At 49.6% G+C, this 71,750-nt stretch overlaps 2 protein-coding genes across 2 annotated transcripts; one reads left to right on the top strand and one right to left on the bottom strand.

The window, feature by feature from the left end:
• Positions 1–1,943: 1,943 nt before the first annotated feature.
• LOC140347486 (uncharacterized) lies at positions 1,944–5,171 on the bottom strand. Its single transcript, XM_072433923.1, is given in 3 exon segments — positions 1,944–3,903; positions 4,061–4,668; positions 4,728–5,171. Coding segments are annotated over 3 exon segments (3,012 nt in total).
• Positions 5,172–22,746: 17,575 nt separating this feature from the next.
• rusc2 (RUN and SH3 domain containing 2) lies at positions 22,747–61,796 on the top strand. Its single transcript, XM_072432737.1, has 13 exons — positions 22,747–22,862; positions 29,256–30,685; positions 31,686–32,058; positions 43,585–44,109; positions 45,412–45,558; positions 46,679–46,801; positions 48,844–48,920; positions 50,328–50,502; positions 53,906–54,011; positions 54,079–54,125; positions 54,830–55,574; positions 55,656–55,793; positions 56,899–61,796. Exons 2-13 carry the CDS (start codon positions 29,363–29,365, stop codon positions 57,551–57,553), a joined length of 4,434 nt encoding a protein of 1,477 aa, XP_072288838.1. The 5' UTR covers positions 22,747–22,862; positions 29,256–29,362; the 3' UTR covers positions 57,554–61,796.
• Positions 61,797–71,750: the final 9,954 nt, after the last annotated feature.

The raw sequence follows: 71,750 nt of genomic DNA, 5'->3' as shown, positions 1-71,750 counted from the left end.
TCAGCTCTGCATCAACACCACCTCCTGCTCTGCTCCAGGACAAGCTCTCCCAGCTCAACGTGCCCGACTCCACCTGCAGGGGGAGCACTGACTCCACCTGCAGGGGGAGCACTGACTCCACCTGCAGGGGGAGCACTGACTCCACCTGCAGGGGGAGGACTGACTCCACCTGCAGGGGGAGCACCGACTTCCTGACGGATCAGAGGCAGTGTGTGCGGCTGGGGAAGAATGTCTCAGACCTGGGACTATCAGCACAGGAGCTCCACAGGGCTGTGTACTTTCTCCCCTGCTCTTCTCCCTGTACACAAACTGCTGCACCTCCATCCATGACTCCGTAAAACTGATCAAGTTTGTGGACGACACCACCCTCATCGGGCTCATCTTGGAGGGGGATGAGTCTGTCTACAGGAGGTGGACCGGCTGGTGTCCTGGTGCAGCGGTAACAACCTGGAGTTAAACGCCCATTTCTCGGCTCCACCATCACCAGGACCTCAAGTGGGAGGAGCCACCATCAGCTCCTCATCAAGAAGGCCCAGCAGAGGATGTACTTCCTGCAGCTGCTGAGGAAAGACAAGCTGCCAGAGCAGATGATGGTGCAGTTCTACACGGCCATCATTGAGTCCATCCTCACCTCCTCCATCACCACCATGTGGTACACTGGAGCAACAGCCAGGAACAAACAGAGACTACAGCGCCCTCTGCTGAGAAGGTGACCCTTCTTATCCTGGACACCCTGCGCACTATTTGAGCCACTCCCCTCAGGCAGGAGGCCACTCCCCTCAGGCAGGAGGCCACTCCCCTCAGGCAGGAGGCCACTCCCCTCAGGCAGGAGGCCACACCCCTCAGGCAGGAGGCCACAAGAAAACGAAAGTTACGACTGTAACTACGGTTCTATGAATCCCGGATGACCGCCAGAGGCGGTGCATAAAGCACTGGATGATCATCCTTGCGCATACACAGGTCGAGAATTAATAACAAAAAAGTCACCTTTGACCCCCCGGTGGCTCACGTGAGTCTATATAGTCACGTGACACCGGGAGCTCAGTCCCTGGAAACCTTCTTGCAAAGCACGAGAATTCCGAGGGACCGGATGCTCTGGCGGTCATCCGGGATTCATAGAACCGTAGTTACAGTCGTAACTTTCGTTCTATTTCATCCCTACTGACCGCCAGAGGCGGTGCATAAAGCACTGGATGACGAATACCAGCAGGGTCCCGAGGAATAGACAAAACCATACCTCAATGGGACGCAGAAGAGTGTTGCCGGAGAACCTCGTCCAGCGGTTGTGAACGCACATATGCCTCAAGCGCACGGACAGGACACAGCTGTTCGGCGGCAGATCCCGCACCAAAACGTGCAAGTTGTAGCGGCCGGTTGTGCCCCTCCGACACCTTTGGAACAAAATCTATATTCGGCCAAAGGGAAACCCCAGAGTTGTCGGGGTGCCAACGAAAACAGGAGTCTGCCACGGACAAAGCCTGGAGCTCACTCACCCGCTTTGCAGAGGCCATCGCCAGAAGGAATACCGTCTTCATTGACAGCCATTTAAGGTCAACCTGCGACAGAGGCTCAAATGGAGAGGATCGCAACGCCTCCAGCACCAGGGACAGGTCCCACGCCGGGGCCACAGACCGGGCCGGCGGATGCACCCTTTAGAAAAAGGGAAATATCTTGGTTACGGCCAACCGAGAAACCATTCCACCCCACATGGCCACAAGAAATTGCGGCAATGTATACCTTCAGGGTAGATGGAGAGCGCCCCTGGCCAAATAGCTCCTGCACGAATGCGAGCACCGTTGACACAGCACAATGCACTGGATCCTCCCCGCTTTTGCGACACCAGGCGTCAAACAGTTTCCACTTGCAGGAATACAGAAGACGGGTAGACCGGGCACGAGCATTGCTTATCGTGTTCCCAATCTCCCCGGCGTACCTCGAGAAGGTCAGGCCGGGCCCTGCAGCGGCCATACCCAGAGCTTCAGGCGCTCGGGATTGGGGTGCAGAATCTGACCCCCTAGTTGAGAGAGGAGATCCCGCCTGGGGGGGAGACGTCTCGCTATGCCGCAGCAGAGCCTGCGCAGCAAAGGAAACCATGTCCTCCCTGGCCAAAACGGGGCCACAAGCAGGAGACTGTGGCCCTCCTGAAAGACCCTGAGAAGCGTCTGATGAATCAGGAGGAATGGGGGAAATGCATAAAGCATCGTCCTCGGCCAGTCGTGTGCCAGTGCGTCCTGACCCAGTGGGCTGGCCCTGTCCGCCAGCGAGAACCACTGAGGGCAGTGTGTCACGTCGTGGGAGGCAAAAAGATCCACCTGTGCCCTGCCGAAGGTCTCCCAAATGTCCCTCACCACCTCCGGGTGAAGCTGCCAGTCCCCCGGCAGCGGCCGATGGCGAGACAGGAAGTCCGCGGACACATTCCAAACCCCCGGAATGTGAACAGCGCTCAGACTGGCAAGGCGCAGGGTAGCCCAAGTCAGGACCCGTTGTGCAATCCTGAACAGGGTCACCGACCCAGTGCCGCCCTGGTGATTTATGTGAAAAACCACACTGGTGTTGTCGGACCGTACCATGACATGACGGCCGCGCAGGTGTGGCAAGAAATGGCGCAGCGCTAGCTCGACAGTCAAGAACTCCAGCACATTGATGTGCAGCCTGCTCTGCCTCTGGGACCATGACCCTTGCACCATCCGTGCCTGCCATGTCGCACCCCAGCCTAGGAGGGATGCGTCGGTGTACACAACCTCCCGTCTGGAAGGAAGAGGCCCCAGCGGAACGCCCTGTGTCATAAAGGCCTCGTTCCGCCACCTGCATAGAGACACCCGGCATTGGGGAGATACGGATAGCCGCTGCCGCCTGTGATCCTGACGTGTGGGGTCCAGGTGTAGGCTGTTGAGCCACATCTGAAGGGGGCGCAAAGACAGCAGCCCCAGAGGAACCACCGTTGCGGCCGCAGTCAGCTTGCCCAAGAGGCTTAGGAAGAAGACGTAGGGAAGAGAACTCCCCTGTCGAAAGTCCCGCAACATTCCCAAAATATCGTCCACCCGCTTGGGCGAAGGGCGCGCAGTCGCTGTATGGGAGTCGAGGACCATGCCGAGGAAAGTTGCTACTTGTGACGACACAAGGCAGCTCTTTGCCAAGTTCACCCGCAGCCCCAAGTTGGCCACGTGCCTGAGCACAGTCTCTGTATCTTGAAGCGCCTGCTCGTGGCTGGGCGCACAAATGAGCCAGTCGTCCAGATAGGGCAGAATCCGCAACCCCTGGGCCTGCAAGGGGGACAAGGCTGCAGCGACGCACCTTGTAAACACTCAAGGGGACAGAGATAACCCGAATGGCAGGACCCTGAACTGGAAGTGTTCTCCCCGGAAAGCAAAGTGGAGAAACTTCCAATGTGGCGGTGCAATGGGGACATGAAAATATGCATCCTTCAGGTCTACTGTTGTGAACCAGTCGCCTGGGGAGATCGCCTGGAGCACTTGTCTGACCGCCAACATTCTGAAAGGGAGTACCTTTAAAAACATATTTAGACCCCTCAGGTTCAGAACTGGGCGTAAATCGCCCGTCTTCTTGGGCACTAAAAAATAACGGGAATAAAAGCCCCCTGGATCCAGCAGGGGGTCCACAGGAACTATCGCCCCCTTGTCCAGCAAGGTGCGAATCTCCTGAGAGAGCGCCTGCGCCTTGGCCGAATCCTGAATAACTGTCATTCGGATCCGACCAGGAACAGGAGGCCGGCAGCGGAACTGCAGACGATACCCTTCGGACAGCATGGCCAGCACCCAAATATCTGGGGAGTGAGCCGTCCAGTACTCCAGCTGTCCTATGGAAAAATGTCCTACTGCCGGCCCTGTGGCCTCATCTGGAGGCCCCTCGACCCCGCCCGGGTTTGTGGGGGCCACGGCCGAGCTGTGAGGAACGGGATGCACGGGACGGACGAAATCCAAATCTTGGGGCCTGTTGCAAGTCTGAGTCATGATGGGGCGGTGGTGTGTATTTCCGTGAAGAAACGGGAGGGGCGGCCTGAGCCGGTCGATGAGACCCCCGCCTATGATGCCCCGCTAACTGCTGCCGTGTACGGCAAGCCTGGGCCGTGCGCTCTAGAGCCTCCAGGGCGGCCGGGCCAAATAGTTCTCCGGGAAGAACTGGAAGACCCCTCAAGGTCTTCCTACTGGCCTCAGAGAGCGGAGACTGTGCCAGCCATACTTGGCGGCGAGCTTGCACTAATGTAGAGAGCAGTCGCCCTAGTTCCCTTGACATGAGGGCAAAAGCCTGCAAGGAGGCATCAACCAGCCCATGTGTTGGTTGGTCCACTGGCACCGTCTCAAGGGAAACCGACAGGCCAAGCATTAAATGAGACAATGAGTTCCCAATGCGACCCATACGAGCTCCCATGTCGTACGCCTTACACAGAAGGTCGTCTGTAACCCGGCACTGTGGTCGTGGACACCGGGCATTAGTCTGTAAAGTCTCCTCTGGGCGGACGATGAGGGAGGCAATAGCCGGCTCCACTGCCGGCATATGTCCCAGGCCAAGCTTCTGAGGATCCTGCATCAGTGCCAAAACCCTGCCATCTGAAGTAGGCCTCGAAAATGCCTTTGGGTCTGTCCAACAGGCATGCAGTTCCTTAATGTACTCCTCCGAGGGAGGAACTGCAAAGTGGGACGCTGCAGCCTGGCGCCGAAAGAAGGCGCTCGATCCCGCGGAACATCCAGCTTTAAGCGGGAAAGTACCGTCCGCAAAGCCGCTGTGACAGTGTCATCACTGTCGGCCTGAGAGCCGGCAGAGGCCAGTGAGCCAGATTCTGAAACTCTGGAGCTCAGAAGGTCAGACTCCAGCTGAAACTGCGTGTCTGAAGCAGCCACAGATATGACGTCGTCATATACTGAGGCTGTGCCATGCCCCTCATACCGTTGTGCCACCACCCGACTGGCATCAGTCTGGAGAGTCTGGATAACTGCCCGCATTTGGGCCAGTTCAGATGTCAGCGTGCTCACTTGAGCCGCTAACTTCCCGGGGCCCTTTTTCTTAAATGGGGGGCCGCCTTGAGTAGCCGTGGACGGCCGCTTGAGGCCCCCAGTCTGGCCAGCTGGTAACTGACTCAGAGGCGCCACAGACAACCAGTCTGAAGCGTCCTCGAAAGCCGCCAAGCGCGCCACGCGCACAGACCGGGGCATAACCGAACAGTTGGAGCAAGCATCATCGGAGAGTGCCTCCCGAAGATGATCCACTCCAAGACAAGCAGGGCAGAGATCATGCCCATCGCCAGGCTGCAGCGGCGCCAGGCAGGACCGGCAGCACAGGGACTCCAGCATGATAAGACCGGAGCCAATAGAGTCGGGTCGAGCGGAACGCCACTAGCGACCCTAAGATATAAAACCTCTTACCTACCCCGGTAAGAGGGGCGCAGCGGGGTCAGGTTGAGCAGGGAACGCCACTAATGACCCGCTATATGAGGGGACACCGCGGGGTCAGGTCGAGCAGGGAACGCCACTAATGACCCGCTATGTGAATGAGACGCGCGGGATCAGACTGAGCTGAGCACGCCACTAATGACCCAATGTAAACACAAAACCAGCTACATGTAACCACCATGTAACTGGCTGAAAACAAAGCAGTTCAGAACTAATGACCCGAACACGGCTATAGTTAGAACTTAGAGCCGCGCGGCTGTATCAGTAAACCAAACAACCGGCTTTAGCACGGATAAACATAGAACCGGGTACAATTGTACGGTTCAAATTCAACAAAAAACTACCGAGCGCACGGCTACGGCGAAATGCATTAAAGGGGTACTTACCAGTCGTAGAAAACAACGTAAATATACCTCCTATTGCAACAGGTCCGACACGCTTGTGCAGCCCCAGGAGGGCGAGCGAACTCGCTGCACCGACTGTACCACAGTCACAGGGCTAACAGGGCTAACAGGCTACAAGCGGCAAAACGAACCAAACTTTGTGGGAAAACAGCAATATTAGCCGAACAACCACGTATACAACCTGCATGCGAGAAGGTGAAAAGGGGCGGAGCTCCCGGTGTCACGTGACTATATAGACTCACGTGAGCCACCGGGGGTCAAAGGTGACTTTTTTGTTATTAATTCTCGACCTGTGTATGCGCAAGGATGATCATCCAGTGCTTTATGCACCGCCTCTGGCGGTCAGTAGGGATGAAATAGAACAAGAGTTTCTTTCCCTCTGCCGTTGGACTCATGAACACTTATTCAGTTTTATTGAATTGCTTCAGCACGGTTTTTAAAACCCTACACACAATGATCAAAACACTACAGATCCTTTGCAAAATTAAAAACTCTTGTAAAAACGATACTCTTCTTTTTAAAAAGCACACTTTATTACCATATGAAACACACGTTTCACATGACTATACTCTGTTTGCACGAGTTCCACTGTCCTGGGATGGAGACATCCACCGATGCTATTCCTTAACACATTGAGAACACAATTCAACTTAGAATATTAAACGACACAGAAACATCAGACATTTGTGTGGCATGCATGGGAGAAAACGCGGGGACTGTGTCAGCCAGGCCGTTGTAAGGAGCCTGGCTGACCCTCCTGCGTCTCACCCCCGCGTCTCACCCCGTTTTTTCCCATGCTGGTTGGTTTTATTAGATATTCTGGAATAGGCGGGTCACATTTCTCATTGGTCAGCTTCACATCAAGGCACTTTTTTCCGTAGAGATAAAGCCTGCAAGGGGGGGTGCAACTCCCCCCCCTGGGGCAACATTCTTTGGCCCTTTATGATACCTTCACAAACAAATGCAGTTTGTCACACACCCGTTCTTCTCTTAGACTAATGATGCAGATACAATATCACTATTATGCAGATAAAATACATCAGAAATATAATCATATATTCATATTTTATCACATTTCCCTCCTGTTTATCAAAGCATTAGTCACTGTCTCATATGCCAACCATATTATTCTTTTCAGTTTTCAACATGTCTTTCATATTGGTGTTAAAATGACACTTTTACACTCAAAAAGTGATGCACATTTCTCAACATTGAACACACTTCTTTTCTCTCGGCCCACAACATGTCTACAGCATTACTGTCCTAAATTTTGAGTCAGATTGGTCAATCTCTGTAATTTGACAAACAGACAATTTATCTTGTCTATAATTTGTGCGGTGTGATGGGAAATATAGAAGTACAAGCGGAAAGCCCTTAAACACGCTCTGCTCTCTGGTCAGTTTGACTCGTCAGGGACCTCTGGACACCCCAATAGAATCAAATACGTAGTATCAGGTGCTACTGGGACCAGACTGTCCACTAACCTCTCGACCTTGACCCTGCGGTATGGTTCTGGGTGATGCTGATCTGTAATGACCATGACTGGCCACAAAAGGGATACATAGACACAACGTCCCACAAGTGTCCCCACATCACCATACGTCCTCTCAGCACTGTGTCCCCACACCACCATACGTCCTCGCTTGGTTTCTTAAGAGACCTTCTTCCGCTGCTCGCTTCGGTCACACCTATGACACATATGAACTGGTACATTCCCCATCTCAATTCATAATCTCATTAACATTACATGTAGTTATGTTGTAGCAGATAAAAAAAACTCTCTTAGTTAGTGCAAACAACAGTGGCTGTGGTGTAATATGCCATTGTGTTTCTTCAGCCTCTGTCATGTCAATTATACATTGTATATTATACATTATACATTTCACATTTCATAACCTTTCAAGTTGATCACTTATTTTCTTCCCTCTATTTTCCATTTCTGTGTATGTTGATCGATCGTCCCGATTGTCCCGATTGTCCCGATTGTCCCGATTGTCCGGTGCATAATACAGGTGTTCAGCACCCATATTACCGTCATCGCTGTGATGATTATAACTGTTGATTCTTTTTCGCAGAGTATGGTACTCTGCGCACCGTAGCCTCTGGCTCTCGTTTATCATAGCAGAGTATCGTACTCTACCGTAGACTCTGGACAAAACTCATACAAACGAAGTCCTGCGTCTGCGATGTTATGGATCTGGTGTTGTGTTGTCCAGACATTTCTCTCACTTTCCCATGAGAGCACCCATGTTCTCGTCCCTCCAATGGTCGGTGTGTGGACGACACGGTGTGGCTCCGTCCACTTGGCTCCGTCTCTGTAAAAACGACATCTCCAACACGTTCTCTGCGGTGATAAACAAAGTCTTTTCCACAGTTCAATGTATTTCAAACAGTTTTCTTGTTTACAATTTTTTTTTTTTTTGTAATTATTGATTCGGAATATTTGTTTACACGTACATCCCCCCTTTTGATAAATGGCCTTGCCTCTCTGTGGGTGTGGCCTGAATAAAGTCACACATCTAATGTAATATGTTCTAATCTTCTATATGTGCTTCAGGTGAGTTTCAAACTCAATCTCTCACACCTGCTCATGTGGTACTTTACAAACATTGTGTATTAGTTTGTTCTAACAAGTCTATATGTGTATAACAATCAAAATGATTCTAAACCTTCCCCTTGTCCATAAGGCACGTCTCTTTTATCAACCCTTGCTGCCTACTTTCTTTGTCTTTTCTCTGTAACGCATCTTCCTCTCTGTTTTCCCCTCTGTTTCTCTCTCTGTCTTCCTCTCGTAACGGAGAAACACCCATTTCCAAATTTCTAAACCTGCTCTTTCTTTCTCTCTTTTCACTTACTCTTACCCTCACTTGTAACCTGCTTTTACTTTCTCTTTGCTGTTGATATAACTACCAGACGCTGCATCCCCTGGGATTCCAGTTAGTTATCTTTAAAATATCCCTGTTATTCTGCTTCTAAACTCATGTATTGATTACCCATCCCCCTGTTTAGTTTTCACTATCTTCAGGTAATCTGCGGGTCTCATAAAATGTATTCTACTCCTGCATTACGCTGCTCTACACTCCTCCAGAGTCTTTGCCAGTCAATAGCCCCTCATCTCTGACTATCTTTATGACCCATATCCTCCCATGTCCCCCCACTTTGTGTCCTTTGCCTTTAGTTAATGACACAGTCATGTCTTTCCTGGGAGGGCATTGGACGTCAGTATTTAATTTATTCCCTCACTTACGTCTACATGCAATACGAGGTTTCCTCATGATAATACAAATAAATAAGTTACTGATATACTTTTACTATCACTTTACTTACTACCCATTCTATGTCCAAAAACTTCAGTAGTCACTCATTTACCCATATTATCACTCCCAGGCCTGTGCCTGCATTTGATTCTAAATTTAAAAACACTTCTGTCTTTTCGTCCTGTACTTTCATCTAGTCATGCATTATGGTTACATAATAAGTCCAAAAAGATAATTTTCGTCAAGTCCAAAAATAAAACAAAACATAACGTAGCTTTGTTCTGTGCACTCAAAAAACACGATACCGTAAAAACACAACTTTTGTCTTCTATGTCGGGGACAGGAAGTGTCCTGTCTGTGATCACATTCCCCCAAAATATTGGCCATCTATAAAAATCTGAATTAATCTTCATCTCTTATCAAGTTTAATACAATCTTTATAATTGATTGTTGTCAATCAAACAAAATTCTTAAATTTGTTCTACAGAACTCTCAAATACTAAAATTTAAAACCAGCTGGGTTCAGTTTTACTTATTTCATCAGTTCAGAGCGTCCTCTGAACTGCTTTCTCCCCCTTCTCCTGTGCTGTTGACCCCCCTTATCTCCCCCTCTCTGCCACGTCATCTGAGCACACTGGAAGTCTCCCTCCAAAATCCTCTTATGACTTTTCCTTTGTCTTTTTAAAGTTTGGGGTGATAATTCTGGCATTATGTGGTCTCGGTCGTCTGAGAGAAATGCTACTTGCTTTACAGTCACGGTTAATGTCAAGCTTCTAGAGAAAATTCCTTATTAGATTCCTCCGGACATAAACGTGGTGTTTAAGATTCACCCGTGACTGCAAATTTTAGTTCTCTCAGAATAACGCCTTGTGACCCTTGTATGATTAATTGTGATTCACACTTGTTAGTTAATCACTTATTAATCCTCATTCACACATTCATACTTCTCTCTTACTTACTACGCTCGTGCACAGCGCTTACATTCACACATCTTTATGTCAGTAACAACTCGGCATAAGGCTTCATGACTTTCTTTCGGTGAGAAACTTAACTCATGGTGAGCAATTTAACTCCTTTATGTGAGAAACTTATCTACACAAAGCCACCCAATATTTTTCTTTTTTACTGAGAAATATTAAACTCCTGTATTTTTGACTGAGAAATATTAAACTCCTGTATTTTTGACTGAGAAATATTAAACTCCTGTATTTTTTGTCAAATGAGAAATATTAAACTCCTGTATTTTTTGACTGAGAAATATTAAACTCCTGTATTTTTTTTTAATGAGTAAATATTAAACTCCTGTATTTTTTTTAATGAGTAAATATTAAACTCCTGTATTTTTTGACTGAGAAATATTAAACTCCTGTATTTTTTGACTGAGAAATATTTGTGTGGCATGCATGGGAGAAAACGCGGGGACTGTGTCAGCCAGGCCGTTGTAAGGAGCCTGGCTGACCCTCCTGTGTCTCACCCCCGCGTCTCACCTCGTTTTTTCCCATGCTGGTTGGTTTTATTAGATATTCTGGAATAGGCGGGTCACATTTCTCATTGGTCAGCTTCACATCAAGGCACTTGGTATTTTTCCGTAGAGATAAAGCCTGCAAGGGGGGGTGCAACTCCCCCCCTGGGGCAACATTCTTTGGCCCATCTTTACGACCCCTTCACAAACAAATGCAGTTTGTCACACACCCGTTCTTCTCTTAGACTAATGATGCAGATAAAATATCACTATTATGCAGATAAAATACATCACAGAAATATACTCATATATTCACATTTTATCACATCCACTCGGCTGTGATAAACCTAAAACACTTTTAGAAGTTCTATTTCCCTTTGATTAGAGTAGGCGACTATCAACAAAGTACAATTACTGTAACATGTAATTTCACCAAACACTGCACAAGACCAATGTTGCAGACTGAAGAAACGTCACTTTAGGTATTTGAAAAACAGGTTTCAGGCCAGAGAATTTCATCCACATCGCAGGCAATGTTGTCATTCGCAAGACACTTCGGAAAGAAACGTCTTGAGTGACGAATCCATCCTTGGATTGCTGCCTCCTCCATCTGGTCACATGCCTCCTCCATGGATTGGATGAGGTACCTCAGCTTGGAGATAGAGATCATATACTTTCCACCGCCGAGAAAAACTCTTCTATAGGTCGAGGAATGGAGAGGTGGAAGATATAAGACGGTGAAATTTTGACGTTGCTGAAACCAGGTCTGGAACAGAGCAGAGCGGTGGAAAGACACATCGTCCCAGACAACAATGTTTTGCAAATTATTGATTTGATTGGCTGCTGTTATGTTGTGCAATTGGTCCAAGAATGTAAGTATGAGTGCTGTGTTGTAAGGGCCCATACGGGCGTGGCGGTGGAGGACCCCATTCTGTGTAATGGCTCCACAGAGTTATATTAACCCCACGTTGCCCTGGGACATTGACTATAGCCCTTTGGCCAATGATGTTTCTTCCCCTCCTTCGTGTTCTCGTCAGGTTGAACCTCATCGATGTAAATGAACTCATGCTGGAGCTCCTCTCCATTCATACGTAAAACTTCTGAAAAACAGTGTCAGGCAAAATTGTGTAGTTCAGTGTACATCTAGTAGAGATATAGATAGATATATAAACATATATATAAATATATTGCAGTAGCGTTGCAACAATGAAATTTCCCCATGTGTGGACAATAAAGGAATATCTTATCTTATCTCATCTCATCTTATGTATAGTTGTCTCCTCCTGGTTTCCTCCTCCCTTCTTGTCCTCCCTCTGGTCGCCTCCCCTTTTGTGTCTCAGCTCATCACAGCTGTGTCTCATTGCTAATCGCTGGGTGTAGTATTTTCGGTGTTTGGTTTTCTTTGTTCAGTGCGAGATTGTCTGCGAAGCCCTGTTAGCCCCAGCATTCAAGCGGTTTTTACTTTGATTCCTATTTTTGACTCTGACTCTGATTTCTGCCTACTCCTTGTGATTCCTGTTTGCCGTCGTCGACCCTGGACTGTCCTGAGATGACCCTGACAATCTCAATGTCAGCTTGGAGTTGATTGAGTGTTATAGCATTGTTGGCCAAAACCATGTTCACCATCTCCCTCTCTTGCTGTTCTGTGAACATCGGCACCATCGTGTTATTCGATTTGTGTGTGTGTAACTAGAAGTGTGCATGAAGTGCCTCGGCTCCCATTACAATCATGAGAACCAGGCAGTTTGGATCTGACAGAAAAGGCAATTGTGAAGCAGCTCCTCTGATATTGAACTGAGAAGCAAGAACAGGCCTTCTCTGTCTTTAGTTCTTTATCAATTCAAAACTAACCAGTCCTGGAGTGTGGCCTCTCTCCTGTTTGAGGGGCGCAGCCTGGAGTGTGGCCTCTCTCCTGTTTGAGGGGTGCAGCCTGGAGTTTGGCCTCTCTCTCCTGTTTGAGGGGCGCAGCCTGGAGTGTGGCCTCTCTCTCCTGTTTGAGGGGCGCAGCCTGGAGTGTGGCCTCTCTCTCTTGTTTGAGGGGTGCAGGCTGGAGTGTGGCCTCTCTCCTGTTTGAGGGGTGCAGCCTGGAGTCTGGCCTCTCTCTCCTGTTTGAGGGGCGCAGCCTGGAGTGTGCCTCTCTCTCCTGTTTGAGGGGCGCAGCCTGGAGTGTGGCCTCTCTCCTGTTTGAGGGGCGCAGGCTGGAGTGTGGCCTCTCTCTCCTGTTTGAGGGGCGCAGGCTGGAGTGTGGCCTCTCTCTCCTGTTTGAGGGGTGCAGCCTGGAGTGTGGCCTCTCTCCTGTTTGAGGGGCGCAGCCTGGAGTGTGGCCTCTCTCCTGTTTGAGGGGCGCAGCCTGGAGTCTGGCCTCTCTCCTGTTTGAGGGGCGCAGCCTGGAGTGTGGCCTCTCTCCTGTTTGAGGGGCGCAGCCTGGAGTCTGGCCTCTCTCTCCTGTTTGAGGGGCGCAGCCTGGAGTGTGGCCTCTCTCTCTTGTTTGAGGGGTGCAGGCTGGAGTGTGGCCTCTCTCCTGTTTGAGGGGTGCAGCCTGGAGTCTGGCCTCTCTCTCCTGTTTGAGGGGCGCAGCCTGGAGTGTGCCTCTCTCTCCTGTTTGAGGGGCGCAGCCTGGAGTGTGGCCTCTCTCCTGTTTGAGGGGTGCAGCCTGGAGTGTGGCCTCTCTCCTGTTTGAGGGGCGCTGCCTGGAGTGTGGCCTCTCTCCTGTTTGAGGGGCGCAGGCTGGAGTGTGGCCTCTCTCCTGTTTGAGGGGCGCAGCCTGGAGTGTGGCCTCTCTCCTGTTTGAGGGGCGCAGGCTGGAGTGTGGCCTCTCTCTCCTGTTTGAGGGGTGCAGCCTGGAGTGTGGCCTCTCTCTCCTGTTTGAGGGCCGCAGCCTGGAGTGTGGCCTCTCTCTCCTGTTTGAGGGGCGCAGGGGCAGCTACAAGCCACTTTAAAGGACAGAGCTGGGAACACACAAAGAGTCTATAAATAATGAGGGCCTTTAACAACTTCTTACAAATGTCTAAGCATCTGTAGTTTTCAGTCTGTAGTGTTTCTGGAGCCTTGATCTGTTCTGCAGAAGAGCAGGAAAAAGGCTTCAGGTGATGCTGGAGCAGGAGCAGAGCAGGGCTGGAGCAGGGGCGGAGCAGGGGCGGAGCAGGGGCGGACCAGGGGCGGACCAGGGGCGGGGCACGGGAATTGTGGGGGGCCCTCATAATAAAGCAATGTGTTAAGTAATGTGTTGCTAATAATATTACATCTAAAATGCACCAAAATGCAGAAAATGAAGTATTTTTGTTGTCCACACTTTGTATAAATGCAGCATAAAAGTCTGAATTTTCTGTAGTCTGTCCCATTTATAATTTTTAAAATGAAAACTCTTTAAACAAAGAGAACACTGTGTTTGAAGCTATTGATATGGGTAAAAAATGTATGAAAATGGAACTAGATATATTTGTTGTTTTAATATGGTTTGGTTATGGAGGTCAAACATGATGCAAACAATCTTAACGTTTTCCAATGCTGTATAAATGTTTATAGTAAACACAACGGAACAGCTTTTGTAAACAAGCTGAAAGAAATGATGAGAGGTTCTATTTCATCCCTACTGACGCCAGAGGTGGTTCATTAAGCACTGGATGATCATCCTTGCGCCTACACAGGTCGAGAATTAATAACAAAAAAGTAACCTTTGACCTCCCGGTGGCTCGCTGGAGTTCCTGTGTTGCCGGCCCTGCCTGGCGCCACTGCAGCCTAACGATGGGCATGATCTCTGTCCTTCTTCTCTTGGAGTGGATCGTCTTTGGGAAGCACTCTCCAATGATGCTTTCTCCCACTGATCCGTAATGCCCCGATATGTGCATGTGGCGCGCTTAGCTGCTTTCGAAAACGCTTCGGACTGGTTGTTTGTGGCGCCTCCGAGTCAATTACCGACTGGCCAGACTGGGGGCCGCAAACAGCCGTCCACAGCTACTCAAGGCGGCTCCCCCTTTAAGAAAAAGAAGGGCTCAGGGAAAGTAGATAAGCAAGTGAGCACGCTGACATCTGAACTGGGTCGGGTGGTGGCGCAACGGCAGGGGCATGACATAGCCTCAGCGTATGATGACGTCATATCTGTGGGTGCTTCAGACATGAAGTTTCAGCTGGAGTCTGACCTTCTGAGCTCCAGAGTTTCAGAATCTGGCTCACTGGCCTCTGCCGGCCCTCAGGCCGACAGTGATGACACTGTCACAGCTGCCATACGGACGGCACTTTCCCGCTTGAAGCTGGATGTTCCATGGGATGAGGCGGCACCCTCTAGCGCTTTCTTTCAGCACCAGTCTGCAGTGTCCCACTTTGCACTTACTCCCTCTGAGGAATACATTAAGGAATTGCATGCCTGTTGAACAGACTCAAAGGCATTTTCAAGGCTACTTGGGATGGGAGGGTCTTGGCACTGATGCAGGATCCACAGAAGTTTGGCCTTGGACAGATGCCGGCATTGTCCGTCCAGAGGAGACTTTACGGTCTAATGCCCGGTGTCCACGACCACAGTGCCATGTTACAGACGACCTTCTTTATAAGGCGTATGACATGGGAGCTTGTATGGGTCGCATTGGGAACTCCTTTTCTCATTTGATGCTAGGCCTGTCTGTTTCTCTTGAGACGGTTCTGGTGGACCAACCAACACATGGGCTGGTTGACGCCTCCTTGCAGGCTTTCGCCCTCATGTCAAGGGAAATAGGGCGTCTGCTCTCAACATTAGTGCAAGCTCGCCGCCAAGTGTGGCTGGCACAGTCTCCGCTCTCTGAGGCCAGTAGAAAGACCTTGAGGGGTGTTCCAGTTCTTCCTGGAGAACTATTTGGCCCGGCTGCCCTGGAGGCTCTGGAGCGCACGGCTCAGGCTTGCCGTACACGGCAGCAGTTAGCGGGGCATCATAGGCGGGGGTCTCGTCCACCGGCTCAGGCTGCCCCTCCCGTTTTTTCACGTAGGTATGCACCACCGCCCCATTATTCCTCTGTTCATGGCTCGGACTTGCAACAGAATCAGAATCAGAATCAGAATAAAGTTTATAGCTATTTATCAATGAACAGGATTCACAGATATAGGAACTTGTCCTGGCGGTTCGGTGCAACACAAACATCAACACTGAACAATAAATACAAAAACAATGGACAATAAATAACTACCGGGTATTAAACGTAGAGTTAAAAATATACATGATATGTACACAAAATAAAAGTGAACAGTGCAGTGATTGCAAAGTGCTTAGGAAGTGTTCATGAGTACAACGGCAGAGGGAAAGAAACTGTTCTAGTGACGGGAGGTTCTGGTCCGGATGGACCGTAGCCTCCTGCCTGAGGGGAGTGGCTCAAATAGTCCGTGTGCCGGGTGAGAAGGGTCGGCTGTGATTCGACCTACACGTCCCAGAGTCCTGCAGACGTACAGGTCCTGCAGAGATGGAAGGTTGAGGCCGATCACCTTCTCAGCAGAGCGCACAACGCACTGTAGTCTCTGCTTGTCTCTGGCTGTGGCTCCAGCGTACCACACGGTGATGGAGGAGGTGAGGATGGACTCGATGATGGTCGTGTAGAACTGCCCCATCATCTCCGCTGGCAGCTTTGCTTTCTTCAGCTGCCGCAGGAAGTACATCCTCTGCTGGGCCTTCCCGGTGAGAGAGCTGATGGTAGGCCCCCACTTGAAGTCCTGGGTGATGGTGATACCGAGAAAGCGGAGGGAGTCCACAGTGGACCATCTCCACTGTTTTCTGGGCGTTGAGCTCCAGGTTGTTACCGCTGCACCAGGACACCAGCCGGTCCACCTATAGGCAGACTCATCCCCGTCCGAGATGAGCCCGATGAGGATGGTGTCGTCCACAAACTTGATTAGTTTAACGGAGGCGTGGCTGGAGGTGCAGCAGTTCGTGTATAGGGAGAAGAGCAGGGGAGAAAGTACGCAGCCCTGTGGTGCTCCTGTGCTGATGGTCCGTGTGTCCGAGACATTCTTCCCCAGCTGCACACACTGCCTCCGATCCGTCAGGAAGTTGGTGATCCCCCTGCAGGTGGAGTCGGGTACGCTGAGCTGGGAGAGCTTGTTCTGGAGCAGAGCAGGAGGTGGTTTAAAGCCGAGCTGAAGTCCACAAACAGGATCCTGGTGTAGGTTCCCGGGGAGACCTGTTGGCTCTATAGGCGAATTGCAGGGGGTCTAGCAGGGAGGTGTGGGAGGACTTGAGGTGGGGGAGGAACAGGCGCTCAAATGACTTCATGACTATAGACGTCAGCGCCACAGGTCTGTAGTCATTAAGTCCAGTGATCCGGGGCTTCTTGGGGACAGGGACAATGATGGACGACTTGAAGCAGTCTGGGACATGGCATGACTCCAGGAGGTGTTAAATATGCCAGTGAAGACAGGGGCCAGTTCGCCTGTGCAGTGTCTTAAGGTGGCACCGTCTGGTCCAGCAGCTTTTCGCGGGCTGGATTTGCGGTATAGTCTGCACACGTCCTATTCCTGAACTGTGAGAGGAGTGGGGGAGGTGGGGGGGACCGGGGTTGGGATAGCAGAGGTGTTTAGTTGTTGTGCCAGTTTATATCGTCCACAGCAGGGGGGCGCAGGGCTTGTAGTTGGTGAGAAGCCGGAGCCCACTCCACACAGAGGCGGGGTTGTTGTCAGAGAACTGCTGCTTCAGAAAGCAACGGGCACTAGCTCTCGATACCTCCCTGCTAAACCCGTACTTTGCCTCTTTGTAGCGTTCTCTGTCACCGGCCCTGTGCGCTGCCTCCTTCTGCCGCCTCAACTGTCTCAGTTTGGGACCCCAAGGGTTGGGTTTTGTCCGTCCTGTGCTTCCCGTTCCTCACACCTGGACAGCTGGAGTACTGGACGGCTGGACAGTCCCCAGATATTTGGATGGTGGCCACGCTGTCTGGAGGGTATTGTCTGCAGTCCGGCCTCCTGTTCCTGGTCGGATTCGAATGACGGTTATTCAGGACCCGACCAAGCACAGGCGCTCTCTCAGGAGATTTGCACCTTGCTGGACAAGGGGGCGATAGTTCCCATGGACCCCCTGCTGGATCTGGGGGGCTTTTATTCCCGGTATTTTTTGGTACCCAAGAAGACTGGCAATTTACGCCCTGTTCTGGACCTCAGGGGTCTAAATATGTTTTTAAAGGTGCTCCCCTTCAAGATGTTGGCTGTCAAGGAGTCAATCTCCCCAGGCGACTGGTTCACAACAGTAGACCTGAAGGATGCATATCTTCATGTCCCCATTTTACCTCCACATTGGAAGTTTCTCCGCTTTGCTTTCCGGGGAGAACACTTCCAGTTCAGGATCCTGCCATTCGTGCTATCTGTGTCCACTCGAGTGTTTACAAGGTGCGTCGCTGCAGCCTTGTCCCCCTTGCAGGCTCAGGGACGACTGGCTCATTTGTGCTCCCAGCCGCGAGCAGGCGCTTCGAGATACAGAGACTGTGCTCAGACATATGGGCAACCTGGGTCTGTGGGTGAACTTGCCATCAAAGGTAGCTCTTTCCACGGAATGGTCCTCGATTCGACTGCACGCCCTTCGCCCAAGCGGATTGACGATATTCTGGGAATGTTGCGGGACTTTCAACATGGGAATTCTCTTCCCTACGTAATTTTTCCAAAGCCTCTTGGGCAAGCTGACTGCGGCCGCAATGGTGGTTCCCCTGGAGCTGCTGTCTTTGCGCTCCCTTCAGATGTGGCTCAATGGCCTACACCTGGACCCCACACGTCAGGATCACAGGCGGCAGCGGTGGCTACCTGTGTCTCCCCAGTCTCTGTGTCTCTGTGTAGGTGGCGGAATGAGGCCTTTATGACGCAGGGCGTTCCACTGGGTCCTCATCCTGATGCAAGGGACATGGTCCCAGAGGCAGAGTAGACTTCACATCAATGTGCTGGAGTTCTTCGCTGTCAAACTAGCGTTGCACCATTTCTTGCCACACATGCACGGCCATTATGTGATGGTACGGTACGACAACACCAGTGTGGTTTTTCACATAAATCACCAGGGCGGCACAGGGTCGATGACCCTGTTAAGGATTGCACAACGGGTCCTGACTTTGGCAACCCTGTGCCTTGCCAGTTTGAGCGCTGTTCACATTCCGGGGGTTCCGAATGTGGCCGGGGGACTGGCAGCTTCACCTGGAGGTGGTGAGGGACATTTTGGAGACCTTCGGCAGGGCACAGGTGGATCTCGTGGTTTTCACTGGCGGACGGGGCCACCCCCTTGGGTCAAGACGCACTGGCTCACGACTGGCCCAGGACGCTGCTATATGCCTTTCCCCCATTTCCCCTGATTTACCAGACGCTCCTCAGGTTCCTTCAGGATGGCCACAGTCTCCTCCTAGAGGCCCCGTTTTGGCCGGGGAGGACAGGATTTCCTCTGCTGCGCAGGCGCTGCTGCAGCTCAGTGAGACGTCTCCTCCCCAGGCGGGATCTCCTCTCTCAACTAGGGGGTCAGATTCCGCACCCCAATCCTGAGCGCCAGGCTTTGTCAGTGGCAGACTCCTGTTTTCGTTGGCACTCCGACAACTCTGGTGTTTTTCTTTGGCCGAATGTGGATTTCTTTCCAAAGGTGGTTTTGTCAGTTGGGCACATCCGGCCGCAACAACTGGCATGTTTTGGTGCTGGATCTGCTTCTGAACATATGTGTCCTCTCCGTGCGCTTGAGACGTATGTGCGGGCTACAGCAGTGATACGCAAATCTGAGAGCCTGTTCTCTCGCAACACTCTTCTGCGTCCCATTGAGCTATGGTTTTGTCTATTCCTCGGGACCCTGCTGATATTCGTCATTCAGTGCTCTATGCGATCATCCGGTCCCTTGGAATTCTCGTGCTTTGCAAGAAGGTTTCTAGGGACTGAGTTACCGGTGTCACGTGGCTATAGAGCTCGTTCACCGACGTCACAAAACCACGTAATCGCATACTGTCCCTCCATACTGTCCGTCCCTTGTTGCTGTCCTATGACTGATAGTGTGTGGAAAGTGATCTCAAACGTAAATGTTGGAGGCTCCAGTGCGTTCGGATTCTACAAACTCCTTGGATGAGCTACACAGAGGTCCATATTTAGAAAAGCTGTGATCAATCAACTCTTGATGCCTAAAGCTAAGTACACACAGTGGCGTCAAATTTGCGCCCGACGCAGAAGTTGAACGCTTGTACATTTGAAGACAGACGCCTCGGACGCGCGTCCGTAAAATACACTCAGCAGCAGACGATCGTCCGAGGCGTCTGCACATGCTCAGTGGAGGAGTTGTGCTGTGTTGCTTTTCTCGTGGTGTAAATGGAGTTTAATATTGGACCATGGCTTTGGTTTATTAACTTTACAAAGTCCAAAAGCGGAGGTGATGGGCCCCGGGGCCCGTCTGGGACCCGCAGATACTTCAGAGCTGAGCAGAGTTTAGTCAATATCATTATTTGCTCCAAGAGCTGCGTCTTTTTTTATGGGTTTGTTTTGGGTCTTCTTCCGGGTCGTGGAGCGTCATCTCTGATTGGCTGCTGCAGCGCATCTGCCGCAGAAAGTTGGACAAAGCTGAATATTGTGAATATATAGAGCGGCGAAAATGCAGAAATCGCGTTGCGGAAAACGCAGGACGCGTTCAACGCGCGCTTACATAGACTTTGAATGTAAATTGGACACTTTGGACGCTGCGGTCTGTAACAGGCTTAAATTACAGACTCTTCCGGACATTTACGATCCAAGCTCACTGATCCAATGGTTCACAAGTCCGAATTTTAAACAAAGGGTCCACGCACCTAAATGAAACTGATGTTAATTCTACAGCGCGAAACACGATAGACGGTGGTGACTCTGTGTGCACAGGGTTCAGTCACCTGCACGGGGCTGAACAGCTGTCAGCTCCCTTCGCGCGCTCACGCGTCCTCTCCCTCCGCTCACGCGTCCTCTCCCTCATGCGTCCTCTCCCTCCGCTCACGCGTCCTCTCCCTCATGCGTCCTCTCCCTCCGCTCACGCGTCCTCTCCCTCATGCGTCCTCTCCCTCCGCTCACGCGTCCTCTCCCTCATGCGTCCTCTCCCTCCGCTCACGCGTCCTCTCCCTCATGCGTCCTCTCCCTCCGCCGCGCTCACGCGTCCTCTCCCTCCGCTCACGCGTCCTCTCCCTCATGCGTCCTCTCCCTCCGCTCACGCGTCCTCTCCCTCATGCGTCCTCTCCCTCCGCTCACGCGTCCTCTCCCTCCGCTCACGCGTCCTCTCCCTCACGCGTCCTCTCCCTCACGCGTCCTCTCCCTCACGCGTCCTCTCCCTCCGCTCACGCGTCCTCTCCCTCACGCGTCCTCTCCCTCACGCGTCCTCTCCCTCACGCGTCCTCTCCCTCACGCGTCCTCTCCCTCCGCTCACGCGTCCTCTCCCCCACGCGTCCTCTCCCCCACGCGTCCTCTCCCTCACGCGTCCTCTCCCTCACGCGTCCTCTCCCTCACGCGTCCTCTCCCTCACGCGTCCTCTCCCTCACGCGTCCTCTCCCTCACGCGTCCTCTCCCTCACGCGTCCTCTCCCTCCGCTCACGCGTCCTCTCCCCCACGCGTCCTCTCCCCCACGCGTCCTCTCCCCCACGCGTCCTCTCCCTCACGCGTCCTCTCCCTCACGCGTCCTCTCCCTCACGCGTCCTCTCCCTCACACGTCCTCTCCCTCACGCGTCCTCTCCCTCCGCAGCAGTATTGAATTGGCTCGTTGTGGTAAACACGATCAGCTGACGGACAATATGGCGAAACAAGCCTGGGGCGGTCGTGTGGCGTCACGTGAATGAGCTCTATATAGACTCACGTGAGCCACCGGGAGGTCAAAGGGGACTTTTTTGTTTTTCATTCTCGACCTGTATAATGCAAAGATGACCATCCAGTGCTTTATGCCTCTGGTGGTCATCCGGGATTCGTAGAACCGTAGTTACAGTCGTAACTTTCAATTCAAGGAAGAATGGACTGAATCATTTGCTTTCATCGTTAAAGCAGAATCTGCATGTTTGCTTTTATAATGAGAAGTCAAATAACAAAAAGTCATTTGGAAAGACATTTCCAGGACATGAAGGATTCTATGTAAAGTGAAGGAAAGACATTATCACCATCGGCAAATCAAGGACATGAATTCAGCTCCAGCAAACTCAAGTGCCTGTGATGAGTCGACCGATCGATATCGAGCAGGCAGCGCTGTTCTGCAGGAATGTGAACTCTGAAGAAGTGATGGAATATATCACATGTGTCAAATCCGGCCCGCCAGACGTTTTCATCCGGCCCGCCGAACATTTCAAATTTTTATATATATAGTTTTAAAGATTTTTAAATTTTTTTTTATCGATTCATAGAACCGTAGTTACATCTGTAACCGTTTTTATCGCTAAAACTACGCGTCCCACAATGCCGCCCTCCCCCACGGGGCTCTGCTGCACTGCTGTGTGAGCTGCCCCTCCCCCCACAGGGCTCTGCTGCACTGCTGTGTGAGCTGCCCCTCCCCCCACAGGGCTCTGCTGCACTGCTGTGTGAGCTGCCCCCCCCCCATGGGGCTCTGCTGCACTGCTGTGTGAGCTCCCCTCCCCCACAGGACTCTGCTGCACTGCTGTGTGAGCTGCCCCTCCCCCACGGGGCTCTGCTGCACTGCTGTGTGAGCTCCCCTCCCCCACAGGGCTCTGCTGCACTGCTGTGTGAGCTGCCCCTCCCCCACGGGGCTCTGCTGCACTGCTGTGTGAGCTGCCCCTCCCCCACGGGGCTCTGCTGCACTGCTGTGTGAGCTGTGAGGGAGAAGTGCACTTTAAGCACTTTTGAGCAGAGGTTTAGTGGTGAGTCAGTTCAGGTGAACAGAGAACTACAGATGTGGAAATGTTAGTTAGAACATTTAAAAGTTTTTTTTAGATCTTGAGAAGTTTATTTTGTTGTAAAGTCAATTGTTTATCTCTGTAGAACTGTAGATCATCTCTGAAGTTGTGATGCTCATAAACTGAAGCTCAGAGTTGGTGAAATTACACTTGTTTTTCTAAATATATTTCAGTTTATGAGAACAAACGTTTGTATTATTTTTTAATTGATCGATAATTGCTTCAAAACAGCGTAGGCTTTATAAAGCTATTTATTTCTTATATTTTTTTATAGTTTTATGTTTTACGTTATGTTCAGAGGGCCCACCCCGGGTCAGAGGGCCCACCCCGGGTCAGAGGGTCTCACGGTGCAGATCCAGGGCGGGGCCCTCAGTGACCTCAGGATGACGTGTCCCCTCAGCCCCGCCCTCCCCGCGCAGTTCCCGCAGACACAGGCTCGATGGCGGACACGTCCGTTCACCGCGCGGACAAACAAACACGCACTGTTCTCATGTAATAAACCGGAGAGAGCGTCGCGCCGCCGGGACAAGGTGAGTGTGACCGCGCGGCAGACGTGTTTGAACGTGTTTGAACGTGTTTAGCCTCGTGCAGGAGGAGGACGGCCCCGCGCGGCGCGGGAGATGCTGCGAAACGCAGAGCGGAGCGGGCCCGTTTCCCGGAGCGTCCGCCCAGAACCCATGGATCTATTCACAGGACCGCACGAGCTCCCGGGCCCCGCACGAGCTCCCGGGCCCCGCACGAGCTCCCGGGCCCCGCACGAGCTCCCCACGGGCATTTGTCCCGACGTGTCGCCCGTAACGCACAAACCGTTAGAGCTGAGATCGTTACATCACCGTCACCGCCCGAGCACGCGCCCGGAGATATGTGACAGTGTCTCAGTGTCTCAGTGTCTCAGTGTCTCAGTGTCTCTGTGTCTCTGTGTCTCTGAGACACAGAGACACAGAGACACAGAGACACAGAGACACAGTGTCTCTGTGTCTCTGTGTCTCTGTGTCTCTGTGTCTCTGTGTCTCAGTGTCTCTGTGTCTCTGAGACACAGAGACACAGAGACACAGAGACACAGTGTCTCTGTGTCTCTGTGTCTCAGTGTCTCAGTGTCTCTGTGTCTCTGTGTCTCTGTGTCTCTGTGTCTCTGTGTCTCAGTGCCCGCTGCTGCTCTTGAGGCAGTTGTGTTCTTCTTCGGTCTTTGTTGTTGTGGTGGCGCAAAGGTTAAGCTGGAGCACACGACCGCGCTGTGACTTCCGAAGTTGCTCTAAATAAAAGCTGATTTAATTGCGGTGATAACGACGTAATCGCTGAGCCAGAAGATCGTAAACATCAAGTAAAATCAGCTGCAGGAAACACTGGACATGCCACAGAGCCACAGAGCCACAGTCAGAGATTTCTTGCAGCGTCACGCTCAGTGTGTTTAAAGGAGACGTATGAAGGGGTTTAACCTGTTACCACCCACCTGTCCGCCGGCGAGCATTTTCTATATCTCAAATATTCTCTTACATCATCACTTTTATTTCCGTGGTCAATACCAGCAAGCCATACATCATTTTAAAGCTTATTTTCTCAACAAAACGAATATGTCATTGATTTAAATTGAATAATTTGCCCCAAGAAGCAATTGCCAATAGTTTGTGAGAAAGTCTCAACTTTTACAAACGCATGTCCTGTTTGTGTTTATGACGGACGAAACGGCTTTAATTCTGTTCATCCTTGTGCTCAGTCTGTCCGTAAGGAATCATTGAAAAACAATATCCACTTGTATTTTTCCTGAAGTTTTCCGATTTCCAGATATTGTCAAGTAAACAAACTTTTCTTCGTTTCTCGCCGGACGAGAATGCGCTTGTCCGGCGCATTTCTCCGTCCATAACAAATGACCTGTTTGACCTATAAAATAATGTTGGGTATCCTTCTTTTCTTCAGACTGTTTCCTACAGAATGAGACCATCCACCAATTTTTCTGTCCACGGGTTTGTTTGCTACAGCCTCCGCAAAAAAAAATGCGCCGCTTGCGACGCACATGGATTAGTCTGTTTACATCTAAATAGCGCCGCGTGTGAATGACGTAGCTGAGTTTGATTGACATGTTATTCTAGCCAATGAAAATAACTTTAGAAAGAGAGGCGGGACAAAGGCCTTATTGACACAGAATCTTCTGTATTCTCGTGCGTAAGGCTCCGGGAAGGCTGTAAAGAGCCAGATTTCTCGGCAGGATTTTGCGCATAAAGTTTTCTGATTTTATTAGCCTTTTGGACGTGCATTTTGTTAGATATATGTATTATTATACCAATAAAAAAAAAAAAAAAAAAATATTATAATTTTTTTTTTTTTTAACTTCTATATGGGAAATTCATGGGTAAACTCATATTTACACATTTTCAATTTTTTTTTTAGCATTTATAATTGCTATTAGTGGCCTACAAAACATCAAAATGTATGTTTTATGATCATAGAGGAGCTAAAATTGTAATAAAACAGTTTGGCACGGTTGGCACATATTTGGATCACTTGTTCCGAATATACTTTTTGATACAAAAAGGTCAAAGCACCAAAATGCCTGTTCCTAGAGATCTGAAACTTTACACAGTTGTTGTCAACAAGATAAACAGCATGTACAGTGAACAGCATAAACACAATGAAGTATGTCATGCTCAGGGCCATTACAAATTGACAATATTCAGGCGAGACTAAAAAAGGATGTTTTGTTTATGTTTGGGCCTCTGTAGTGTAAGTTCTGAAGCCCTGACAGTGTGACATGTGCACATCTGCAGAAACTAGAAGGCCTAAGCTTTCTAATGATGCATCACACTTGCATGTGGAACATAACATCCTCTTTTAATAAGCAATGCCATTTGGGTCCAACCATTGTGCACAGGGCGAAAATAGGTGGATGGTAACAGGTTAAAGGAGACGTATTAAGGGGTTTAAAGGAGACGTATGAAGGCATTTAAAGGAGACGTATGAAGGCATTTAAAGGAGATGTATGAAGGCTTTCGTAACGTGAGGCACTGGCATCACATTACCACATAAGTAGATTCACGTTTTACATTGTGATATTGATTTAAAACGGCTTAATAATTTAGAGTCCTTTAACTTCCTGTTCAAAAGTCAGATCTGATAAGCCCCGCCTCTTCAATGTGACGTTTCCCTATAGAAAACAGGGGCGGGGATAGGGGGTAGTCCCGGTTTGCTTCTTGTTCAAACCTGGTTTTAGTCTAGATTGGCAATGTTGGTAAAGCCATTTGTAGATTGTTTTTCACCAAAATTGAATGAAGCAGTTGTTGTTATTGACCTTATTCCGCCCTCTTTTCCCACATGATCGACTCTGTCGTTGTGATGACACTTCCGTGCCAGCGGGAACTCCGCTGGTTTAAATGGAAATGGAGGAAAATGTCTTGCCGCTAAAATATGCTCTAAAGTAGATTTATTTGTGTCAAATGTCCAATGTTCAACACACACGTATGAAGGGCCCGTCAAAAACACCAGGAAGTAATTTAAGGCCATTTTAGACCAAAATCAATTAAAATCATCCTTTCCAAATCGGCCTGCAGCTTTCCATTATTTGAGTCATTGAGTAATCTATTGATTCTTTGGAGGAATCGGTACATGTTTTGTCCTCACGGTGTGGTGAGCTGCAGGGTGTCTGCACCGTGCTCTTCCCGCTCGCACTGGTGAGTCTAAAACACGCCGCTCTCGCTCTTGTGCTCGTTTTAAGCGGAACTAAAGCGCCACAGATTCTCCTGTTTTTAATTATACATGACAATTAAATGAATCATCGAGGCAATAGAATAATGATCAGGGCTTTTTTGTTATCGAAATACTCGATTTACTCGTGTAATCGTTGCAGCCCGATTTTCAAATGTCCAATGTCCTTGTGACCAACAAGTCAACACTGCATTGATCCTTGGGCCTGTGTAGAACCTCTTTTCTTTGGAGCTCTCAGCCCTGTCACTGACACAAGCAGAAGGATTACGGGCGTCAGGAATAATGTGACTGCTGTATTATCATCAGTTGAACAGATCCGGTGTTGTGGAATCAGAGGCGTAAATCACAGGGGGGGCGGGGGGGCTGATGGTGAACCCCCCAGTCTCACAACCTCACTTTAGGCTACTTAGTTAGAAGATGATCTGACCCAACTGCACAAGACTAAAACTGCACTGTAATATTTACACAGCAAAGTATTAAAAAAAAGGATTCTAATTTTGGTCGACTAAAACAATATCGATCAATTGATCAACTAAAGGCCTACAACCCTATATTACAGGACTGTTATTACATGAGCGTGATCTCTGAACGGGCGTTTAGACCGAGTCAAATTCACGCCCGATGTCAGAGTTGGACGGCTGTGCATTTGAAGGCTGAGGCATCCAGCACATGTGCAGTGGAGGAGTTGTTTCTGTGCGACGGAGGAACAGGTGGAGAAGTCCATAAACGAAGGCGATGGGCCCCAGGGCCCGTCTGGGACCCTCAGATACTTCAGAGTTTAGTCAATATCATTATTTGCTCAAAGAGAATTTATTTTTATCGTTGGGGGTTTGTTTTGGGTCTTCTTCCAGGTCGTGCAGCACGTCACTGGAGCGTCATCTCTGATTGGCTGCTGCGCCGCGTCTGCCACAGAAAAGTTGAGCTTTGTTCAACTTTTCTGCGTCTGACGCTCTGGACGCTCTGGACGCTCTGGACGCTCTGGACGTTCTGGACGCTCTGGACGCTCTGGACGCTCTGGACGCTCTGGACGCTCTGGACGTTCTGGACGTTCTGGACACTCTGGACACTCTGGACGCTCTGGACGCTCTGGACGCTCTGGACACTCTGGACACTCTGGACGTTCTGGACGCTCTGGAGCGTTCAACGCTCAAACGCCCCCGACGCGTTGCGTCCAACGCTCAAAACGCAGGATGCCCAAGACGCGCGTTTACATAGATTTTGAATGTAAACTGGATGCTTTTGACGCTTTTTTGAGGCTTTTGAGGCATTTGGCGTTTTTGAGGCTTTGGTGTGAATAATGTTATTCACACCAGGGCTTGAGCGTTGCAGAGCCGATGGTCAGATCTGTGTGCGAGGGCCAGTGCTGCCCCTGTGACTCTGGCTGTGGAATCATCCAGAAGAACAGAAGAACAGAGCACTTATTGTTGTTTTATTTGATTATTCCTTTGTTGGAAAAAGAACACAAACTTATCACAGAACAAGACAAAGAGAGATAACAAGCAAATGATATAAATTAGTGGTGCACCAATATGGATGATCCATTATCATGTTATGGGAAAAGCTTGGGTTGATTTTTGAAACATTTGTTTCTTTATTAGTTATACTTTTAAAAAATTGAAATAAATGACTACCCAATAGTCAACAATGTGAGTATTGGCTGTTACCGATACTGGGCCGATATATCTGTGCACCCTTCATTGAATTAGTCCTAAACTTGTAGTTATTGTTGTTTTGAACATAAAATTGAACACATAAATACTTCTGCTGGACACCATAGCCCATTGTGCCGGTGTCCAAGCGCAGCAGCAGAGCAGGAGCCTGGGGAGTGGGTTAGAACACTCGCTGGTTAGATTTAGGGATGTCCTGATCTGATCACGTGATCAGAAATCGGGCCAGATCACGTGGTTTCAGACTCGATCGAAATCGGACGTTACGTCCCGATCAGTGATCGGATATAATTTTACTCTTATTAGTTTGACCAGCGCTTTACATTTCAAGCTCATTATTAGTCTCTCACCTCCGTATGACGCATGAATGGATCACGACATTTTACTGCCGTAAAGCCCACACTTTACAGCAGTAAACTTTAGTTTTGTTTTGCGCCGTGCGCCCTGCATGTCACAGCAGAGCGTCACACAGATTAAGGACAAAATGCTCAATAACTTGGGCATCGACAAGCAACAGGACCATGTAATTTTGCGCAACAAACGCTGCTTATATGAGAAAGCCATGGGTGAGACCACGTGCGGTTTGAGCGAGGGCGTCATCACCATTCTGGAGCACAGACACAGGGGTGTGGTTTGGGCGGAGCACAGACACGGGGGGGCGGAGTGTGGGCTGATGCGGTGTGATAATCACCGTGGCAACCGCGAGGATCAGAACACTCGCCCCTGACTCACTCTCAACTCGACATTCAGACGGATTTTATCAAGAAAAACATACATTTTATTATTTAAGCCAGAAGAGGATTAAGAGTTCTGAAAAGCACATTATGTCTTACTTTATGACACTGTTGCACTCATTTGTTTAAATGCTGCTGGGTATTTTAAGTTGAGCTGCTATTTTTATTTAATTAAAATGTTGCACTATTATTTTAAAGTTATAAGAAATAAAATAAAAACTGGGGACAACCTGTTTATGTTGCATTCGTGCATTTATTTAATGTGTTATGAAAGTATCGGATCGGGACTCGGTATCGGCAGATACTCAAAATCAGATAGGATCGGGGCCAAAAAACCCTGATCGGGACGTCCCTAGTTAGATGGTCAGTCGGCACTAAGGCCGCTGGAAAGTCCAGGTTTAACACTAAAAGCTTTGGTCGAGTTTTGTCTGGGACAATTAGTTTAGTGAAAGCTAAATCTAGGGCGGGGCAGACGAGACGTGGTCCATCGTAAAAGATCCAAAAGCTCCACCCATAAGGAGGAGGCGTCGACCAGAGAGTTGTAATAAAAGATGCACACGCTCAGCACAGACGTGTGCAGAGGCAGATAGTGCGTTGATATGGGAAAGAATCAATCTAAAAGTGACGTGTCCATCCCGGAGACGCCTGTCATGCTGCAATGTCAAATACATATGGGACAGAGTGTCTCTGTATGTGGTCTGTCATTTTGTGATTCGAATGCATTTTTCCTGTTGTGTGAAGCACTTTGAAATGCCTTGTGTTTGAAATGTGCTCTACAAATATACTGGCCTTGCCTTTGCATACTAATCATTACATGTCTCTGTAGATGAACTGGACCATGGACCCTGTGGTGGACTTCCAGGACCACATCCATATTCCAAGGCTCCTGTCTGTGTGAAGCTCTCCAGCCCACTCTCTTCAGTGTGCTGGACCATGGACAGCCCTCTGAAGCTGTCTGGTGAGACCCTCATAGTCCACCACATCCCTCTGATGCACTGTCAGGTGTCAGGGGGCCACAAGAGGGGCTGTGCAGGCTCCCTTCTGGGGGACAGTGCCTTCATGACTGCTGAGAACCTAGGCCTGAGCCGCACCACCTCGCTCCCTGAGAGAGACCTTCTCCATGGAGAAGCCCTGCTCTACCACAGCCTGTTCCAGACCACCAGAGGAACCTGGGCCTCCCACCATAACGCTGAGCGGAAAAGTACCAGAGGAGACAGCACGACCAGTGACTCGTCCTCCTTTACCTCCAGTAACTCTGAGGAGCAGATCACAGCTCATACTCTGCCCAGAGTGAAGAACCGACAGCGCCACACGCTGCGCCACAACCCCTTCCTCTGTAGGCCTGATGGCGAGGAGGACGAGTGCGACGGGCTGAGCGGCTACCAGGAAGACTGTTCCTTTGACCTGCACGGAGACACCACAGACTTCCACGGCTTTCCCTGTGAGCCCTTCCACCTGCACAGCTCCGGAGGGCCCCTGCTCTCGCCCCTAGACCTGGAGCCACAGCGCCCACACAGCAGCGACTCAAACGTGTCCATGGACTGTGGAGAGCAGGACTGGGCCGATGATGAGGAGGATGAGGACCACATGATGTCGGGGCGGGACTCGGAGCGCTCATGCTGTCGGCTCGTGTGCGAGGGCCAAGCCTACGGCAGCGACTCCTCCTGCAACAGCTCAGACGGGGTCCTGGTCAACTTCAGCGCCATCTACAGCAAACTGAACAATGCCATCCCTGAGCAGCCGCAGTGGTGCGGGGACAGTAACCAGAACAGGCTCCCGGACGACCCAGACGACAGCGCGGCCTTTTACCTGGACCTCCACTGCTCTCCCACAGAGCCCACACGGCCACAGCTTTTCCCTCTGCTGCGAGAGCCGCTCCTGTCCACCTCGTCCTCCTGCTCCGCGGAGCACCAGGCGTTTGACCTGGACGCCAACTATAACTCATGCCCCCCATCGGGTCCCTCGGAGCTGGCCCCTTGTGTGCAGAGCCGGGCCCCGTGTTTGGAGAGCCAGGCACGGCTTGTGGTGGCCACCCAGAACTATTATAAACTGGTGACATGTGACCTGTCCCAGTCATCCCCCAGCCCCGCCCCCTCCAGCACCAACAGCTCGGATGAACAGAGCCGCGGGAGCCCCACGCCCAACCAGCCCAGCCACTACTACCTGTTCAGACAGCAGCCTGTGGGGCTGGAGGAGGAGCAGCAGGAGTGGGAGGAGCAGGAGGGGGTGGAGCAGGAGGAGGAGGAGCAGCAGGAGGCGGAGCAGCAGGAGGAGGAGCAGCAGCAGGAGGAGGAGCAGCAGCAGGAGGAGGAGCAGGTAAGTGCATACCTGCCACTTCACTTTGAGAATTCATCATCTGACTTTACAATAACAATAGGGGCTTCTCAGAGAGGCCCTTGAGAGCAGGCTGGGCCCCGTGGACCGAAAAGATCCAAATAGTACTGGAACTAAAAGAAGTTTTCGGTGCTAACTCCTGGTTCCTTGGCTTTAGTCAATGAGCAAACACAACACAAACCACAAACACTCTGAACAAACAGTATCTTTTAACTTTAGTCCTCAAAGCTCCGTGTCACCGTGAACAGAAGAGCTGAACATACACACGTCTGCAGGATGTGCTTCATAAAGAATCCAGTCACTGCAGGGTCTGCGTGAAGCTAAGACACTGCTAATATCATCCAAACGTGGCCATAGTCCTGGTGCTTGGAGCGTGATCTCACAGTAAATGTGGTTAAACTCCAGCGTCTACAGAGTCTGAAGTCCTCCTCCGTCAGGCAAACACGTAAATGTGAATTAAAAGCACGCGCTGTGCCGGCCTTTGCTACACGTGTCGTATGCAGAGGAAACAAACGTGAAACTTAATGCGTCTGTGTACGTGCTCCTACATCCAAAAGTCATTTTGCCCCGAGGTGCTGTGGACCTCAAGGGCTGTGATTGGATGATCCACGCGGACGATGCAAATTTGAACTGTTGAGGTTTGGCACAGAAATGACCCACCCAGACCCCAGAGGCTCCACTGGGAACCACTCACTCTGGATATGGACCCCAGTGTCTAGAGTAAAAGCCTATTATTCTGGGCCATGTTCAGGTTATGTGGATTCATTCATCTCAAATCCAGATTACACGTGCACTACTTCAGATTTTACAACAAAATGTATGACATATTTGAGGCCCCAGGACAGCTGAATGTCAGGTCCCGGTCTCACCTCTATATGCTACATGTTGTGCCCTTTTGTCCCTGCAGAGCGCTGAGGTGGAGGCAGGTGGCGCTGGTGTGCAGGGCCAGCTCTATGTGAACGTGGCCCGTCCGAGGGCAGGACAGGACCGGCCGCGCTCTCGCAGTTATGACCGCAGCCTGGACGTGTGCCAGTGCCCACAGCTGGGTGCTCTGGAGCGGATGCTGAGCTGCCCGGTGAGGCTAAGCGAGGGCGGGGTACCGGCACAGACTCCGCCCCCCAGGGTCACATCTTTTGCAGAGATCGCACGCAGCAAGCGCCGCGCCGGAGCCGGAGCTTTGCTTCAGTCGCCTTCCAAACCTACAGCAGAGCCCTGCCCTGCCTCAGCCTCCTCTGCCGAGTCCTGCCCCCTCCAGGGCCACACCCAGGGGCCTCTGGCACGGACCCACGCCCAAGGTACTCCGCCCTCATGTCACTTTGTTTTCACTCGTCAGATATAATAATAATATATAATGTTCTATCTATAAGTAATGGGATGACAGTGATTGGCTGCAGCAGCATGCACAGGGTCACATGTTTATATCCAGGCCAGAGGCGCCCACACATTTTGCTCACGAGTTACTTTAATATTCGACAAAGCCCAAAGATCATCTATAGATTTAAATTATTCTATAATTAGGCCCGAGCGCCACAAGCTGGCGAGAGGCCTATTAATCTCGTAAGGCCGTGCGAAGCACGGCTGCGAAAGTGCGCACGTAGTGCGCACGAAATCGAGCGCGAAGCGCTCGCCCACTTCCAAACACTCACTAACGCACTCCTTCATTCACGCACGCCCCGTGCATACTAATTAGTAGTAGGAAAATGGAACATTACCGTTGTAAACGGGCGAAGCCCGTGCAAAAGTGCGCACTAAACGAGCACTTTACATTGAGATGACAACCGCGAAGCGGTCGTCATCCCCATATAAAGCACTCATTTGCGCTAAGTAGCTCACGAATACGTTCCCCATCTCTTGCATGTTCCGTGCATATAAGCATGTAATGCAAAAATTGAACATTATTACTGTATAGAGGGCCAAAAACACAAAATGGGCGGAGCCCACTCAAAATTAACGAAAGTACCCGTCAGGACCAGGGACCCACACCATGAGGTAGGAAAGCGCGAGCGCTTTCCGAAAATGTATAGTTTATGATATTTGAAAAATGGGAAACATTGTTTTCGCATCGGAATATTCTTCTTTCTTCTTCTCGGGACCAACCCCCCTATTTTTCACCCAGTGAACATTGACGAAAAGTCACAAAAATTTGCACACCTCTAAAAATCGTGCCTCTCTACATTCTGGCTATTTCCCTTTTCTAAAAAAAAATTGGCGCGTCAGCGCCCCCAAATGTACCAAAAATGCATTGAGAGATGGGAAATGACCCAAAAAAAATCTGATCGTAGAATCATGAAATTTGGCGCAGAGGTAGATGGTGACAAGAGAAGTAAAAAATATTATTACGGCAACGCCGTCCGCCCAACCAAATGTCGGCCATATTGCTTCAAAAATGGCTGAACATGACTTCGGAGTTTTTCCAAACGTCGTACTTTTACGAACTCCTCCCAGGGCGTTGGCCCTAAAAAGCTGAAATTTGGTGAAAATGCTACTGAGGAGTGGGACATCAAAAGTTATCCAAATTACATTGATACCTCTCACGGTCTCTGTGCGGCGAAGCCGCAAACTGTAGCTAGAATTTCAGAAATCTCCCATATTTAAAATTTCTGCCGTTTGCGCAGATAAAGTCCGAATTGCGTCAAATTAGAATCAGTTGTTAAACTCTTTGCCCTAAACCTACTTGAAGTGAAATAAATTCATTTGGCGCCACAGCGCCCCCTACAGATTTTATATGGAGGTTAAATGTTTAGTTTTGCGAAATTATATGAAATTTGACACACAACTCAATTTTAGAATCCCCATCAAAAAAGTCAATGAGACCCATGTCATAATTGTTATGGCGTTGCCGTAACGATGACCGAAACCTTTCATGTTATTCCAATGGGGAAATCGCCAGAACATGTTTACACTTTAGACTTTCACAAACTCCTCCCAGGGCGTCAGCCCTATTAACCTGAAATTTGGTGAGACTCATCTTCAGGACCATCAAAAGTTATCCACATTTTTATTCAAAGAGTCACGGTGTCTGTGCGGCAAAGCCGCACATTTTGCCAAGAATTCAAAATAAAATAGCTTTTTGATGGTAAAACAAAGGGGAGAAGATGTGACAGCGTCACAGATTCAGCAGTAGGCGTAATAAAAGGACAATTGGGGCGCGTTAGCGCCCCCTCCTCTTGCGGCGTGGCAGCGGTGTGGCGGCGGCGTGGCGAGGGCCGATCATTGCCGCTTGCGGCTATATTTAAGTATTATTTTTATTTTCAATATCAAACAGGTTTTTATTTTGAGAGTGTCTACAGAGCCTGAAACTGCTGCACTATTTGACCGCCACATTTTAGACCGCGCTGGGTTAAGGTTAGGGTTAAGGTTAGGGTCAGGGTTAAGGTTAGGGTCAGGGTTAAGGTCAGGGTTAAGGTTAGGGTTAAGGTTAGGGTCAGGGTTAGGGTTAAGGTCAGGGTTAAGGTCAGGGTTAAGGTTAGGGTCAGGGTTAAGGTTAGGGTTAAGGTTAGGGTTAGGGTCAGGGTTAAGGTTAGGGTTAAGGTTAGGGTTAATGTTAGGGTCAGGGTTAAGGTTAGGGTTAAGGTTAGGGTCAAGGTTAGGGTCAGGGTTAAGGTTAGGGTCAGGGTTAAGGTTAGGGTCAGGGTTAAGGTCAGGGTTAAGGTTAGGGTCAGGGTTAAGGTTAGGGTTAAGGTTAGGGTCAGGGTTAAGGTTAGGGTTAAGGTTAGGGTCAGGGTTAGGGTCAGGGTTAAGGTTAGGGTTAAGGTTAGGGTTAAGGTTAGGGTCAGGGTTAAGGTTAGGGTTAAGGTTAGGGTCAGGGTTAAGGTTAGGGTTAAGGTTAGGGTCAGGGTTAAGGTTAGGGTCAGGGTTAAGGTCAGGGTTAAGGTTAGGGTCAGGGTTAAGGTTAGGGTTAAGGTCAGGGTTAAGGTTAGGGTCAGGGTTAAGGTTAGGGTTAAGGTTAGGGTTAAGGTTAGGGTCAGGGTTAAGGTTAGGGTTAAGGTTAGGGTCAGGGTTAAGGTTAGGGTTAAGGTTAGGGTCAGGGTTAAGGTTAGGGTCAGGGTTAGGGTCAGGGTTAGGGTTAAGGTTAGGGTTAAGGTTAGGGTTAAGGTTAGGGTCAGGGTTAAGGTTAGGGTCAGGGTTAAGGTTAGGGTCAGGGTTAGGGTCAGGGTTAGGGTTAAGGTTAGGGTCAGGGTTAAGGTTAGGGTTAAGGTTAGGGTCAGGGTTAAGGTTAGTGTCAGGGTTAGCCACGGCCTTTTATTTTTGTTTATCCATAATTAGGCTATAGCAGCTTCTCACTTATTTTCTGATAAGCCCCTCCCCTAGGAAGAAGAAAACACCTGCCGCCGCTATAAACACGGTGAGCGTATAAACGCCGCCCCCCCGAAATGTTAGCGAAGCAAAGCGTGTGTTTTATTGATGTGTAATTTATTTGGCTTCATGCTGTCGCTGCCAACATTGTTTTTTATAACAATTAACTTCCCCACTCTTTAATACAGCGTATTCATTTAAAAATAAAATGGCCACAAAAGTATGATTATTGGCCCCTCATTGTAGCTCTTTTAAGCATTATATCATTTATTAGTGAGATGATCTCCATGGCAACGCTCGGGGGAGGGGCTTGAAACTTTGAAAGTCACTTTCCTTTGGCTCACGCCAACAACAAACAGATTTGTGAAGAAAAAAAAGCATTTACAGGTAAGAATACGCTCTGGAACTACCTGTCTCCTCTTCTCTCTTTCCCTCCCTCTCCCTCTTCCTCTGAGCTCGTGCGTAACGCTCGTGCGTTGTGCACTCGTGCGTCGCTCGTGCGTAACGCTCGTGCATAGCACTCGTGCGGCACTCGTGCGTAACGCTCGTGCGTAACGCTCGTCTCGTGCGTAACGCTCGTGCGTAAACGCTCGTGCGTAACGCTCGTGCGTAAACGCTCATGCGTAACGCTCGTCTCGTGCGTAACGCTCGTGCGTAAACGCTCGTGCGTAACGCTCGTGCGTAAACGCTCGTGCGTAACGCTCGTGCGTAATGCTTGTGCGTCGCTCGTGCGTCGCTCGTGCGTTGCTCGTGTGTCGCTCGTGCGTTGCTCGTGCGTCGCTCATGCGTTGCTCGTGCGTAATGCTCGTGCGTCGCACGTGCGTAACGCTCGTGCGTCGCTCGTGCGTTGCTCGTGCGTTGCTCGTGCGTCGCTCGTGCGTTGCTCGTGCGTAATGCTCGTGCGTTGCTCGTGCGTAATGCTCGTGCGTCGCTCGTGCGTCGCTCGTGCGTAATGCTCGTGCGTTGCTCGTGCGTCGCTCGTGCGTTGCTCGTGCGTAATACTCGTGCGTTGCTCGTGCGTAATGCTCGTGCGTCGCTCGTGCGTCGCTCGTGCGTAATGCTCGTGCGTTGCTCGTGCGTTGCTCGTGCGTCGCTCGTGCGTCGCTCGTGCGTAATGCTCGTGCGTCGCTCGTGCGTAATGCTCGTGCGTCGCTCGTGCGTCGCTCGTGCGTCGCTCGTGCGTAATGCTCGTGCGTTGCTCGTGCGTTGCTCGTGCGTTGCTTGTGCGTCGCTCGTGCGTTGCTCGTGCGTAATGCTCGTGCGTTGCTCGTGCGTTGCTCGTGCGTCGCTCGTGCGTAATGCTTGTGCGTAATGCTCGTGCGTTGCTCGTGCGTTGCTCGTGCGTTGCTCGTGCGTTGCTTGTGCGTCGCTCGTGCGTTGCTCGTGCGTAATGCTCGTGCGTTGCTCGTGTGTTCCGTGGCTCCACTTTGCGAGCCGCACTGAGCGACTGCTTTGCGCTCCAGCGCCGTCAGTGGTGGGGCCCCTTGCTTTCCCTAAGATAAAACTACTCACGCTGACTGACCTCCGTGTGGCGTTTCCGGATCTTTCCAGTGTGTTTCGCTGCTTTTCGGCGCGCTTTGGTGCGATTGACCCGAGTGCCTCTGCGATCGACGTATTGTCAGCCCTGATCTAGACCATAAACTGTCAGAAAGTCAGGCATGATGACTTTTACTTTAGAGTGTGCCAGCAATGCCTCAGAAAAACACAAAGCACATTTTGGCTTTATTTGACAGGATAGTACAGCGGGGATGAGACTGGGGAGGGACATGCGGTTGGAACCCAAACTGTGAGAGCCAGAGAGTAAGTGTAACATTTTGAGGACATTTTCAAAGATCACGTAGTAAACAATAACACAAGTAACGGCTATTGAAATGTCGAGTGAACTAAGATCATTCCCCTGCGTGCTCAGTTTGACATGTGACGGACACATGGAAGGAGGAGCTTCATGTCAAAAAGAAGAGATCATACATTTTCCTAGTTTAAAAACACTTGAAAGATGAGATCAGTTTGATTTAGAATAGAACATTGGGCGTGGTCATTTTCAATATTTTATCCGTTTTGAAAAGTGTTTTTGCAGCAAAACCAACTCAATGAGGTGTTTTTATATTTTATTGACCTGTACATAATAACACCAAGTGCCCCTCCCGCTGAAGTGTGCCCCTCCCGCTGAAGTGTGCCCCTCCCGCTGAAGTGTGCCCCTCCCGCTGAAGTGTGCCCCTCCCGCTGAAGTGTGCCCCTCCCGCTGAAGTGTGCCCCTCCCGCTGAAGTGTGCCCCTCCCGCTGAAGTGTGCCCCTCCCGCTGAAGTGTGCCCCTCCCGCTGAAGTGTGCCCCTCCCACTGAAGTGTGCTCCTCTTCAGTGGGTGGTGGGTACACTCTGTGCAGGGGGGACACTCTTTGGTGGTGGTGCAGACACTCTGGACGGGTGACGCTCTGTGCAGGTGGGACACTGTGCAGGTGGGACACTGTGCAGGTGCGACACTGTGCAGGTGGGACACTGTGCAGGTGCGACACTGTGCAGGTGGGACACTGTGCAGGTGGGACACTGTGCAGGTGGGACACTGTGCAGGTGGGACACTGTGCAGGTGCGACACTGTGCAGGTGGGACACTGTGCAGGTGCGACACTGTGCAGGTGGGACACTGTGCGCAGGGGGGAAACTTTGTGGTGGGGGAACACTCTGCGCAGGGGGGACACTCTGCTTCCCGGCCCCCTCCACAGCCCCGCCCCTCCACAGCCCCGCCCCTCCACAGCTCTGGTGCACACTGCTCACAGCTGCTCCTGTCCATCACACTGAGGTAAACACACGTCCAGCTGCAGCGCACGTCTGTCTCTCTGAGGGACATTATTCAGTATCAGACCAGGACAACGGGACAATTGGCCTTGTCCAGTTCAATAAAAGAGGGAAAGGAACCAGTGAGTTATACAAGCGGTGAGTTACAATTGAGGCGTCTTGATTTAACCTCAAAGAGCAAGTGTTCCTGCAGCATGTGGCAGCATGTGACAACATGTGACAACATGTGACAGTATGTGAGAGCATGTGACAACATGTGACAGTATGTGAGAGCATGTGAGAGCATGTGACAACATGTGACAGTATGTGAGAGCATGTGACAACATGTGACAACATGTGACAGTATGTGAGAGCATGTGACAGTATGTGACAGTATGTGACAGTATGTGACAACATGTGACAACATGTGACAACATGTGACAACATGTGACAACATGTGACAGTATGTGAGAGCATGTGACAACATGTGACAACATGTGACAGTATGTGAGAGCATGTGACAGTATGTGACAGTATGTGACAGTATGTGACAACATGTGACAACATGTGACAACATGTGACAACATGTGACAACATGTGACAGTATGTGACAGTATGTGACAGTATGTGACAGTATGTGACAGTATGTGACAGCATGTGACAGCATGTGACAACATGTGACAGCATGTGACAACATGTGACAACATGTGACAGCATGTGACAGCATGTGACAGCATGTGACAACATGTGACAGCATGTGACAGCATGTGACAACATGTGACAGTATGTGACAGTATGTGACAGTATGTGACAGTATGTGACAGTATGTGACAGTATGTGACAGTATGTGACAGTATGTGACAGTATGTGACAGTATGTGACAGTATGTGACAGTATGTGACAGTATGTGACAGTATGTGACAGCATGTGACAACATGTGACAGTATGTGACAGTATGTGACAGTATGTGACAGTATGTGACAGTATGTGAGAGCATGTGAGAGCATGTGACAACATGTGACAACATGTGACAGTATGTGAGAGCATGTGACAACATGTGACAGTATGTGAGAGCATGTGACAACATGTGACAACATGTGACAGTATGTGAGAGCATGTGACAGTATGTGACAGCATGTGACAGCATGTGACAACATGTGACAACATGTGACAGTATGTGACAGTATGTGACAGTATGTGACAACATGTGACAACATGTGACAACATGTGACAACATGTGACAACATGTGACAGCATGTGACAACATGTGACAGTATGTGACAGTATGTGACAGCATGTGACAGCATGTGACAACATGTGACAGCATGTGACAGCATGTGACAGCATGTGACAACATGTGACAGCATGTGACAGCATGTGACAGCATGTGACAGCATGTGACAACATGTGACAACATGTGACAGTATGTGACAGTATGTGACAGTATGTGACAACATGTGACAGCATGTGACAGCATGTGACAGCATGTGACAGCATGTGACAACATGTGACAACATGTGACAGTATGTGACAGTATGTGACAGTATGTGACAGTATGTGACAGTATGTGACAGTATGTGACAGTATGTGACAGTATGTGACAGTATGTGACAGCATGTGACAACATGTGACAGCATGTGACAGTATGTGACAGTATGTGACAGCATGTGAAAGCATGTGACAGCATGTGACAGCATGTGACAGCATGTGACAGCATGTGACAACATGTGACAGCATGTGACAGTATGTGACAACATGTGACAGCATGTGACAGCATGTGACAACATGTGACAGCATGTGACAGTATGTGACAACATGTGACAGCGAGGACGTCCATCACAGCATGAGCAGGAGACGCTTCATTTGCAGGTCAGAAACAGACGTGACTCGTTTTAGCTCGGCAGAGATGACAAAAGACGCTCCCTCCACCTCAGACTAGTTTCTTCAGAACTTGTCAGAACAAGTCTGTTGCTCTACATGAGGGACAATGTCCATGAAGCCTTAGAGGTGATTAAAGTGTGTTTGGTGGGTTTTCCCTGTGGTAAATATGTATCATAATGTTTGTGGTGTTAGCAGGGAAAAAAGCCCACCAAACCGAAATACAGGAAATTGAGATGAGCTCTCAGACAGAACATGGATATATTAAGTTTTGGATAGTGTATTGCTAGCTTAAACAAGTCGTGAGTCGCCCCAGTGGCGTCCATTGGAACTGCAGCCCTGAAAGCCCTTTTTTCCATAGAGCGTAATGTAAAGACAAACTGCTGGTGTTCGGCAGCTTTCACAAAGGCTAAAATAGAATCTTATCACCACCAAGTGTGGAGAGAGTGAATAATATAATGTGAAGTGTCTTTGGGCGTGGCATGCGTTATAGCTGTGCTATAGCTGTGCTGGGGGAAAAAATGTTGCTGACAAAATGAACTACATGGATACAAATTGGCGACAGCTTCTTGTTTTAGGGAAATGAGTCATCTAACCTGTCATATGCACAAAAAATGTGACGACATAATGAATCACGTCTTGAAGTGTGACATCCATAAATCGTATAAGATAAAAATCGTGCAGGTGACACCAGCTTAAGAGACTAATGCAGGGGGGACCAACCAGTCAGAGACGAAGAGCCACATTTGTTACTGTGTTACCACAAAGAGCCACATCACACACATGGCACATGAACATCACCCCATCCCTTCCTCTTACACACACACCTCTGCTCAGCCAAATTATTATTATTATTAACAATATCATATCACACACCAACATGATACTGACAGAAACTGACTCCTACAGTATAAGACCACAAGCCAGTCATTTTCAAACAAACATTGTGTCTCACACACAAACTCTCAGTTCAACAAAGTCCAAAATCAAAAATAATTTACATTCCATGTTGAAGTTCAATATTGCTGGTTTTCTTTTAGATGAGGCCGTCTCCCCGTATTTTGGACGGGGTATTTTGAAATGTGGACAGGCATTTTCGAGTGCAAGGACGGGATCATTTATATTAATAAATCTCAGAAAAAAGGGAATATTATCGTTAAATCGGGCCGGGAAGCGTTTGATTAAAGTCCGCCTCGGCCCGCGCCATGACAGTTTACAAGTGAAAATTTGCATGCTGCGCGCTGATTGGCCGACAAAGTTTGTGTGCTTGGCTCTGATTGGCTGCCGAGCCGTGGTCCGGAGAATGCCGAAGCTCCATTTCCGTGCGTTTGAGCGGCGCACATACTCAACAACTATTGTTCCTGTTCTAGGAATAATGCGTCGTGCGTGTTGGCCCAGCGGTTAGCGACACGGCGTGAGATCGAAACTCGAGATGAACTTTTAATCTTGCATTTTTTTCCTCGTCTCCCAATTCATTTATTTCAATATCAAATGAGTTCAGGGGTTTTGGCAGCTCCTCTCTAGTCCTCTTTTACTATGTAGTTAGGAGACGAGGGGAAAAAAATGCAAGATTAAGAGTTCATGTCGGGTATCGATCTCACGGACCTCTGCACTCAAAGCCGTGTCGTTAACACGCGGGCCGGTTTCAGCATTGCGCCCGTGAGCACCACAACCCTGCGGGCGCCTCCGCAAACGCAGAGCGCCGTCTGGTACAACACCAACACAAATGTTGATATGAACGTAAAAGAGCCGCATGAAACCAGGCAAAGAGCCGCATGCGGCTCGCGAGCCGCAACTTCGCCACCCCTGGACTAATGTGTGGTCTTCACTACTGCTCCCTCCCATGTCATTGGCTAGCGCTGGTCATGTGTTGTTAAGACACAGCAGCCCAATAACAGGGACATTTGCATAAGCGTCCCAAGTCTCCCTGCTGTGCAGAGACAGTGGGATGAGCTTAGCTACCGGCCGAGTGTAGGTGGTCCCTTTAACATCCACCTCATTGGGGCGTGTCCTGCCGTCGTCGCCAGGGATCACCTTGAGCTGGGTGAAGTCAAATCAAATCAAATCAGTTTATTTTTGTAAGGCCCAAAATCACAACAACAGTTGCCTCTGAGGGCCACAGGGAGAAATGAATCAACAATGTCTGTGGTGGCGAGGGACGATGTCCCAGGGTCCTCTGTCCTTAGACTCTCCTTCACAGTCACAGGTGCAGCTGTGGAACTGAGCGGCAGCCACTTCCTGTTAATGCACATGACACATGCTGTAAACACAGATTGTAGCCATTATCATTATCATCCATTTTTTACGATTTTGCAGCCCTTAGGCTTTATTGACATGCACAGTGTGAAATGTAAATTGTTGGAGTTGGGAACTCACGACACTGCGGCTGGCTGTACTTGTGCTGTGTCTTAAGCACTTGACCACCGGGGGACGGGGGACGGGGGGGGTTCTCCTGCACCAGCTGTCTGGGGCTGATGCTGCTAACGTACGCTCTCCAGAAGAACATATTACTTGTATTCCTCTGTGAGATGGCGCGAGGAGCAAGCACACTGTCAAAACCCTTCTTGAGAATGATGAAATGACATTATGGACATCTTTGGCTTGCGGATGCCAAATGAAGAGGCAATGGTCATCTCCATCCTGCTTGGTATGTTGACGGTCACAGGAAGCTGGGCTGTATACGCAGTATATGCACTGCATGTCCTGCAGGAAGTTGTCTGGAGTAGGAGGTGTATGCAGTGGGTTAAACACTCTGACACATACAGTGAATAGGTGAACAGCTGTTTCAGGATCAACTTGAGGAGGAGGTGTTGGCCAGAGCTCCTCAGGCCCTGTGGTCTACACTGTTATCGCTGTAGGGTTTGGAGCTGTGAGCACTGCAGGAAGGTGCTATGGTGCTAAATCTGGAGCCAATGTGGGGAGAGGGTACAGCCCAGGATACACAGGAGGTACCAGTTCAGGCTGCACTGGAGACCACAGCTGTGGAAGACGCAGCCACGACCCATCTTCAATGTTCTGACTGACGGGAGGAGGTTGTTGCCCAAAATCTCACAATCCATGGTCCCAGTCATCCTCTCTTTAATACAGAGCAGTCGCCCTGTCCCCTGTGCAGAAAAGCATGATGTCTCCACCCCCAAAGCGTGATGTTTCCTCCCCCAAAGCGTGATGTTTCCTCCCCCAAAGCGTGATGTTTCCTCCCCCAAAGCGTGATGTTTCCTCCCCCAAAGCGTGATGTTTCCTCCCTCAAAGCGTGATGTTTCCTCTGCTGCTGCCATTGGCCCCGTAGCTCTTTCCAGCCTTGTGGAGGTCTACAGTTCAGTCTCTGGGGTCTTCTGACAGCTCTGTGGTCTTGTCCATGGCAGTGGGTGGAGTCAGACTGATTGTGGGCGGGACATGGGTCTTTATGCAGCTAACGAGCTCAAACAGGAGCTACTCATTTAGAATAAGTGGAGCAGAGGTGGACTTTTTAGAAGGTCATTGATTGATGGACTGGACTGGAATAGATTTTTGGTTAGAACTTAGACATGGACAAGTTCAACAGACATTGGGACGATGGGACAGATACAATGGCAGACATGTACCAGACTGATATTCTTTACGCTACTCCTTTTCTTTGTTTTCGCTCTCTTGCTCTGTCTCTCTCTTATAATTATGTCTTATCTTTCAAAAAACAAGATCAAATTAAAAGAAAATAAACTACTTGTCTTTGTCTCCAGGCCCTTCCATTCCAAGTATGTCTACATTATGAGGAGCATTTTAAAGGATCTATTCGCTTTTTATTGTTTTGTGTCTCTGCAGGACTTTGGAAACACGTTTGTATTTAAATGATGCTATATAAATAAAGTGAATTTGATGTACAAATGTGGTGTATCTGCAGGAGCCGAGGGCCAGTCCGCAGTGGTCCGCTACAGTAAGGAGCAGCGGCCCACCACTCTGCCCATCCAGCCCTTCACCTTCCAGCACCAGTTCTTGTCCAAAGCGCCTCGGCCCGTGCTGGCTGCAGCGCCGGAACACATGGCGGGCTCCCGCTCCAGCTCAGGCTCTGAGTCTGGAGCTGATGAGGACGGGTTCATCCCAGCCTCAGTGCGTGCTCCCCCTGGTGGATCGGTGCGACCTTCTCCCCTCGGCAGTTACTCTCCGGTGCAGTTACTACAAACTCGGTGCTCAGTCGCCTCCTCCAGCTCTGTGTCTTTGGACGAGGAGCCGCGACAGAGCCCTGCGCTGGCGATGCAGGTCAGTGGTCCCTCGACCCCTCCTCCGTCCACTCTGGCAACCAAGAGAGGCGCCGTGCTGCCGTCGCTGTGCACTCTGCAGGGACAAGAGCTCCATCAGGCAGACACGCTCAGCCCGCTGGGACATGGGGAGTCATCTGCGCTCAGAGGAACACCGGCCCGCTGCCATGGTAGGTGCTGGAACTTACTGCGCCTGGTCTGGTCTGATAGTGAAGTATTTGAAATATTTAGTGCCAAAACACTCCTCTGCTCAGATCAACAGCTTGGTGCAATGAAGAAAACCACAACGTACATAAGACACCTTTCTGTCCTTCTAGGACACTTTGGAGTTTGTGAGGATCAGTTTAGCTTAGACAGCTTCGCCCTTCTTGTTGCTGCGTAATGAGCAGGACACTGATGCATGCTATTGTGAGGAGAGAGAGGGACAGGCACGGACCTACGCCGTTGGTAGGATGTGGGGCAGGAAGCGCTCACGTACAGTGAGAAGAGGAGCAGAAACACTGACGCTGTTGGAGGGCAAGAGCGCTGAGGCCGCCCGGAGAAGCCCTGGTCAAATGTCCACGTCAAATGTATCTCCAGTAATACATATATTCTCTTTTATTAATACTTTTTGGGGCCGAAGGCTTTATTAGACAGGAAAGGTGGGTGTGAAATGGGGGCTGAAGGAAGGACATGCCTCAATACATGACTGTAACTCATGACTTTTGTAGTGCGTTACTCCCAACACTGTCCATGGTGAAGAGCAGACTACACCAAATCATCACTGACGCTGTTATTTACAGTTCTCACACTGCTTTGACAGAGCCGTGTTTCAGATGAACTCTCTGGCTCCCCGTGACCAGCGGAGCCGATGCAAAGCAGAAGCATCATGAAAAAGAAATCAATATATTGATAGACCAGACCAAATTGCTTCAGGGTCTGGACGTGGCCCGCGGGCCGCCTATTGGAGACCCTTGCTGTTGATATTTGAGAGCGTACAGAGTGTCTCTCCAGCACGGGACCCCTTGCTGCTGGCTGCCGTCCTAACCTCGTAGCCTGTGCCTCGTGCATGAGGGCGATTCCTCCTGGATGTTACATTGATGCTGCAAGCAAAGTGTATTTATAGCACTTTTCACACCAAACAACCTGTGCTTGGTTTGATTTTCTGCCTCGTGTGGCAAGGTACAAACCTGTCATTGAGCATTCAGTGCTTTCAGCAGCGCCCTCTGGTGGTGAGGAGGGATGTTCTCTGTCACTCAGGATTGATTGACAGTACTACCTGAAACATGCCAACACTCAATATTAGTCTGGGTCTACTTACCCTAGTTTAACCTCAACAATCTTTGTAGTTTCAGATGTTGATGCTCCTGACACTTTACTGTAAAATCAAAACCTAATTGCAATATTTGCCAAAGGAATCTGACTTTTGATGAAGGATGTGCCTCATGTTTGTCCTCCATTATTTCCCTTCTGTTCCCCCAATCTCGCCCCAGCACACCACCTCTCTCCTCAGGCACTCAAATGGAGAGAGTACAGACGGAGGAACCCCCTGGCCCCCAGGGGCCCGGCGCAGAGACCAGTGCGACACAACGTCTTTGACTTTCCTCCGGCAAACACCGGCCCCCAGGACAGACGCCATGGTGCTGCCCCTTCTTATGCTTTTCACCAACCATCACAATATATGACCTTATTTTCACTTATTTGAATTTGGAGTGTGCAATTTAATCACATTTATATAATCATGATTTCAATACTGCTCTATTAAGATACATAGATGTCATGTGAACATGCAGGTAACACTTTGTAATAACCCTGCTTTAGTAAAGCATGAACAAAGACCTAATTCATAGTGAACCTTGTTTATTAAAGATGATTCAGGCTGATACTCTGACCCAGGGGTGTCCGAGCTTTTTCCACAGGGGCCGCATTTTGAGCGTGTACAGAGCAGGGGGCCGCATTTTGAGCGTGTACAGAGCAGGGGGCCGCATTTTGAGCGTGTACAGAGCAGGGGGCCACATTTTGAGCGTGTACAGAGCAGGGGGCCACATTTTGAGCGTGTACAGAGCAGGGGGCCACATTTTGAGCGTGTACAGAGCAGGGGGCGTGCGTGCGTAAAAGTACGACATTGAACAATGTTGGAGGGCGTTGCTGTAATATTATTTTTTACTGCCCTTGTCACTATCTTTGAGCTAAAATGTAATTATTCTACCATCAGATTATTCTCCAATTTCCCATCTCGTAATGCATTGTTTGGACACTGGGGGCACTGACGTGCAACATGTTTGTGTGTGAGAAAAGGGAGTTATCCAAAACGTGTGAAAAGGTTCCGGACTTTTCATCAGTGTTCACTGGGGAAAGGTCGGGGGGTTGGTCCTGAGAAGAAAGATGAAGAATATTCCAATGTAAATAGAATGTTTTTTAAATACCATAAACTATACATTTACATAATGTGTGGGTCACTTTCGTGCCCGTCATTTATTTTCATGTGGACGCTGCGCATAATGATAATAATGTTAGAGTTTATATGCACAGGGCGTGTCCGAGGGCGTGTCAGTGGGTGTTTAGAAGCGGGCGAGCGCGTCACATGGCCTCACATCACGAATAGGCCTCTTGCCAGCTTGTGGCGCTCGGGCCCTAGAATGACAATAACAATAACTAGCGCTGGACTCTACTGCTCCTGGTTTTGTTCCTATTTTAGACCTGTTTTAGTCCCAGTGCGAGTGTCATAGTTACGGTGCACTGACAGTGTCTGTGTTGCAGACTGTGACTCAGATTACCTGTGTCTGATGGAGAAGCCTCCGGAGGAGTTCTGCCTGTCTCCGGACACGTCCACGCGCTGGGGCCCTCAGCCTCTTCTGTCTGTGGATCTGCTGCAGAAGAAAGGTCCGTCCTCCGCCACACCCGCTTTAGTATTACACACAAACCCCCTATTAGAATAAGAACATTTGTCTTTTACATCATGAATGAAAAATTGAGGACACGGTTCAAATTTATGAGCATGGTTGTTGCCAGTAAAAGACCCCCAAAAATGTGGACCCCATCCCAACTCTTATGCCTCATGAGTGACAGACGAGACTATTTGATCCAATCCACTTTATTTATATAGCACGATTTATACAACCAGAGGGTTCCAAAGTGCTTCACAGCAGGTAAAAGACAGGCAAAAATAGTGTGTGTGTGTCTGTGTCTGTGTGTGTGTGTTCGGTCATTACCCAAAGCTCATGACCATAGGTGAGGTCAGAACGTAGAGTGACCGGTAAATCCAGAGCTTTGTCTTTGGACTCAGCTCCTTCTTCACCACAACAGTCGATGCAGCGACTGCATCACTGCAGCTGCTGCACCGATCCAACTGTCAATCACACGCTCCACCCTTCACTCACTCGAGAACAAGACCCCAAGATACTTGAACTCCTCCACTTGGGGCAAGGACCCCCCACCCACCTGAAGAGGACAAGGACCCCCCACCCACCTGGAGAGGACAAGGACTCCCCACCCACCTGGAGAGGACAAGGACCCCCCACCCACCTGAAGAGGGCAAGGACCCCCCACCCACCTGGAGAGGGCAAGGACCCCCCACCCACCTGGAGAGGACAAGGACCCCCCACCCACCTGGAGAGGGCAAGGACCCCCCACCCACCTGGAGAGGACAAGGACCCCCCACCCACCTGAAGAGGGCAAGGACCCCCCACCCACCTGGAGAGGACAAGGACCCCCCACCCACCTGAAGAGGGCAAGGACCCCCCACCCACCTGAAGAGGGCAAGGACCCCCCACCCACCTGAAGAGGGCAAGGACCCCCCACCCACCTGGAGAGGACAAGGACCCCCCACCCACCTGAAGAGGACAAGGCCCCCACCCACCTGAAGAGGACAAGGCCCCCACCCACCTGAAGAGAACAAGGACCCCCCACCCACCTGGAGAGGACAAGGACCCCCCACCCACCTGAAGAGGACAAGGCCCCCACCCACCTGAAGAGGACAAGGACCCCCCACCCACCTGGAGAGGACAAGGACCCCCCACCCACCTGAAGAGGACAAGGCCCCCACCCACCTGAAGAGAACAAGGACCCCCCACCCACCTGGAGAGGACAAGGACCCCCCACCCACCTGAAGAGGACAAGGCCCCCACCCACCTGAAGAGAACAAGGACCCCCCACCCACCTGGAGAGGACAAGGACCCCCCACCCACCTGAAGAGAACAAGGACCCCCCACCCACCTGGAGAGGACAAGGACCCCCCACCCACCTGGAGAGGACAAGGACCCCCCCACCCACCTGAAGAGAACAAGGACCCCCCCACCCACCTGGAGAGGACAAGGACCCCAATGTGAGAATTAAAAAACGTATGAGAATAAATGCCCCACACATGCACATTCATCAAATAATAGCTTATTGTTTGGTTAGGATGAATGTAAGTGGAGGCCCCTCAGCCCTAAAGGCTGAGGGGCCTCTGATTAAAGTGGTCTCATTAACCTCATTTTTCCTGGCAGACCCTCTTCTGTCCTTTGCGGGACCATCTTATAGTAATGACAGAGATATGAACCAGGTCAACACATAAACTCTAGTTAAACTACAGACATTATAGGATGTTACAGAGATACATTAAATACTGTAAGACATCCACAATGTTTTCTTTACTTAACCTTTTTTGAAGCAGCAAAGTCCCACTGAAATGACAAGAGCAGCACAAACATTTAGAGCGTGTTTGGAGCCCAGGGTAGAAAGACAACCAAGTGCTACAATGGTAAAGTGGCTTCATTAACAAAACACATGGGTAAATAAAGGAGTCGGGACCATGAACACAATGAAACACATAAGTGAAAGTGAATGGGACGTTTAGTGTGAGACACAGAAGGACACGGTCGTCAGAGTCTTTGCAGATTATGTCTATGTTCAGAAGTGATGCTGTGACTCTGCTCTGCTCTCAGGTTTGGTGAAGGCGGTCAACACGGCCGTGGACCTGATCGTGGCCCACTTTGGAACCACACGAGACCACGACATCAAGGTTAGACTTTTCAATTCCAAACTGGAGAACGATGAGGGAAGCGCTGCAGGGACAATAAACGTTTCATCAGGAATCCTCGTTATGTATTGTAGCCTCGTCATGTTGATAGAAGGCTAATAGAGCTAATATACACTTACAGCCTGTGTTCCCTTATATAAGGCTTTTCATTTTTTGTGGCTCCAAACAGATTTTTGTTTTGTTTTTTTGGTGCGATTTGGCTCTTTGAACATTAAATCTCACTGACTCCTGGACTATGGCAATAAACCTTTTCTGATTCTGGGGAAGTGGCTGGAGCTCTGACATTATGACCGTGCCACTTGTGGATGGGGGAGGCAGGATTTGAGACGTGGTTTACACAGGCATGAAACAAAGATATGGCTTTGCAGAGTTGCATTGTTCTTGCTTTATTGCTGTGCAGAAACAAAAGGGTCCCTCATGCAACAATGTACCAAATCCATTACGAATGCTAGTGTCAGCGTCACAGTGGGTAAAGGGCCTCCACACATAAACTGCCAAACCAGGTGTGAGTTGGCCTTGCCCTTAAAGGTGGTATGGACGATTTCTTTCAGCACATTTTTTATCATATTTCCTCGTGGCGTGGATAAATCATTTGTCCTGCCACGTATCAATCATAAAACGCACCTATCGCTCACCTGCAGCCGCGTGCGGTTCTTTCCCACGTTTCCGCGTGCCTAAGCGCATGGATCTATCATAATATAGTTCCCTCAGTGTACGGGGCAAAATGAAGACGGAGATAGACAGTTCGAGCTGACTCAGAAATGGACAGAAATCTACGGGAGACGAGAGATGTGATGCGATCCATTGCGCTAATAAACAAACGCACGTGTGTGTTGTATCGGTCCACACGGGGGAGTGGCATGTACACGGGGGAGTGGCATGTGCATGGGGGAGTGGCATGTGCACTTCCGCCTGCGTTCTCAAATCGCCGAAAAATCGTCCATACCGCCTTTAAAGAATGACTATAATGGCCTCAACACCAAAGCTTGGCCCAAACATGTCAGGGGACAATGGGACCAATCAGTAGCGTTCTCTTCATTCTCCTGGAGCTGTCACACTGGTCATCATCCTGACCTGAGCTGTGCAGAGGCAACATGGACTGGCCTGAGTGACTTGTACAATGTTTATGTAATACAGGTTCTTTATGTTCTATATCAAATGTTACATGTTAATGCTGCTGATTCCTGCTCCTGTCCAAATCTCTACATTCGGAGACAATTTATAAAGAAACCTGAACCTAATTAATTACAGTAGATTACCATGAAATAAAGTAGTGGCATGTCCTATTTCCAAGAGTAATTACCGTTATTGCCCTTTTCTTCCTCTCCTCAGACTGTCCTGTCCTGTAAAGTGTTCTTAAACATGATTATCAGATGTTGTCTCCTGTAGAGTAAACTGGGTAACAGCTGGGTGAGTCCAAACGCGGGCCACCTGATCCTGAAATACCTGTGCCCCGCCCTCCATGACCTGCTGCAGGATGGGCTCAAGGCCTATGTGCGAGACCTGATCATCGGGCAGCTGCGCTGTGGCCCCTGGAACCTGGTGGAGGCCTCCACACAGCCAGGTAATGCACCCATTTATTCAACATTATTATTACTTCATTTTAATGAAACGTTATCTGATTCTTTGCTCTATTTAAACACTTTTGTTTAGCATAATATTAGACTAATGAAAGTTAAAATGAGTCCACTGGAAGAATCTTTCTTTTGGTCTGTGTCTTCACCAGTGCAGAGAGAGCCTTAAGTCACAGAGAGAAAATGGCAAAAGGACGGGTTGCACAGCTGCTCAGGACAGACCTCAGGCTGTTAAAACTGCTAAATCAGCATAATTGTCTAACTTTCATCATTAACCCATGTGTGAATAAACACATTATTCTAAAAGCTTGTTTGAAAAAATCCCAATGTTTTTTGTTGGCAAAATGTGAGGGATTAGGTCCACTCTCTTTGCCCCCGATATCTGACCCTGCTGCTGTTCCTGTGTGTCATGTACCCATCAGTCTGAGCCTTTAGCCCTCAGTGAACTGGCAAAGATAGTTAAGACGCTTAGACCCTTGTACTGTCCCACAGACTGCCCAGTGACCCAGAATATGAACCTCAATGGTCTTATACTGAGAGTAATGTGATGCCGGGGGTTCCTGTACAGGTCTTATACTGAGAGTCATGTGGTGCCGGGGGTTCCTGTACAGGTCTTATACTGAGAGTCATGTGGTGCCGGGGGTTCCTGTACAGGTCTTATACTGAGAGTCATGTGGTGCCTGAGGTTCCTGTACAGGTCTTATACTGAGAGTCATGTGGTGCCTGATGTTCCTGTACAGGTCTTATACTGAGAGTCATGTGGTGTCTGAGGTTCCTGTACAGGTCTTATACTGAGAGTCATGTGGTGCCGGGGGTTCCTGTACAGGTCTTATACTGAGAGTCATGTGGTGCCTGAGGTTCCTGTACAGGTCTTATACTGAGAGTCATGTGGTGCCTGAGGTTCCTGTACAGGTCTTATACTGAGAGTCATGTGGTGCCTGAGGTTCCTGTACAGGTCTTATACTGAGAGTAATGTGATGCCGGGGGTTCCTGTACAGGTCTTATACTGAGAGTCATGTGGTGCCGGGGGTTCCTGTACAGGTCTTATACTGAGAGTCATGTGGTGCCGGGGGTTCCTGTACAGGTCTTATACTGAGAGTAATGTGATGCCGGGGGTTCCTGTACAGGTCTTATACTGAGAGTCATGTGGTGCCGGGGGTTCCTGTACAGGTCTTATACTGAGAGTCATGTGGTGCCGGGGGTTCCTGTACAGGTCTTATACTGAGAGTCATGTGGTGTCTGAGGTTCCTGTACAGGTCTTATACTGAGAGTCATGTGGTGCCGGGGGTTCCTGTACAGGTCTTATACTGAGAGTCATGTGGTGCCGGGGGTTCCTGTACAGGTCTTATACTGAGAGTCATGTGGTGCCTGAGGTTCCTGTACAGGTCTTATACTGAGAGTCATGTGGTGCCTGATGTTCCTGTACAGGTCTTATACTGAGAGTCATGTGGTGCCGGGGGTTCCTGTACAGGTCTTATACTGAGAGTCATGTGGTGCCTGAGGTTCCTGTACAGGTCTTATACTGAGAGTCATGTGGTGCCTGAGGTTCCTGTACAGGTCTTATACTGAGAGTCATGTGGTGCCTGAGGTTCCTGTACAGGTCTTATACTGAGAGTAATGTGATGCCGGGGGTTCCTGTACAGGTCTTATACTGAGAGTCATGTGGTGCCGGGGGTTCCTGTACAGGTCTTATACTGAGAGTCATGTGGTGCCGGGGGTTCCTGTACAGGTCTTATACTGAGAGTAATGTGATGCCGGGGGTTCCTGTACAGGTCTTATACTGAGAGTCATGTGGTGCCGGGGGTTCCTGTACAGGTCTTATACTGAGAGTCATGTGGTGCCGGGGGTTCCTGTACAGGTCTTATACTGAGAGTCATGTGGTGCCTGAGGTTCCTGTACAGGTCTTATACTGAGAGTCATGTGGTGCCTGATGTTCCTGTACAGGTCTTATACTGAGAGTCATGTGGTGCCGGGGGTTCCTGTACAGGTCTTATACTGAGAGTCATGTGGTGCCTGAGGTTCCTGTACAGGTCTTATACTGAGAGTCATGTGGTGCCTGAGGTTCCTGTACAGGTCTTATACTGAGAGTCATGTGGTGCCTGAGGTTCCTGTACAGGTCTTATACTGAGAGTCATGTGGTGCCGGGGGTTCCTGTACAGGTCTTATACTGAGAGTCATGTGGTGCCGGGGGTTCCTGTACAGGTCTTATACTGAGAGTCATGTGGTGCCGGGGGTTCCTGTACAGGTCTTATACTGAGTCATGTGGTGCCGGGGGTTCCTGTACAGGTCTTATACTGAGAGTCATGTGGTGCCGGAGGTTCCTGTACAGGTCTTATACTGAGAGTCATGTGGTGCCTGAGGTTCCTGTACAGGTCTTATACTGAGAGTAATGTGATGCCGGGGGTTCCTGTACAGGTCTTATACTGAGAGTCATGTGGTGCCGGGGGTTCCTGTACAGGTCTTATACTGAGAGTCATGTGGTGCCGGGGGTTCCTGTACAGGTCTTATACTGAGAGTCATGTGGTGCCGGGGGTTCCTGTACAGGTCTTATACTGAGAGTCATGTGGTGCCGGGGGTTCCTGTACAGGTCTTATACTGAGAGTCATGTGGTGCCTGAGGTTCCTGTACAGGTCTTATACTGAGAGTCATGTGGTGCCTGATGTTCCTGTACAGGTCTTATACTGAGAGTCATGTGGTGCCGGGGGTTCCTGTACAGGTCTTATACTGAGAGTCATGTGGTGCCGGAGGTTCCTGTACAGGTCTTATACTGAGAGTCATGTGGTGCCTGAGGTTCCTGTACAGGTCTTATACTGAGAGTCATGTGGTGCCGGAGGTTCCTGTACAGGTCTTATACTGAGAGTCATGTGGTGCCGGGGGTTCCTGTACAGGTCTTATACTGAGAGTCATGTGGTGCCGGGGGTTCCTGTACAGGTCTTATACTGAGAGTCATGTGGTGCCGGGGGTTCCTGTACAGGTCTTATACTGAGAGTCATGTGGTGCCTGAGGTTCCTGTACAGGTCTCGTACTGAGAGTCATGTGGTGCCGGGGGTTCCTGTACAGGTCTTATACTGAGAGTCATGTGGTGCCTGAGGTTCCTGTACAGGTCTCGTACTGAGAGTCATGTGGTGCCGGGGGTTCCTGTACAGGTCTTATACTGAGAGTCATGTGGTGCCTGAGGTTCCTGTACAGGTCTCGTACTGAGAGTCATGTGGTGCCGGGGGTTCCTGTACAGGTCTTATACTGAGAGTCATGTGGTGCCGGGGGTTCCTGTACAGGTCTTATACTGAGAGTCATGTGGTGCCGGGGGTTCCTGTACAGGTCTTATACTGAGAGTCATGTGGTGCCGGGGGTTCCTGTACAGGTCTTTATAACAGTTGCTGGTGTTTCCCTCAGGTCCGTCCACTCGTCTGCTCCACAGTCTCTTCTGTAAGATCAGTCAGTACTCGGAGCTCACATCTCCCTCCATGAGACTCAACGCCTTCATCGTGGGCCTGCTCAAGTATGTCCCAGCCTCTGCTCCTCAGTGTGTCTGCTCCTCAGGGTTAACACCTCTGTCTGTTTTTCAGCCTTAAGTCTCTGGAGTTCTGGTTCAGCCTCCTGCACACACATGAAGGTACAGCTCTTTAAGCTTTCATCAGTTCTGGAGCTGGACAATAGACTGTATATATTGTATATATATTATATATAATATTTCCCCATGTGGGACAATAAAGGAATATCTTATTATACATATATATTGTATATAGGAGTGGACACCTCCACGTTATTAAAAAAGGAAGTGAGCGGCTGAGGTTGAAGGATGGCTTGTCCCTCCGCGCTCGCAAAAAGTACTTTAAAAAGTACCACAGCGCTCGCACGGTGATCTTGATATCTGGCGGTGTCTTTTGGGGGGTGAGCAGCCGAAGGGGCCCACCAGGCTCAAACCCCTCAGCCAGAACACTGCAGGGACTCGGTTCCTTCAGCTCCAGCTCTCATTCACTTTATGTGGAAACTCTTTCTCTGTAAATGCTTCAGAGACTTTTAATTTTGGCCTTAATTTGTTTTTATTTCACTTTGTAAATCAAGATATGGCAGGAAGGGGCGTGTACCTTCTACAACCTCACTCCCAATTGGCTCTGTAGTTGCTAAGTAATGCACAATCGGATTTCCAAATATAGAACTTGATTTGAAATGAGCCACTCAGACTGCTGGCTGTGATTGGCTCCAGTTGGCTGGACAGTCTCTGTGTTACTGTCCAGTAAGCTGGACAGTGTGGTCTCTGTGTGATGTGGACTGTGGACAGTGTCTTCTTTACTCATCAGTGTTTTTTAATCCCAGATATCCTTGGAGCGCACTACCAGCCGTGGGGTTTCCTGGCGCTGTCCCAGGGGCCGTGCCGGGCCCTGTTTGAGGAGCTGCTTCTGCTGCTGCAGCCTCTGGCTCTGTTGCCCTTTGACCTGGACGTGCTGTTTGAGCCCCGCCTTCTGCAGAAGGGGCGGGAACACCTGCGCCGCAAAGAGCTGCTATGTGGTAACATGCCCAGCCTCCACCAATCTGAGTGTTCCACTTTCCAGCTCATGAGGGGGCAAAGTTCTTCACCTGGCGGACGTGGGCAGGCTGTAGGCGAGGGCGGGGCAGAGCCTGCAGGCAAGGGCGGGGCAGAGCCTGCAGGCAAGGGCGGGGCAGAGCCTGCAGGTGAACTAGGCACAACCGGTCGTAAGGCCAAGCAGGGGGGCCAGTCGGGCTGGTGGTTCCAACTCATGCAGTCCTCCCAGGTCTACATCGATCAGTCCACACAAGGCTCCAAGTTTACCAAAGCTGAGAGGAGGAGGACAAGGAGGTCCTCTGACAGACTGGCCATGCCTACCAGAGAGGGCGTGGTGGAAGGGGCGGAGTCAAGCTCTGAAGGTGGGATTTCAAAAGGAAGGCTGTCTTGGATGGGCAGCCCCCCAGAGAGTGGCCTGAACCAGGACAGAGACACGTCTGTGGAGAAGCATGGATTACGCTGGGGGCACCTTTTTGGTGCCACAGGCAGCTCCTCACACGAGGGCCCCGAGTCCAGAAGGAAAGCCCACAAGAGCAGGTAGGACAATGGCCCTGCAGCTGCTCCATGGTCAGAGCCTGACTGTGTTCTCCTCAAACTGATGTGCGTTTTGTTGTTCAGAGCTCCCTCGGGCTGGCTGCAGCTGGACCGCTCTGTCTTTTCCCGTGTGGCACAGAGCATGGGTGTGGGGAGTGAGACGAGGTCCACCGCCCCCTCGGACCCACAGCCCACTTCCAGTACCACCCGCACGTCACTGCAGTAGGTTTTCCTGTGTCACTAGAGACGAGACAATTTATGACAAACTTGAATAAAAATCTGTTTGCATGTCGGAGAAAGCTAGCTTTCCCCATAATTTCCCCCATTGCAGCCTCTAGATGGTGTGCAAACTCAATTCATATTATATTAAGGGCTAAAAATAAAAATATTGCCCCATTTTTTGAAAGCTTCGATGAACAATCAATATTAGGAAAGTTGGTGTCTGTTGCTGCTACTTTAAATTAAGGGAGTGTCTACAGAGCCGACACTGCCATGTTATTTTGTGCCGCGGCTCCTGAAACTGCTGCGCTATTTGACCGCGCTGGTTTAGACCGCGCCGGGTTAAGGTTAGGGTTAGGGTTAGGGTTAGCCATGAGGCTATATGGCCGTGCCGCGGCTCCTGAAACTGCTGGGCCATTTGACCGCGCCACGGCTCTGCAGCCACAGCCTGAAATTAGTGTGTTCTTTTATTTTCTAGTGTGAGAAAATTGGATTTTGAGAAAACTGCTTTAAAACAAGGGAGTGTCCACAGAGCCGCGGCCGAAACTGCATGGTTTTTTTTGTGCCGCGGCTCCTGAAACTGCTGCGCTACTTGACCGCGCCGAGTCAGGGGCAAGGTTAGGGTTAAGGTTAAGGTTAAGGTTAGGGTTAGGGTTAAGGTTAGGGTTAAGATTAGGGTTAAGATTAGGGTTAGGGTTAAGGTTAGGGTTAAGGTTAGGGTTAAGGTTAAGGTTAGGGTTAGGGTTAAGGTTAGGGTTAAGGTTAAGGTTAAGGTTAGGGTTAAGGTTAAGGTTAGGGTTAAGGTTAGGGTTAAGGTTAGGGTTAAGGTTAGGGTTAAGGTTAGGGTTAGGGTTAAGGTTAAGGTTAGGGTTAAGGTTAAGGTTAGGGTTAAGGTTAGGGTTAAGGTTAGGGTTAAGGTTAGGGTTAGGGTTAAGGTTAGGGTTAGGGTTAGGGTTAAGGTTAGGGTTAGGGTTAGGGTTAGCCATGAGGCTATTTGACCGCGCTGCGGCTCTGCAGCCACGGCCTTAAAACAAAGTGAATGTGGAATGTGAAATAATCTGTCTTTCCTTGAACATGTTGGCTGATGCTGTGTTTGTGTGTGCTGCAGTGTGGTGCGGGCCCTGTGCCACCACCAGGCCACAGAGCCAGGGCACCTGAGCTTCCACAGAGGGGACGTCCTGAGGGTGCTGCGGCAGAACGACCCCGACACGCTCATCTGCTCAAGGGGAACCTCTCGAGGCCTGGTGCCCATCGTCTACGTCACTCTGAGTGGCACGGACGAAAGCCTGCTCCAGAGTGAGACACAGGGGCCGCGGTGGACGGAGGAAAGCCTGCTCCAGAGTGAGACACAGGGGCCGCGGTGGACGGAGGAAAGCCTGCTCCAGAGTGAGACACAGGGGCCGCGGTGGACGGAGGAAAGCCTGCTCCAGAGTGAGACACAGGGGCCGCGGTGGACGGAGGAAAGCCTGCTCCAGAGTGAGACACAGGGGCCGCGGTGGACGGAGGAAAGCCTGCTCCAGAGTGAGACACAGGGGCCGCGGTGGACGGAGGAAAGCCTGCTCCAGAGTGAGACACAGGGGCCGCGGTGGACGGAGGAAAGCCTGCTCCAGAGTGAGACACAGGGGCCGCGGTGGACAGAGGAAAGCCTGCTCCAGAGTGAGACACAGGGGCCGCGGTGGACGGAGGAAAGCCTGCTCCAGAGTGAGACACAGGGGCCGCGGTGGACAGAGGAAAGCCTGCTCCAGAGCGAACATGAAGTCTGAGGGCTCCAGGCGCACCGCAGAGGGAAGCATGTCCACTCCTGCTGAAGAGTCTGACCTGTGCATGTGCGCTCGGCCCCTCCCCCTCCTCTGCACTACAGCCATGTTTCCACTGGTTCGCTTTGACGTGAATAAGTGCTCTGGAAGTGTCTCCACTGTCACGTGAACTGTCCGGTCCCCCAGGCCGGTTCACTTCGGGGCGTCGCGGCCTTTAGTTCATGTGTATAGTGGACCTTGATGTTCTATAAGCGCTGTGGCTCTCTTGGCTCCAGCTCGGCTTTAGCTAAGGTTAAACACCTGATGATTGAATAAGATTGAACTCGTACTCATACTAATAAACCTGCAGGAATCAGATAGAAACAGAAAATTATAATTTGTCACCAAACTCTGACTTGGTCTTGTGATAAAGCGCTGTATTTTCACAAAGCAAAGCAAAGCTAGCATACGTTAGCAACCGCTGTTTCCTGTTTATCACTAGCACACTATCTAAAGCCCATGCAGTACATAGAGACAATAACCCTAACCCTGTTTACTCTAGCTTTAACCACGTCTCACAGCCACAGACTCGGATTTACTACTTATTTTTGTTCATTGCTGAGATCTGCCCTGTGATTCAAACATTATAATTCAAGTATGATGAAACATTTGTTACTGTATTTTTGGGTGGCGTCAGCTGCCCCTGTGAGGCAGGACTTTGCAGAGAGATGCAGCCGCCATTATAAGACCCGGTCTTGGGGACCACTCGAGGGGCTTACTTAACTTTTCACTTAGAGGATCATTCTTTGCCTGGTATGTCCCACAATATAGCATTGAATTTATCCATCCAGCATTTATCTTACAATGGGTGTTATTATTGTTCAGAAAAACCTGTGTTCCCTCGGTTACGGCCTCGCCTCCCACAGATCTGATCTGTAACTTGGCCAGGAGGCATCACCTGGTTGTCTTTATACAGTGAAGTAGTGTTTGTGCCCTGACTGATTTTTTTGCATGTTTTTCACACTTAAATGTTCCAGGAAACTACATTATAACAATTATAATCACTACTACAATCCAGGATGTGTTTGAGTTCTGCGTTTAGCACGTGGCTAAAGGACATGTTCAGGACTAGCATCATGGGCTATGTTCTTTGTTCTGGTGGAGTCATAAACACTGATCTCCAGTGAGGCCACTGAGGCCTGCAGTTCTTTGGATGTTGTGGGATCTTTTGTGACCTCTGTGAGTTGTGGCTGTGCTCTTGGGGTCATTCCTGGGAATAGCACGGCCTCACAGCAAGAAGGCCCAGGGGCCTTTCTGCGGAGTAAGCTTGGGTCCCCGGGCGCTGCACAACCACTGCCCCTGAGGAGATTCCCCAGCGGCATTGAAGGATGGGTCAAATGCAGAGGGTAAATTTCCCGACCAGAACAATAGTGTATCTGGGTTGTCTTTTTGGTTGACTAATATTTAAATTTGTTGATTTCAATATTTTTGATGTTCTGAAACATGCAAAAGACATCGGGGCGTTGTTTCACACCACTGTAGTTGGCTAAATTTAACACTATATTGTGGAATATTCAAGGCAAATTAATATTATCTTGTGTTGCATCTTTAAAAATGGCAACCAATGTGTGCTTTTAACTGCTCTATAATGTTTCCCATTCCATTTGAGTCGTATTCTAGCTCGAGAATCTCTCCACTTCAGTCAATCCTGCTTGTGTCTCTTGAACCAGGCTTGTGTCTCTTGAACCAGGCTTGTGTCTCTTGAACCAGGCTTGTGTCTCTTGAACCAGGCTTGTGTCTCTTGAACCAGGCTTGTGTCTCTTGAACCAGGCTTGTGTCTCTTGAACCAGGCTTGTGTCTTTTGAACCAGGCTTGTGTCTCTTGAACCATGCATGTGTCTCTTGAACCAGGCTTGTGTCTCTTGAACCAGGCTTGTGTCTCTTGAACCAGGCTTGTGTCTCTTGAACCATGTATGTGTCTCTTGAACCAGGCTTGTGTCTCTTGAACCAGGCTTGTGTCTCTTGAACCAGGCTTGTCTCTTGAACCAGGCTTGTGTCTCTTGAACCAGGCTTGTGTCTCTTGAACCATGCATGTGTCTCTTGAACCAGGCTTGTGTCTCTTGAACCAGGCTTGTGTCTCTTGAACCAGGCTTGTGTCTCTTGAACCAGGCTTGTGTCTCTTGAACCAGGCTTGTGTCTCTTGAACCAGGCTTGTGTCTCTTGAACCAGGCTTGTGTCTCTTAAACCATGCTTGGTGGAATAGTGTTTGAAAGGACACATTACTTTTATTTTTTCTCTCATTTAACCATGTTGTTATATTGTTCCCTTATTAAAAACATAGCTGGAGTTATGAAGTATTTCCCATCATTCATGCTTGTTTCATAAATCAAGTTTACGCAAATCACTTTCATTATAATACTGCGCGCTTACATTAGCATGTTGGAGCTAGCAAGTTAGCTTTTGTTTATTTCCCTGTCTACTGCCTGTAGATGGCGTGCTATCACCATGATTTTTAAAGGTCCATAACAATACAAATAATGCAGAATATGTGTCCTTAAAGCCTTGAGAAGGAGTCGGCCTTAACGCGGAGGAAAGGAAACTACATTATAACATGTATAATCACTACTACAATCCAGGATGTGTTTGAGTTCTGCATTTAGCACTTGGCTAAAGGACATGTGTACAGGACTAGCATCATGGGCTATGCGTACAGGACTAGCATCACGGGCTATGTGTGCAGGACAAGCATCACGCGCTGTGTGCAGGACTAGCATCACGGGCTATGTGTGCAGGACTAGCATCACGGGCTATGTGTGCAGGACTAGCATCACGGGCTATGTGTGCAGGACTAGCATCACGGGCTATGTGTACAGGACTAGCATCATGGGCTATGTGTGTGTGCAGGACTAGCATCATGGGCTATGTGTGTGTACAGGACTAGCATCATGGGCTATGTGTACAGGACTAGCATCATGGGCTATGTGTGTGTGTACAGGACTAGCATCATGGGCTATGTGTACAGGACTAGCATCATGGGCTATGTGTGTGTACAGGACTAGCATCATGGGCTATGTGTACAGGACTAGCATCATGGGCTATGTGTGTGTACAGGACTAGCATCATGGGCTATGTGTGTGTACAGGACTAGCATCATGGGCTATGTGTGTGTACAGGACTAGCATCATGGGCTATGTGTGTGTACAGGACTAGCATCATGGGCTATGTGTACAGGACTAGCATCACGGGCTATGTGTGCAGGACTAGCATCATGGGCTATGTGTGTGTACAGGACTAGCATCATGGGCTATGTGTGTGTACAGGACTAGCATCATGGGCTATGTGTGTTTACAGGACTAGCATCATGGGCTATGTGTGTGTACAGAACTAGCATCATGGGCTATATGTGTGTACAGGACTAGCATCATGGGCTATGTGTACAGGACTAGCATCATGGGCTATGTGTGTGTACAGGACTAGCATCATGGGCTATGTGTACACACATGATGCTAGTCCTGTACACACAGGACTAGCATCATGGGCTATGTGTGTGTACAGGACTAGCATCATGGGCTATGTGTACAGGACTAGCATCACGGGCTATGTGTGCAGGACTAGCATCACGGGCTATGTGTGCAGGACTAGCATCACGGGCTATGTGTGCAGGACTAGCATCACGGGCTATGTGTGCAGGACTAGCATCACGGGCTATGTGTGCAGGACTAGCATCACGGGCTATGTGTGCAGGACTAGCATCACGGGCTATGTGTGCAGGACTAGCATCACGGGCTATGTGTGCAGGACTAGCATCACGGGCTATGTGTGCAGGACTAGCATCACGGGCTATGTGTGCAGGACTAGCATCACGGGCTATGTGTGCAGGACTAGCATCACGGGCTATGTGTGCAGGACTAGCATCACGGGCTATGTGTGCAGGACTAGCATCACGGGCTATGTGTGCAGGACTAGCATCACGGGCTATGTGTGCAGGACTAGCATCACGGGCTATGTGTGCAGGACTAGCATCATGGGCTCATTTCTGCAGTGGAGACACTTGTGTAAATGCAGTTCTTGTACAAATGTGTTGGATAATTGTGTACAGTAGATATTTTTGAAGGCTGTCTATGTTCTGAAAGGGATTTTGAAGAGCTGTCTGTGGACTACTATGTAAACTACAGGATATTGTATATTAGCACAAGTGTGAGAAGGTGGCTGAAGTAATTGTGGGTGATGTGTAATAACTATGTCTATGTCAATAAATTTAAGGACCCACATTTTGGCTGATTTGTGCACTTTTCTTGTTTTTATTACTTTTATTATGTGGCTCCAGAATTAACTTTTCTCATAGAAAAAGATTAAAATAAGAGTTAAACGGCACGACAGAGGCTAAGCAGCTACGTGGTAACTAACGTCCATAATGTGGAAAAACACATGTAAAACTTTAGATTCTGCTATATGTTCTATTTCATTCCTCCTGACCGCCAGAGGACGGTGCTTAGCACCTGGATATCTACATGTGTGCTCAGCACATAGGTCGAGATTAAATACCAACAAAGTCACGTCGTGGACATCACCCACCCTATATATACCCGACGCACCCAGCGCTCTTTTCTTTCTACATTTCTCGCATCAGTGAAAGGTCGAAGTTCCTTCTTTGGAATATTGCTTTGGATTTTAAGCCGTTCTCGCTTGGAGCCTCACATATTGGAGCTGCGTGTCGGTATCACACTTTTTTCAGTTACCATCGCCTGCAGTTTTTTGGCTAAATATTTACGTTACGCTGTGTATTGACGGCGACTATTACTAGCTGGCTAGCCTTCATATGCTGGGCGGCCAGTTAACCCAGCTTTAACCCAGTTTATTGTCTAGTCTGCGGACTTTGATAACATTTAGCATCTCTATTCAGAGCCTGCTAAGCTAGTACACGAGTGCATCGTGAGTGTTTTTCGCTCCCGCGGCACCGCCATTTCGTGAGTGTTTTTTAACGTCCGCGTTGTGAGCTTGTCATAACCTGCGCCCCGTGAGTGACCCGCGCCTACTGATTAAGTGCTGTACATGAGCCAGTGACTTGTGAGTGTTATTCGCTCCGGAAAGCTCACAATATGATTTCATCTTTGTTGCATAGTTGCAACAGTTGCTTGGCTCCTCTAAGCCCAGAAGATGGCCATTCTCTATGTCCACATTGTCTAGGGATTGGACATCTGAAACAGGCTCTCACAGAAGATGGGAGACAATGGGAGACAGGACCGCTGGCAGCGGTTGAGAGTACCATGCCTAAACTGACTCTTGCCTCTAGTCATGCAAAGGACCATAAACGCTGCAAGCGTCCTCACATGGAGGCCAAGAGAAGTCATCCTGATCAGGCATTGTCTGCCAAAGTAGACACTTTGGCTTCTGAATTTGCTCAGATTAAGTCCATGCTCCCTGGTCTGAAACCTAGTGGTCCTCCCACTGTGCCTAGCCCCATTCTGGATGATGAGGAAGACCAGACAGACTCCAGTGCTGATCACCCTCAGGAAGATGCTATATCCATTGCTGCTTCAGATACTTTGTTCAGAGCATATGGTGCAGATTTTCTGGGGGATCGGTTAGAAGGCTGTCACTCCCCTAACCCCTCTGTTGTGAGCTCCCGCTCCTCAGACCTGGAGCCCTTGGAGACAGCCTGAGTTTTCGTCCGTACACCAGGCTATTCAGTTGGCCTTATCGAGGCTTGGAGTAGATACACCTGTGACGGCTGTCCCTACAAGTGCCTTTTTCAAAGTCTCCCAGAAGCCTGTATTCAGCATAGATCCCAAATCGTTTACTCATTTCCCAAGGGAATGCAGGAGTTTGAATGCTATGCAAGATGCGACTAAGTACAGATTGGATCGCATGCTCTCCATTGATAGCACTATTGCGAGCCTGGTTGTAGCGCCAGTGGATGCTGCTCGACCGGAAGCCCGTTCCGCACATCCTCAGTGCAGAGTTACAGATTACCTCATTACTAAAAGAATAATACGATACGGCGGCTCGGATCAGTCGCCTGGGTAACTCCCTCTCTCACCTACCCATTGCACTCTCAGTCTCTGAAGGAGGCTGGAGCTGACAATGCTACGCAGAGCCTGAGTGATGCTTTACTTCAGGCATTTGCTTACATGACAACAGAGCTTGGAAGGCTGATGTCCACTCTGACCATTGCTAGACGCCAGGTGTGGCCAGCCCAGTCCCCCCTGTCAGAGTCTTGCAGGGGTACACTTCGCACTTTACCTGTTGTGCCAGGTCATGTGTTTGGACCCGCAGCCCAGCAGACCTTGGAACGGGCTGTTGAGGTAAATAAATCACTCAGACACTTTGCTGAACTGCATCGTGGCCCCAGACCCCAGTCCAGAGGTGCTAGCTCTTTTCGTCCAGCGGCAAGAATCTCAACCTTGCCATGATCCAGACTTGCTTCTGATGGCCAAGGTCAGGCCAGTCGATTCTCTCTCAGGCCCACGTTTCGGCCACCAAGGGGCAGTGCCCCAAGAAATGACCATCAGATTCGCCGGAACCGCCTGAGTTACAGACCCGTGGGTGATTTCAACCCTGTTCGAGGGCTACAAAATTCAGTTCAGGCGGCATCCCCCAAAGTTTGAGGTGGTAAAAAGAACCATTGTTTCCGACCCAGTGAGGTCCATGGCCTTCCGACAGGAGATTCAGGAACTTTTGCGGAAAGATGCCATAGAAGTTGTTCAGAGTTCAGAGCAGTTAAAGGGGTTCTATTCAAATTATTTTCTGGTTCCAAAAAAGGATGGGGTTTCTCGTCCTATCCGCGATCTCAGGCGCCTAAATCGATAAGGTGCTACGTTTTCACATGCTGCGTACCACGGATGTCCTGCAGTCGGTCATGGAAGGGGATTGGTTCACGTTTCAAGTGTCTACTTTAAAGGACGCTTATTTTAATGTACCTGTGGCGTCACACCACAGACAGTTTCTTCGCTTTGCTTTCAAAGATCAAGCGTACCAGTTCAGAGTGCTCCCCTTTGGTCTCTCTCTAGCGCCCCGTACATTCACCAGGTGTGTGGCGGCAGTTCTTGCGCCTCTTCAAGCCAGCGGAATGAGAATTCTGCCGTACTTGGACGACTGGCTTGTGTGTGCTTGGAGTCGGGACCAAGCACTTAGAGACACTTCCATTCTACTGGACCATGTGTCAAAATTGGGGCTTTCAGTGAACGTTGCAAAGAGCTCATTGATTCCCAGCCAAAAGGCAATCTTCATTGGCATTGCCATCAATGACCATGAAGGCTTTTCCCTCCCCTCAAAGAGTGTGTGCTCAATCTCTTTTCTCGTGTTCAGAGGAATCAGAGAGTGTCTTTCGGTCTGCTTCTTCAGTTGATGGGCAAGCATATGTCCGTGTCAACATTGATACCTCTGGGGCTTCTGTACTTTCGCCTCTGACAGATTTGGCTTAACAATCTGGGCCTATATCCACAGCTGCACCAGCACAAATCTGTGCAGCTCTCCACTCTGTGTCTTCAGCATCTACGGCCTTGGGGAAACAGGGAGTTCCTTTGCAGTGGCGTTCCTCTGGGCTCTCTTCCGTGTCGTCGAGAGGTAGTAGTCACAGACGCCTCACTTACAGGCTGGCACTCATGTTCTTCCTTCCTGCCCTCAGGGGGAGACATGTTCTTGTTCAGACAGACAACACATCAACAGTTTACCACATAAATCATCAAGGGGGCACAAGAGCCGTTCACTCACTAGTGGAGGCACGGAAGCTCCACCTGTGGGAGCTGCCTCATTTACAGAGTGTCAGAGCAGTTCATCTGCCAGGCGTGCAGAATTGCACTGCAGATTTTCTCTCGAGGCAGAAACCACAACCGGGAGATTGGAAGTTGAACCCGATGGTGGTACAGGAAATCTGGGGGATGTACAGCATGACGGAGGTAGATCTATGTGCCTGAAGCGCGACAATGCTGTCGACTGTGGTTTTCCCTCTCAGAACCAGACAGTCCACTGGGGCAAGATGCACTGGCACACCCTTGGCCGGAATGCATCTTGTATGTATTCCCTCCTTTTCCACTTCTGTTGCTAACGCTACACAGGATAACCAGGAGCAATCACAGAGTGTTGTTAGTTGCTCCGTATTGGCCAGGGAGGATATGGTTTCCCAGTGCTTCTGCAACTTCTCAATGGGAAACAGTTCTCTTGTCACAGCTGGGAGGGAGCACCCAGAGCGCCTTCACCTGTACCTGTGGCCACTGAAGGGTCGGACTTTGTGTTGACTTCTTGTGACCAGGCAGTTATCCAAACAATTCTGAATGCTCGTGCCGCCTCGACGAGAGTGCCGTATGGGAACAGATGGAAACTGTTTGTTAGTTGGTGTGGGACTCGTGGTGTGGACCCAGTGCACTGCTCTGTCCCAATGCTACTAAACTACCTTCAGACATTACTTGAGAAAAATCTTTCGACTATTAAGGTTTATGTTGCGGCCATTTCAGCCCGCCATTCCTTGGTTGTTCATTGGGGTCGCATTCCTTAGTGTGCCGTTTTTTAAAGGGCGCCCTTCGCTTGTGGCCTCCAAGGCTTGCTCAAGTATCTTCTTGGGATCTTCCATTAGTCCTAGAAGGATTGTGTTCCCCACCGTTTGAACCATTGGACGGGGCTCAGTTGAGATGGGTGTCAGTGAAGGCAGCATTTTTGCTTGCAATCTCCTCTGCAAAGCGTATTGGGGAGCTCCATGTTTTGTCAATTGCTTATAATTGTATTCGCTGGAATTCGGATATGTCTGGTGTTACCTTGTGGCCTAACCCATCTTTTTTTTTTTTAACCAAAAAGAGTCTCTGCTTTTCATATTAATCAGCCACTTTTGTTAGCTGTTTATGCTCCAGAGTCTGAACTTGGGGATGTTAGTCCTTGGTGTCCTGTCCGTATGATGCGGTATTACATTAATATGACTGCTGGGCTTCGCAAGACGGATGCCCTGTTTGTTTGTTATGGGGGTCACAAAAAAGACTGCTGTCTCCAAACAGAGGCTTTCACATTGGGTTGTGGACGCCATCCTTCAGACGTATCGATCTAGGGCTCTTCAGCCTCCCAAAGTTATTTGCCATTCTACCAGAGGAGTGTCCACCTCTTGGGCCGCGCTGAAGGGTGTCCCACTGAATGACATCTGTGCTGCAGCTACGTGGGCCTCCTCCTGTACCTTCGCCCGCTTCTACAGAGTAAATGTGGCGGCTCCTCATCCAGTGGCTCCAGTGGTGTTGTCCGCTTCTGCAATCGGCAATACATCCTGGTAAGAGCAGACTTTTCGTGACCTTGTTGGTATTAAGTCATTCAGGTGCTAAGCACCGTCCTCTGGCGGTCAGAAGGAATGAAATAGAACGAGAGTTACATATGCAACTAAGGTTCTATGAATTCCGGATGACCGCCAGAGTTTCCTGCGAGTTTTTGCAAGTGCATTTAGAAAGAAAAGAGCGCTGGGTGCGTTGGGTATATATGGGGTGGTACTGACGTCCACGACGTGACTTTGTTGGTATTTAATCTCGACCTATGCGCACACATGTAGATATCCAGGGGCTTAGCACCGTCCTCTGGCGGTCATCCAGGATTCATAAAACTTTAGTTACATACGTAACTCTCGTTTAATAACTTGTATGCAGTTTATGCAGTGTCAGTTTTCAATCAAATGATACTTTCGGTCTTGTGCAGTAAAGAGCACAGAGCTGATACGCTGAGCAAGCTCCAATGTTTAATGTCATCTTTTTCCTCTGAATGGAAAATGTACTTCCAGAACCAGGCGGTGGGCGGAGACTTCATGGGAGGAGGTGGGGACAAGTGGGTGGGTTGTCTTAACCTAATCCACCTTTAAACAAAACAGCACTGGCCCACAGCTCTATGGCCCACTGCTCTATGGCCCACTGTTCTATGGCCCACAGCTTTATCGCCCACTGCTCTATGGCCCACAACTTTATGGCCCACAGCTCTATGGCCCACTGCTCTAGGGCCCACTGCTCTAGGGCCCACAGCTCTGTTCCTGCAGTGAGCGTTGGCCAGACTCATGAATAAATACTGTGGCATTGTCCCTGTCCCCAAGAAGCCCCGGATCACTGGACTTAATGACTACAGAACTGTGGCACTGACGTCTGTAGTCATGAAGTCATTTGAGCCCCTGGTCCTTCCCCACCTCAAGTCCCACACCTCCCCCTGCTGGACCCCCTGCTGGACCCCATGCAGGACCCCCTGCAGTCCGCCTACAGAGCCAACAGGTCTGTGGATGACGCTATCAACCTGGCTCTCCACTTAACCCAAGAACCTACGCCAGGATCCTGTTTGTGGACTTCAGCTCTGCATCAACACCATCCTCTTGCTCTGCTCCAGGACAAGCTCTCCCAGCTCAACGTGCTTGACTCCACCTGCAGGGGGAGCACTGACTCCACCTGCAGGGGGTGCGCTGACTCCACCTGCTCCACCTGCAGGAGGAGCGCCGACTCCACTTGCAGGAGGAGCGCCGACTTCACCTGCAGGGGGAGCGCCGACTCCACCTGCAGGGGGAGCACCGACTCCACCTGCAGGGTGAGCACCGACTCCACCTGCAGGGTGAGCACCGACTCCACCTGCAGGGTGAGCACCGACTCCACCTGCAGGGTGAGCACCGACTCCACCTGCAGGGGGAGCACTGACTCCACCTGCAGGGGGAGTACTGACTTCCTGACAGATCAGAGGCAGTGTGTGCGGCTGGATGTCTCAGACACACGGACTATCAGCACAGGAGCTCCACAGGGCTGTGTAGGGCTTTCTCCCCTGCTCTTCTCCCTGTGACAAACTCATCGGGCTCATCTGGGACGAGGATGAGTCTGTTACAGAGCGGCTGGTGTCCCGGTGCAGCAAATACAACCTGGAGTTCAACGCCCAGAAGAAAGTGGAGATGATCGTGGACTTCAGGGAAAGTCACAGCCCCCCAGCCCCTCCTCACTATCACAGACTCCCCCATCTCCACTCTGGACTCCCTCCACCTCCTCTGCACCACCATCACCAGGACCTCAAGTGGGAGGAGCCACCATCAGCTCCTCATCAAGAAGGACCAGCAGAGGATGTACTTCCTGCAGCAGCTGAGGAAAGACAAGCTGCCAGAGCAGATGATGGTGCAGTTCTACACGGCCATCATTGAGTCCATCCTCACCTCCTCCATCACCTCCTCCATCACCTCCTCCATCACCTCCTCCATCACCTCCTCCATCACCTCCTCCATCACTGTGTGGTACACTGGAGCCACAGCCAGGGACAAACAGAGACAACAGCGCCCTCTGCTGAGAAGGTGATCGGCTGCAGACTTCCATCTCTGCAGGACCTGTACGTCTCCAGGACTCTGGGACGAGCAGGTCGGATCACAGCCGACCCTTCTCACCCTGAACACGGACTATTTGAGCCACTCCCCTCAGGCAGGAGGCCACTCCCCTCAGGCAGGAGGCCGCTCCCCTCAGGCAGGAGGCCACCCCCCTCAGGCAGGAGACCACTCCCCTCAGGCAGGAGGCCACTCCCCTCAGGCAGGAGGCTCCGGTCCATCCGGACCAGAACCTCCCGTCATAAGAACAGTTTCTTTCCCTCTGCCGTTGATTCATGAACACTGTCTAAGCACCTTACACTCACTGCACTGTTCACTTCTATTGCACTACATAACTTTATATTTTATATTTTATTTAGAATGTACACATCATGCCGTTTTGTATAAAGTGTTCAATGTTTGTTGTCTGTGTTGCACCGAATCACCAGGACAAGTTCCTATGTTTGTTCATCGACAAATGGCAATAAACCCTTTTCTGATTCTGATTTCTGCTTTTTACTTGCAGATGCAGTCAACCTGCAAGTCATTCAAAAGTGTGTCTGATTTGTCAAATTTCTGTTAATAAGTTAAAGGAATGTGTTTTTGTTTTTGCTTTTGCTTAAATTGGTAGTATGACCTAAGAATGTGTGATTTAGACATCTAAAACTCATCAAGTATTAAATAAAATATATGACATTTACTTTCTGAAGCCTCTGTAGTTTTTCTCCATACTTTGACTCCTACTTGAGGTTTGAAGCAGCAGTCTCTGTGAGTAAGTCTACAAGTGACAAAAGCTGCATGTTGTCAAAGTGTGAACATTAGACACTTCTTATACTTTACCACATATGATATGTTTCTGCAGTTTTTGTGTTGATTCTTTGAAAATACCAAAATCTGTCCATTATTTCACGTTTTGTTTGTCTAATTACTCTAAACCCCAAAGCACATTTTAAATACTTTTTACGTCCAAACTGTTGCGTTATTCATTGACTCACCTCTGGTATTTGGGGTCTTTTGTCACTTCAGCTGCATCAGGTGGATGGCTCTGTGGTGTGGGCTGAATGGTTTGGGTGGAGCAGATGAAGCCTGGACATACGCCTCATGTGTCTGTCATAACTGCTCTATAATAAAAGCTTTCTGACTCCTGTCCTTTTCATTTTTAATCAGCTCTTTTTCTTCTTTCTTTTATTTGCTAGTCACGGAGAAAAGTTGAATAGGACTTCTTTAATTATGCACCACATACTGTACCATACATATTTTTATTTATTAGAATTTTGCAATATCAAATCTGCTGCACAATCATACTGTATGGCACAGCAGTGCACCCATCACGCCAGCAGATGGCGCCCATCGCCTCCCTTTCTGCCACTTTCACCTGGCTAAAGCCAGGGCACGTCCAAGTCTTTGTTACGTCTTTTTATTGGCAGTAGTATATTTTATATATTTGTCAAATATTTTGAGGATCAAAATTTTAATATAAAATTCTAATATACCGTAATACAGCAAACAGAATATATATCCGTGCCATATATATAACTTTTAAAAAAAAACACACACACACACAAATAGTGTTTTAAACAAAACTCTTGTAAAAACACTCTTAATAGAATATAAATAAATCAATTATATATACATATATATATATATATATATATATATATATATGCATATATATATATATATATATATGCATATATATATATGCATATATATATATATATATGCATATATATATATATATATGCATATATATATATATATATATATGCATATATATATATATATGCATATATATATATATATATATGCATATATATATATATATGCATATATATATATATATATATATATATATATGCATATATATATATATATATATCTCCAATTATCGGCCAATAACCTGTCTCTCCACAACGTAGAAGCTCCTGTCGGGCATAATGGTGGCAAAGATAAGCGGGCACAAGGATCAATACATGAGCAGTGCTCAGAAAGGCATCGGCAAAAATACCAGAGGTGCAAATCATCAGCTCCTGGTGAAAGAACAGTTGCACGGGACTGAACCCGACACACCAACCTGAGCACTGCCTGGATTGATACATGAAAGCATCCAACTCAATGCCACACACTTGGATCATCAATGGGGCTCTAAGAGCCTTCAGAGGGAACTCGATGAAGCTGCGGAAAACCACCCTTGAGGCCAACGGCAAGACACTTGCACAAGTGACCATTAAATGTGGCATATACCAGAGTGATGCGCTGTCCCCACTGCTGTTCTGCAGAGGTCTGAACCCCCTCGCTGCTGTTCTGCAGAGGTCTGAACCCCCACACTGCTGTTCTGCAGAGGTCTGAACCCCCTCACTGCTGTTCTGCAGAGATCTGAACCCCTCACTGCTGTTCTGCAGAGGTCTGAACCCCCACACTGCTGTTCTGCAGAGGTCTGAACCCCCTCACTGCTGTTCTGCAGAGATCTGAACCCCCTCACTGCTGTTCTGCAGAGGTCTGAACCCCCGCACTGCTGTTCTGCAGAGGTCTGAACCCCCTCACTGCTGTTCTGCAGAGGTCTGAACCCCCGCACTGCTGTTCTGCAGAGGTCTGAACCCCCTCACTGCTGTTCTGCAGAGGTCTGAACCCCCTCACTGCTGTTCTGCAGAGGTCTGAACCCCCTCGCTGCTGTTCTGCAGAGGTCTGAACCCCCTCACTCCACAGGGAAGGTGGTCCACATAGAGGGAAGGTGGTCCACACAGAGGGGAGGTGGTCCTCACAGAGGGAAGGTGGTCCACACAGAGGGAAGGTGGCCCACACAGAGGGGAGGTGGTCCACACAGAGGGAAGGTGGTCCACACAGAGGGAAGGTGGTCCACACAGAGGGAAGGTGGTCCACACAGAGGGAAGGTGGTCCACACAGAGGGAAGGCGGTCCACACAGAGGAGGTCTCACTCCCAGAAGGAACG

This window comes from Eucyclogobius newberryi, unplaced genomic scaffold, assembly GCF_026437365.1.
Source record: "Eucyclogobius newberryi isolate DKJ021-1_F unplaced genomic scaffold, fEucNew1.0.hap1 SCAF_6, whole genome shotgun sequence".
Taxonomy (NCBI): Eukaryota; Metazoa; Chordata; class Actinopteri; order Gobiiformes; family Gobiidae; genus Eucyclogobius; species Eucyclogobius newberryi.
The sequence above is the reverse complement of the archived record's forward strand: the minus strand, read 5'-3'. Positions and strand labels throughout refer to the sequence as shown.

Coding starts and splice junctions, on each gene's coding strand:
- rusc2 (XM_072432737.1), top strand. CDS start 29,363: ATGGACAGCCCTCTGAAGCTGTCTGGTGAGACCCTCATAGTCCACCAC. Junction 46,802..48,843: donor GGATCTGCTGCAGAAGAAAG/GTCCGTCCTCCG, acceptor CTCTGCTCTCAG/GTTTGGTGAAGGCGGTCAAC. Junction 55,575..55,655: donor AGGAAAGCCCACAAGAGCAG/GTAGGACAATGG, acceptor TTTGTTGTTCAG/AGCTCCCTCGGGCTGGCTGC.